Below are 72,089 nucleotides of genomic sequence, written 5' to 3' on the forward strand. Positions count from 1 at the left end.
CAAAAATTCCTCCCAGTGTAATCCTACCTCAACATCAACACTCGGTGATATGCAAGAGCATAACACCTCCTCCACCCAAACCACTCTTTCACAAGCGATAACCCAAATAGAAATAGAAATAGCTTAATCTCACACTTCAGTAGCTTGTACTCACAGATCCCTCCTTCCTCCTCCCGCCCCGCCAAGCATAACACTGTCATAACACCTACACACTGAAAGTAGACCGACATGTACTGAACAACCAACCTCCCAACTCACGTCTTACACTCCAACCCACCAAATATACATCCACTAGAAACCACACTCTCCAGACAAACACGTGTCACACTCTCCCACTCACGCTCCGGACATGGCCCATCATTACGACACTAAACACACGGCGTTATCATGTCCTAAGGCCCTTCATAACCACAGTGCATACAGAAGACACTGACTACTTGTTACTTAGTTGTCCTTCTGTCACTGTACGTAGACGCACACATCATAACACTTTATTATGTATAGTAGAGGACAAATAGGTAATTACACACACACACACACACACACACACACACACACACACGATATATATATATATATATATATATATATATATATATATATATATATATATATATATATATATATATATGTATGTATGTATGTATTCTAAGTATCAAACTGCTTACCCCTTTCTTTAACCATATACCTCTGGTTTTAACCGTATAGTGTTGGCTTATTTCCATGTCTCATAAGGCACTAAGCCATCACACTTGACCCTATTACCTTTTCACTTACATATACCACACGTCTATACTCTTTTTATTTCTTCACTCGTCCATACTTTTCTGACTTTTCCTTAAAGATTTCCCTTCGACGTTTTAGTTCTGTGGGTATTCTTTCTATCTGTTTCCCGTCCGTTGTGTTGCCGGAGGGAGTGGAGGGTAGGAGAGAGAGCCTTTGTTTTGCTATCCTTTTCTTCTACTGCTTTTAAGGGGGACAGCGTCCTCCTAGGCCGGACCAACTCGCTTGGTCCTTGAGGTCTGTATCGTCTGTATGGTCTATGTGGCTCTATATACCTCCCAAGTCTCTATTTTCACCCTTTCATTATTTTTCATTCTTCTTTTTTTCTTCATTTGAATCTCGCTATTTCCCCGCCAGTTATAAACAGACCCTTCAACATCACTATTGAATCAGAGCCACTTGCCGGAGTGAAACACATTGTTTAAGTTACCTCCCAAAATGAAGATGGGATTTAGGTTTATCTCTGGCCACACACCAAATGGAGTGCGGCCAGAACCCCCACACTAGTTCCTTCCCATTCCTCCCCAAACGTCTTAATTAGTAAATCATGGACACTGTTTATCTCCCTGGGCCTGGGGTCTTAGTGAGTTCTCGGGCTATGTGGTCTTAGAAACCTACCTGGCTGTATGATGTCTTAAGAAGACCAGGTGTTTGCTTTGAAACAATGGTGTGAGAAACGCTTGAAGAAAGTGAGAGATTTTGATGTAGCATTTATGGGTTTGGAGAAAACGTATGATAGGGTTGACAGAGATGCCTTTTGGAAAGTGTTACGAATTCATATGGTGTGGGTGGAAAGAGACAAGATGCAGTGAGGAATTTTTGTCGAGTGACACGTTTGCGAGTTGGATGGGAGGAGGATGAGTGGTTCCAGTGGGTCTGCGTCATGGGTGTGTGATGTCGCCATGGCTGTTTAATTTGTTTGTAGTTTTGGTGGTGATGGATGAGAATACAAGGTTCTTGGAGAAAAGGGATGGGTTGTTATGATGATGGCGAGGCGAATACGTTGCTGTTTGTAGATGACACAGCTCCGGTGGCAAACGCGAGAGACAAACTGCAGAAGCGAGTGTTTAGCACTGGGAAAGTGTGTCGAAGGATGATGTTGAAAGCACATGTGAATAAAAGTAAGGTTCTGAGGTTTAACAGGGGGGTTAAGACAGGATGATGTCGGGTCTGAGTTTGAACGGGGAAAACCTGAAGGATGTGCAGTATTTTAGATATTGGAAGTAGACGTAAGCGTCGGATGGAACTATGGGAGTTGAGGCGATCCATAGGGTGCGTAAGGGGGCAAAGATCCTGGGTGCACGAGGAACATTAGGAAGAAATCGCTGCCTTTGAAGGCAAAAATGAATATATTGTGGTGCCGTAGTCTTAACGGTGCACTATGGGTGTTAAGTCTTGGACCCTAGATGAGAAAGAACTGAAGAGGCTGGACGTGTTGGAAATGAAGTGCCTGAGGACTTTATATGACGTGAGGCGAGTTGATCGTGTGAGGAATGACAGTGTATGGGAGGGGTGTGGTAGTAAGATGGGTGTGAGCGAGAGGGTGTGATGGGTAGGCGTGAGTGAGGAGAGGCTGACAGGTCAGAGGCGGAGGAAGCAAGGAAGAGAGGGAGATCGAAAAGGAGATAGAATGGTGAAGAATGGAAGAGTCTTCGAGTTTTTTGGGGGGCCAGAGCATTCAGGTGGGTGTGAGCCGTGCGTGGGATAGAAAGTATTGGATCTACATGGTACACAGGGGTCGATGTGCTGTCAGAGGGCTGAGCCAGGGCATATGAAGCGTTCGGGGGAAAACCACAGGAAGGTCTATGAAGCCTGGTTGTGGATAGAAGACTTTAGTTTCGGTCTATTTTACATGACAGCTAGGAAATGGATGGTATGCGAACAAATGAGACCGTATTCTGTCTTTTCTTCGCGCTACCTCACTAACGAGGGAAACACTACATATATATATATATATATATATATATATATATATATATATATATATATATATATATATATTTGAAGGTTAGCTCGGTCTTTGATAAATAATTCTCTGTTCGACAGATGGTGCTATTTATGATCACTCTATAAATTGTTGAAATTAGCTCCAGTTCATTTGGTATGGCTGCCAACCCATTATGGATGGATAATTTATTAAACTAGATGGACCTCCGTGGTGTAGCGGTTAGCGTTCCTGACCGTGACGCATTCACGGGCAGCCCAGGGTCGAACGCTTAGGTTCGAATCCTGATTGCGACAGTCAGTCCGCAGTCGTCCCAGCTGTTCATCCACCCCCAGAGGTTGGTCGATAAAATAGGAGAAGGAATATATATATATATATATATATATATATATATATATATATATATATATATATATATATATATACGTCCACACACGCAAATATACATACCTACACAGCTTTCCATGGTTTACCCCAGACGCTTCACATGCCCTGATTCAATCCACTGACAGCACGTCAACCCCGGTATACTCAGTCACCAGCTTCTGCAATTTCTCACCCGAATCAGCCACCAGCGCTGTATCATCAGCGAACAACAACTGACTCACTTCCCAAGCCTGTATACTTGCCCCTCTCTCCAAAACTCTTGCATCCACCTCCCTAGCAACCCCATCCATAAGCAAACTGAGCAACCATGGAGGCATCATGCGCCCCTGCCGCAAACCGACATTCACTGAGAACCAATCATTTCCCTCTCTTCCTACTCGTACACACGCCTTACATCCTCGATAAAAACTTTTCACTGCTTCTAGCAACTTCCACACCATATACTCTTTATACCTTCCACAGAGCATCTCCATCAACTCTATCATATGCCTTCTCCAGATCCATAAATGCTACATACAAATCCATTTGCTTTTCTAAATATTTCTCACACACATTCTTCAAAGCAAACACCTGACCCACACATCCTCTACCACTTCTGAAACCACACTGCTCTTGCCCAATCTGATGCTCTGTACATGTCTTGACCCTCTCAATCAATACCCTCCCATATAATTTCCCAGGAATACTCAAAAAACTGATACCTCTGTAATTTGTTATACTTAATCGCTGTTCGATCCTGGCTGTTGGAGGATGTTATATGGTAGTGCGCGTTCATATGCACTATTTGCGCATATGTATACCTACACGTTGTATAGTTAGGTTCTGTAAAATGCTATCTGCTGTTTGCGTGAGCCTGATGGGAAATGACCTGTGTAGACCCCGTTGCTCACCAACGTGGGATGAAGGGTATTCGAGTACATAGTAATCGAATAGCTATTTTCCTATTAGGGGCGATCATAGCCTAGCGGTAGTGCTCCCGCCTGCTACGCAGGGGTCATGGGTTCGATCCTGGCTGTTGAAGGCTTGTATGTTTTACACACACACACACACACACACACACACACACACACATACATATATGTATATATATATATATATATATATTTCTTTTAAACTATTCACCATTTCCCGCATTAGCGAGGTAGCGTTAAGAACAGAGGACTGGGCCTTTTTTGGAATATCCTCACCTGGCCCCCTCTGTACCTTCTTTTGGAAAATTAAAAAAAAGACCTAATTGCCCTGTAAATGAAGATAACGCGACCTAATTGCCCTGTAAATGAAGATAACGCGACCTAATTGCCCTGTAAATGAAGATAACGCGACCTAATTGCCCTGTAAATGAAGATAACGCGACCTAATTGCCCTGTAAATGAAGATAACGCGACCTAATTGCCCTGTAAATGAAGATAACGCGACCTAATTGCCCTGTAAATGAAGATAACGCGACCTAATTGCCCTGTAAATGAAGATAACGCGACCTAATTGCCCTGTAAATGAAGATAACGCGACCTAATTGCCCTGTAAATGAAGATAACGCGACCTAATTGCCCTGTAAATGAAGATAACGCGACCTAATTGCCCTGTAAATGAAGATAACGCGACCTAATTGCCCTGTAAATGAAGATAACGCGACCTAATTGCCCTGTAAATGAAGATAACGCGACCTAATTGCCCTGTAAATGAAGATAACGCGACCTAATTGCCCTGTAAATGAAGATAACGCGACCTAATTGCCCTGTAAATGAAGATAACGCGACCTAATTGCCCTGTAAATGAAGATAACGCGACCTAATTGCCCCTGTAAATGAAGATAACGCGACCTAATTGCCCTGTAAATGAAGATAACGGCAGAATTTCCCTGTAAATAAGAATAACTAGATCTGATTTTCCCTGTAAATAAGAATAACTAGATCTGATTATCCCTGTAAATAAGAATAACTAGATCTGATTATCCCTGTAAATAAGAATAACTAGATCTGATTATCCCTGTAAATAAGAATAACTAGATCTGATTATCCCTGTAAATAAGAATAACTAGATCTGATTTTCCCTGTAAATAAGAATAACTAGATCTGATTTTCCCTGTAAATAAGGACAACGACCTAACTGCCCCTGTAAATGAAGATAACGCGACCTAATTGCCCTGTAAATGAAGATAACGCGACCTAATTGCCCTGTAAATGAAGATAACGCGACCTAATTGCCCTGTAAATGAAGATAACGCGACCTAATTGCCCTGTAAATGAAGATAACGCGACCTAATTGCCCTGTAAATGAAGATAACGCGACCTAATTGCCCTGTAAATGAAGATAACGCGACCTAATTGCCCTGTAAATGAAGATAACGCGACCTAATTGCCCTGTAAATGAAGATAACGCGACCTAATTGCCCTGTAAATGAAGATAACGCGACCTAATTGCCCTGTAAATGAAGATAACGCGACCTAATTGCCCTGTAAATGAAGATAACGCGACCTAATTGCCCTGTAAATGAAGATAACGCGACCTAATTGCCCTGTAAATGAAGATAACGCGACCTAATTGCCCTGTAAATGAAGATAACGCGACCTAATTGCCCTGTAAATGAAGATAACGCGACCTAATTGCCCTGTAAATGAAGATAACGCGACCTAATTGCCCTGTAAATGAAGATAACGGCAGAATTTCCCTGTAAATAAGAATAACTAGATCTGATTTTCCCTGTAAATAAGAATAACTAGATCTGATTTTCCCTGTAAATAAGAATAACTAGATCTGATTTTCCCTGTAAATAAGAATAACTAGATCTGATTATCCCTGTAAATAAGAATAACTAGATCTGATTTTCCCTGTAAATAAGAATAACTAGATCTGATTTTCCCTGTAAATAAGAATAACTAGATCTGATTATCCCTGTAAATAAGAATAACTAGATCTGATTATCCCTGTAAATAAGAATAACTAGATCTGATTTTCCCTGTAAATAAGAATAACTAGATCTGATTTTCCCTGTAAATAAGAATAACTAGATCTGATTATCCCTGTAAATAAGAATAACTAGATCTGATTATCCCTGTAAATAAGAATAACTAGATCTGATTTTCCCTGTAAATAAGAATAACTAGATCTGATTATCCCTGTAAATAAGAATAACTAGATCTGATTTTCCCTGTAAATAAGAATAACTAGATCTGATTATCCCTGTAAATAAGAATAACTAGATCTGATTTTCCCTGTAAATAAGAATAACTAGATCTGATTATCCCTGTAAATAAGAATAACTAGATCTGATTATCCCTGTAAATAAGAATAACTAGATCTAATTATCCCTGTAAATAAGAATAACTAGATCTGATTATCCCTGTAAATAAGAATAACTAGATCTGATTATCCCTGTAAATAAGAATAACTAGATCTGATTATCCCTGTAAATAAGAATAACTAGATCTGATTTTCCCTGTAAATAAGAATAACTAGATCTGATTTTCCCTGTAAATAAGAATAACTAGATCTGATTTTCCCTGTAAATAAGAATAACTAGATCTGATTTTCCCTGTAAATAAGAATAACTAGATCTGATTATCCCTGTAAATAAGAATAACTAGATCTGATTTTCCCTGTAAATAAGAATAACTAGATCCGATTATCCCTGTAAATAAGAATAACTCGACCTAGTCATCCCTGTAAATGACGACAGGTGAACCTGTGTTTCTCCGTAATTGAAGCTAACTCGACCTAATTGCCCTGTAAATAAGGAGAACTTGGCATAAATTACCTTGCAAATCAAGATAACACGACCTCACTGCCCCTGTAAATTAAGATAACACGACCTCATTCCCCCTGTAAATGAGGATAACTTGACGAAATTGCCCCTGTAAATGAAGATAACGGCAGAATTTCCCTGTAAATAAGGACAACGACCTAACTGCCCCTGTAAATGAAAATAGCGCGACCTAATTGCCCCTGTAAATGAAGATAACGCGACCTAATTGCCCCTGTAAATGAAGATAACGCGACCTAATTGCCCCTGTAAATGAAGATAACGCGACCTAATTGCCCCTGTTAATGAAGATAACGCTATCTAATTGCCCCTGTAAATGAAGATAACTCACCCTAACTTCCCCTCTACCCTCTCATGTCGTGCCAGTAACTACATGTATGACCACCTGGTACATCACAAAAGAACCCATTTTTGTTTTCACTTTCTCCAAAATTCGTCATTACCTTCCCTTGTCGTAATTACCTTCCCATGTCTTGTCTTTTTCCGTTTCATAATTCTCTTTATATTTCCATTAAAATCCCGGCCTTCATGTGGAGCCTGGGTTCGTAACTGGAGCCTTCAACACTTCAACGTAAATGATAATGACGACCTAATTACCCCTGTCGATAAAGATAACTAATTACCTCTCGGAAGGAAGATAATTCCAACTGATCATCTTCTATCTTAATTGGGGAAAATAGTCCTTGTTGTTGTCCACATATATATGAAGCTAACCATGGTTAACTGTCTTTGTAAATGGAGGCAATTCGACTGAACCACCTAACAACCACCGTAAATGATATTAGCACGTCTTTGATTAGTCTTATAAATGAAAATAACTCGACCTAATTATCCCTCTAAATTGGCCACAATATGCATATGATGATAACCGCTCCTAATTATACCTGTAAATGAAGATAATTTGACATAACCACATAATCTGTAAATGAGATTAGCTTGACCCAATCGCCCCAATAAATGGCGATAACCAGGTCTAATTGCCCTTCGAAAATGTGAATGACTCTATCTTAACTGCCCCTCTGCAGGTGAAAGTAACTACATCTCATTTTGCCTTCATTAACCCCCTCATTACCCTCGTTAAACAGGACAACGAAACCATGCGATAGACACTGGATCATACACAGGGGAAAAAGACGATAGATTATGGATGAGAAACTCCAGATTATGAAAAATGAACGGTCCTCATCTTTGCGCTAATGACCTTGCAATTAATCTTAATGACTTTTATACGATTAATTAAGGTATATAGAGCCCCCTTGGTTTTCTACAATTTAGGTAGGATAGACTTGAAAACTGAGCGAAAAGTTTAGGGGAAAAAAACCTTTTTTTAAAACAACGAACCCCAATGAAAAAACAGTAATAGAAAAGGAAAAAAGTGATTATAATATTAACCCTTAGATTGATGAATATTGATCAATTTTTGTTTTTTTTTTACCCTTTTCCCTTTCTCGTTTACTGATTACCTAAAAGATCTTTTGTATTTTAATTAGTTTCCTGATTATTTTCCCCCTATGTTAATTAAAACGTAGGGAAGAGCATATAGGGGGTTTTTTAATTACCAGCGCAAAAATAATGTTGATTCTACTTTTTTTTTTGTTATATATTTTAAATATATTATATATATTATATTTTAAAATATATATATTTTTATATATATTAAACCCTGGGGATTGGGGAGAAAAAAATACTTCCCAAAGTATTCCCTTTCGTGTCGTTTGAAAGGCGAAAATAAAAAGGGGGGAAGGGGGGGGGGGGCTGGAAAAAACCCTCCCCCCTCATTTTTTTTTTTTAATTTTTTTCCAAAGTAAGGAAAAGAGAAGGGGGCCCCGGTGAGGAAAGTTTCCTCAGGGCCCCGTCCTCTGTTTTTTTAAAAGCTTTCCTCGGTTTAGGCGGGGGGAAAAGGCGAATAGTATGAAAGGGAAAATTTTTTATATTATTTTAAAATTTTTTATATATTTAATTTATTTATTTTATTTATTTTTATTAGCGAAATGTTAAAAGGGGAAAAACCATTGATGAAAATCCAAAATGATCCTTTGTTTTTACCCAAAAATCATCCGGAAAAGACAGATGTAGCGTCCCATAGAGATCCTTTTTTCCCCTTCTGTTGGGGAAAATTCTTTGTCCAATTGAAAGAAAGGGTTTAAACCCATTTCAAAGACCCCATGATCCGTTTAAAGATGGAAGAAATTTATTTTCGATAATTTAAAGGAAAACCCTCATCCGGGGTAACAAGGAACAGAGATCCCATAACAAAAGCTAAACTTTGATAAAATTAAAAATCCCCCGTTTAAAAGGGAAATAATAATAAAAAAGAACTGGTTTACCCGATAACCAAAAAGCTAATCGTTCCCATAAAACCAAAAAAATTGATCATCCGTTTTTAAAAAGCGGATCACCCGATACAAAAGGTTAATCCTCCGATTTAAAAATTAGCAATTTACCGTTAGGAAAAGGAAAGAATCATTCCCATAACAAAGAAATGATCATCCTAAAGGGGCAAATAAAAAATGATTAAACCGATGACAAAGGAGTTAGATCATCCGATAACGAAAGGAATTTTAAACATCCGATAACGGTTTAAAAATGTCGGAAAATAATTGGGGGGATTCTCTCCTATTTTTTAAAAAAACCCCTTTTCCCTTTCAGGTTGGGGGGGTTTTTTTGGATCCCGGGGGTTTTGGGGGAGGGAGGGAGAGAGGGTTTTGGGGAGGAGAGGGGGGGAGTGGGGGGGGGGGTGGGTGGGGTTTGGGGTCCTTTGGTTTTGTGGAGGGGAAAAGGGGGTTTAAAGAAGGGGAAGGGGGTTAAAGGGGGTATTTAAGGGGGGGGGGAAGGGGGGGGATTGGCCCTTTTAAAAGGGGAAGGGGGGGAAGGGGGGGGGAGGGGGGGAGGGGGGGGGAAAAAGGGGGGGAGGGGGGAGGGAGAGAGGGGGGGAAAAGGGGTGGGGGGGAGGGGGGGCGGAAGGGGGAAAGGGGAGGGGGAAAAGGGTGGGGGGAAGGGGGGGGAGGGAAGAGGGAAGAGGTTTAGGAGGGGGGCGGGGGGGGAGGGGGGGAGGGAAAGGGGGGGGGTAAGGGGGGGGAGGGGGGGAGGGGGGAGGGGGGGGAAAAGGTGGGGGGGGAGGGGCGGAGGGAGAAAAAAGGGGAAGAGGTGGGGGGGGCGGGGGGGGGGAAAAGGGAAAAAGAGGGGGAAAAGGAGGGGGAGGGGGGGAGGGGAGGGGGGGGAGGGAAACGATTTTTTCCACTGTTTTCTCACCAATTGGTACAAAAAAGGAAATTCCCAAGTTTATTTCCTACAGGATGGGGTAGGGCCCACGACTTGCATGGGGACTTGTTTTTTAACCCGGGTAAAAAAAAAAAAAAAAGAAAAAGTTTAATTTTTTTTTTTTTGAAAATTGACTTGTTTTACCAGGGGCCTGTGGGGAGCCAAAAAAGCCCCCAAATGGTTTTTATTGATAGAAAGATAGGCAAATAGATAGATTGTTTGATAGATAGATTGGGTGATCAGATGTTTTTAAGGGGAGGGGAGGGGAGGGGGGAGGAGAGGAGAGGAGAGAGAGAGAGAGAGAGATGCTGGATGCTTTATATAGTTGCTAATCCATTATCTTAACCCTTTAAAAAATCAAAAAGTTTTATAACTATAAAAATTATTGATACAAACTTACCGGATACAGAAGAAAACATTTATAGCTACCATTACGTACTTTATTAGAAAACTGTATAGGGAAAGAAGTTACCATTTTTTAAAATTAATTTACGGTTGGTATAGGGTGATTTTATGTATATTATTTTTTTATATATATATATATATATATATTTTAAATTTATATTTATTTATATATATATATGAGTCCACGGGGAAAATGAAACATAAACCCTCTTTCATTTTCCCCGGGGGGACTCATAGGAATATCTTGATCACGCGCCCCAAAATTTTTTATCCTTTCCAAAATATATATATTGTGGCCATTTATGTGGCCATTTGGGAAAAAAATATTTAAACCCAAAGGGCCCCCCCAGCTTTGTTTTCTTCGATGTATATCAAAGGGTGTTTTTTTCCGCTCCCTTTTGTCTCCCCTGGGGTTTATGTGATTTTTTTCACGAAAGTGCATTGGGAACCTTTCATGTTTAAATTTTTCCCCGGGGGCTCATAGGAATATATATATATATATATATATATATATATATATATATAATAATTATATATATATATTATCCCTGGGGATAGGGGAGAAAGAATAACTTCCCACGTATTCCCTGCGTGTCGTAGAAGGCGACTAAAAGGGAAGGGAGCGGGGGGGCTGGAAATCCTCCCCTCTCATTTTTTTTTTTAATTTTCCAAAGTAAGGAACAGAGAAGGGGGCCAGGTGAGGATGTTTCCTCAGAGGCCCAGTCCTCTGTTCTTAACGCTACCTCGCTGAGGCGGGAAATGGCGAATAGTATGAAAGAATATATATATATATATATATATATATATATATATATATATATATATATATATATATTTCATTAGCGAAATGATTAGAGGAATAACCATTCGATGAAGATCCAGTGATCCTTTGATAGCACCGATAAAATCATCCGATGACAGATGTATGCGTCCGATAATGAGATCTTCATCCGATATCGTGAAAGTTCTCGTCCAATAAGAAAGAAGGGATCAACCGATACAAAGACCCCATGATCCGATAATGATGGAAGAATGATGCGATAATAAGGAACCGATCATCCGATAACAAGGAACAGATGATCCGATAACAAATAGCTAAACTTTCGATAATATTAAAGTCACCCGATACAAGGAACTAATAATAACAAAGAACTGGTCACCCGATAACAAGAAGCTAATCGTCCGATAACAAGAAATTGATCATCCGATACAAAGAGCGGATCACCCGATACAAAGGGTTAATCATCCGATAACAATTAGCAATTTATCCGATAGCAATGAATGAATCATCCGATAACAAAGAAATGATCATCCGATGGCAAATAAATTGATCATCCGATGACAAAGGAGTTAGATCATCCGATAACGAAGGAATTTAATCATCCGATAACGGTAACAATGTCGGCAGATAATTGGGTGATTCTCTCCTATTTTTAAAAACCCTTTCCCATTTCAGGTGTTGGGTGATTTGGCTCCGGTGGTGAGAGGAGGGAGGGAGAGAGGCTGTGAGAGGAGAGGGAGAGTGAGGTGGGTGGAGGTGGAGTCCTGGTGTGTGGAGGAAGAGGGTGGAGGAGGAGGAAGGGGTAAGGTGGTATGAAGGGGCGAGGGAGAAGGGGGGGATTGGCTAAAGGGAAGGGGAAGGGGAGAGGGGAGAGGGGAATGGCGAGAAAGGGGGGAGAGAGGAGGTGGTAAAGGAGACGGAAGTGGAAAGGGTTGGGGGAAAGGGGAAGGGGAAGAGGTGAGGAGGGGTGGAGGGAGAGAGGGAAGAGGTAAGGAGGGGGAGGGGGAGAGGAAGAGGTGAGGAGGGGCGGAGGGAGAGAGGGAAGAGGTGAGGAGGAGGGGAGAGGGAGAGAGGGAAGAGGAGGTGAGGAGGAGGGGAGAGGGGAGGAGGGAAACGATTGTTCCACTGTTTTCTCACCAATTGGTACAAACTGACTTCAAGTGATTTCCTACAGGATGGACTAGACCCACAGACTAGCATGAGACTTGTGTTATACTGGAAAGAAAAAAAAAAATGAAAAAGTTTAATTTTTTTTTTCGATATTCGACTTGTGTACCAGACACTGTGGGAGCAACAAGCCCCCAGTGGTTATATAGATAGAAAGATAGGCAAATAGATAGATAGATAGATAGATAGATAGATGATCAGATGTATAGAGAGAGAGAGAGAGAGAGAGAGAGAGAGAGAGAGAGAGAGAGAGATGACTGGATGCTGTATATAGTTGCTAATCCATTATCTATACATTTCATAAATCAAAAAGTTATATAACTATAAACTATATTGATACAAACTTACCGGAATACAGCAAGAGACATATATAGCTACCATTACGTAGCTTTATAGAGAACTGTATATGAATGAAGTTACCATTATATAAAATTATCTACGGTTGGTATAGATGATTATATGTATATATATATATATATATATATATATATATATATATATATATATATATATATATATGAGTCCACGGGGAAAATGAAACATACCGTCTTTCATTTTCCCCGTGGACTCATAGGAATATCTTGATCACGCGCAAAATTGTTATCCTTTCCAATATATATATATGTGGCCATATATGTGGCCATTTGGTAAACATATTTACCAAATGGCCCCCTAGCTTCGTCTCTTCGATGTATATCAACTGACTGTTATTTTCCGCTCTTGTGTCTCCCCTGATGATGTGATTATTACACGAAAGTGCACTTGGGAACCTTTCATGTTTCATTTTCCCCGTGGACTCATAGGAATATATATATGTATATATATATATATATATATATATATATATATATATATATATATATATATATATATATATATATGCGTGTGTGTGTGTGTGTACACAATTATAGGTGCAGTTAAAGCACACCTTCACTACACACACAATACCTTTCTGACAGCAGGGTTCGAACCGCCACCATTTGTGTGAGAGCTGGGGACGCTAAGAACAAGTCGATGGACTTTGTAGCCCAGTAGTTAGTAGTGTCCTCCAACTCCCTCACAAATAGTACCGGTTCGAATCCTATTGTCAGGAGGGAATTAAAAGATACATCTTGTATTTTCTTTCTTCCAGGCAATTGGCGTTTAGCGTCCATTTAACCACGTGGTAATTTGAACGCTCCGTCGCCTTCAATTTCAATCGTCATTTTAAAGTTATTTCTCATTTCTCGTTTATCATCGTTGTGTTCTACCCGTGTGCTGAACACGTTCATCATGAAGCTAAAGCTATGATTCTATGTATATAGTTATCTATAAACAGCAGGTGATGTACTGCCACTGCTGTAGTGGCGAAACTATGGTCATACAGGGATTTCTATGAACTATACACACATAAAGATATGTGTATATAATTCGTCTACGGGTGTGACTTTATGAAGATAACATATAACTATACTAGGGATGGTGGATGGGTGGCAATGAGTAGATATTATAGCTATTACATAGCTATATTAGCTGGGGTAGGGGACAGTAAGTGAATAAGAACCATTATATAGCTATAACAGTGGCTGGAAAGTATAGATATAGACGACTGTGTATATCTTTCCCATTGTGGTTAGAGCCTATTTTGTAGACAACATAGATTTAAGGCTGTTAATCTATCGATATATATATATATATATATATATATATATATATATATATATATATATATATATATATATATATATATATTATCCCTGGGGATAGGGGATTAAGAATACTTCCCACGTATTCCCTGCGTGTCGTAGAAGGCGACTAAAAGGGGAGGGAGCGGGGGGCTGGAAATCCTCCCCTCTCGGTTTTTTTTTTTCTTTTTTTTTTTCCAAAAGAAGGAACAGAGAATTGGGCCAGGTGAGGGTATTCCCTCAAAGGCCCAGTCCTCTGTTCTTAACGCTACCTCGCTAATGCGGGAAATGGCGAATAGTTTGAAAGAAAGAAAAGAAATATATATATATATATATATATATATATATATATATATATATATATATATATATATATATATATATATGAGTATCCCATTTTGTATAATAGCTCTGGTGTTATCCAGATCCTCTTTCTAAAAGCTCCTTCCGCTCAGGGCAACACTACGTCCAGTAGCAGGGAATTACAGACGCCTTTAAAGTGAGAAATACTTTAATAAGATTTTACTCCTAGTAATACATCCCGTTATAACCTCCAGCAGACTTTATATATATATATATATATATATATATATATATATATATATATATATATATATATATATATATATATATAAGTGCATCTCTTAGACTACCTCTTGGGAAAAAGAGGGAAGGCGGAGGAGGCTGGGGTTAAATTCCACCCCTTCATCCCTAACCTATCAGCATCGTGGTCTTCGTCAGTGTCGTGGTCTTCCTCAATGTCGTGGTCTAACCTTCGTCAGTGTCGTGGTCTTCGTCAGTGTCGTGGTCTAACCTTCGTCAGTGTCGTGGTCTTCGTCAGTGTCGTGGTCTTCGTCAGTGTCGTGGTCTAACCTTCGTCAGTGTCGTGGTCTTCGTCAGTGTCGTGGTCTTCGTCAGTGTCTTGACCTGCAGCTGGGATAAGAGGCTGATGGACAGACAGACACAAGGACGGACGGAGAGTGAAATAGATTGATATATAGACAGACGCATGGACAGGCAGATGGACGAATGGACAGATGAACAGACGTGCGGACAGGAGACATACAGGCGAAAGGACAGACATACAGGCAGGTGACAGACAGACAGACAGACAGACAGATGATTCTGGCCGTGACAGACTAGGCTGATTACGGACACCAGTTGTTTACTGATGGGGAAAGATGAGGGTGAAAAACTGTCATCCATTCTTGTAATCAAAGCTTGACTTACGTCTTATGAGAAATAATTATTTGATCATTAAAGTTAAGGAGAATGGAACATGTGAAGACGGTCAAGAAGGCTATGGGTGAGCTGTGGATGGAAAGAAATAGACATCACACCAGCCAGTTGGTTAAGTTACCCATCGCTTCCATAGTATATGTGGCACGCGAAGGTCCTTCCCACAAACGCTGGCCGGATGTGTCGCTGAAAATTGGGTAGAAATGATTGATCTTGGATAACTTCAAAGAGATGAGACTTGCGTAGTTAGAATATTCCACCGAGACTTGGCGTGGTTACCATTATCCAAAAAGTCATCGTCTCTAGACTATACTTATCTGTGTTATCTTGCTGGATGACTTTAGAGAACGACGATATATTACGATACAGAAGAAAAGTCATCGTCTCTAGACTATACTTATCTGTGTTATCTTGCTGGATGACTTTAGAGAAAGACGATATATTACGATACAGAAGAATTATGTATCTTGGAAATGAGAGGCCAACTTTCCCTCTCATACTCGACAAATCCCGTCTGCCATTAGTAATATCTTTTCTTTTTTGTGTGCGTAAACACACCCACGTGCCGCCAAAATGACTGACTGGCTTATGGTAAACAATTTACAAATTTTACGAAAGTGGAAGGTGGGAGGAGGGTGTGTGGGGGGGGGGGGGGTCGGTCCCTCGTCCCTTTGCACGACCCTGCCTTCATCCGTCTACCGCTTCATTACTGCGGGTTAATTAGTTAAATAGGAGGTAATTAGTGGGTTTTAGGAGTGTATTTTACTGCGTTGGTAAATTGATATAAACATGGAAATTTGGCGAGGAAAATGCATTCAAACTCGGCCAAAAGTTTATGTAAATCAAGGTTTATTCTTTTTTTCTTTTCAGGATCTAAAATGGATGTAATGTGTCGTTTTCTCATATATATATATATATATATATATATATATATATATATATATATATATATATATATGTTGTCGTTTTCTCTCATTTCTATTTTCGTTCCCTACTATATATATATATATATATATATATATATATATATATATATATATATATATATATGTATATAATCTTTCAGTAACAAATGCCATCAACATGGTTTAACACGAAAGTTTATAGTGAGGGGTTAATCATAATTTCTCTTATCATTACTCGTGTCTCTGCAACCTTGGCCACAGTTCTCTCGTTTTCTATAAGGTACGTCGTTGCAGACCCCTTCTCGCTCGCCCCCCCCACACACACACACACCCCTCATCCCCCCCTCCCCCCCTCCCCCCTCCCACACCTGTGAATATTGTATCATCTTCACTGTGCAATAGAGGGTAGGGGGGTGGTTGAGGGGGGGTTGAGGGAGGAAGGGTGGAAAAAAAATAATAATAATGCTAATTCCTTCACTGTGATTAGGGGGGGGGGGGTCTGTCTGTGGGGGGGGTGTCTGTGAATGACTGGCTAATCAATCGTGTGGTCAAGTTATTCTTTGGGATGAGGTGGTTAAGGGACGGTGGTAGCGACGGCCAGGCAGTTACCATCTCGCGTTTTCTTTCATGTTTTGTTGCTGTTATGGACATTTAAAGTCCAACGAGAGACATTTTTTTTTTTCCCCTCTCTCCCTCTTAGCAGTTTGATCTATATGGTCTATACACCACAGATGGATCATCACGATCGCGTCTTCAGCGGTCAATGATCAATTTACGAGTAAATAGAAAAAAAAAAGAAAAAAAAAGGGTGTGATTATTCATTACACTGGAATTATGATGCGCACGTTACAAGCGCTTGACCAAGAATGGCATGGGTGATGTGTTGACCCCCGGGGGGGAGGAGGAGGGGGAGGGGGGAGCAAAGCATAACCCCCCCCATCCCCTCCCCCCTTTCCAAGGGCCGCCCAGATCAAGCAAGCTTTGAACACCCTTGACGTGGGCAATAGCCGCGCCAATTTACAGACCGTGGCAAAAGCTGACAGGAAAAGAGTGTGTTATACTATTCATTTACCCAACACTTTAATGGTATAAACATTATCCAGGCGCTTTCTTCAGTTAGCTCTGTCTCATGCCTAACGCGTTAAGTTACGGCCGGCGGGATTGGCCGCCCTCGGCCGCTAGGCCCCGCCCCTGGCGGGGAGGCTGCGCGTGAGTGGCCGGAGGGTAAGCGAGGGGCGGGGTTTAGAATGACTCTCGGATGCTGTCGGTGATAAGTGCCAGTCTCTGTGGTGGACTTTGTATAGTCGCCCACATGAATTTGCGCTCGCCGGTGTTTACATTATGTGCTGGCAGTGATGATCGCTTCGCCCGCCCGTCCCACCGCGTCGTAGACTGAGGTCTTCGCGTAAGACCCCAGCAGAGCTTACCCCCTTGTGTCGAACTGCGGAGGGGAGGGGGGGAGAGAGAGAGAGAGAGAGAGAGAAAAAAAAAAGAGGGGGGTTTGATAGTCGTGGTTAACTGGTCAGTGGGCTGCGGTAATTAGATCATTGACGACGATTTCATGTGCCAGACGACAGTGAGATAACGCATTAGTCGCCATCTTGACTCCCACGGAGAACTATAGGCACGCCGCCAGGACACCACACCCCCGTGAACGCCGAAGGACGAGCCTCAAGATATGTCGGGGGCGACGGTGAACTCCGGCGTGGGCGAGAAACCTCAGTCCGCCTTCAGCGCCGTCGTCAGGAAGAGCTTCTCCTCCTTCTCTGTCGACTCCATCCTGAGCGGCGGGGAGTCCCGGCCCGCCAGACACGCCGACGAAGGCGACCACAGAGGGCCCCTCAGCTGCCCGGCCTCCACGCACACGGCCGAGTTCCTATTGCGGGATGAGCGCTCCCCAGACGCCTGCAAGAAAGACCTGGACGCGGCAGAGCGCACGTCGCCGTCCTCGCCGGCGTGCGACGACGAGGACATCCATGTCGACACCGACACCGAGGAGGAGAAGGAACGAGACCGGGAGCGCCTGCAGACCCAGCCTGTGATAAGACCCACGGCCCTGGGTCCTCTACAGGACCCACGGCTCTCGGGGCTGGGTCACACGGGCCCTCCGCCCCCGCACACGCTACTGCCTCCTCACCTTCAGGCGGGTCTTTGGCCATCACTGCCCCTCCTGCACCATCAGCTCTCCCTCCGCGCCCTCGCCAGTAAGTGTTTCCATTGACTCCTCAACACCAGCGCAAAACCTTGCGCGTTGTCTAGATCACGTAAGACACAAAGATATTGCGACTCTTAAAATCTGGAATAAATAATAAGAGGATAGCGTAAGATTCATGTTCTCTCCAGCTTTCCATGATTCCAGTTCATGCTGCTACAGATTTCTAACATTCCAGTTTCCATTTTTCACAAACTTCGTCACCGAAGAAATTCCAGTTCTTCCAGTTTATAGATCGCTAAGGATAATCCAGTTATTTACAGACGACGGAGATTGCCTTCGTCGGTGTTGGTTCCAGCATTTACAGATCGTGTTTACAGTTTTCCTCTTCTCGTGTCACAGAGTCGCCGGAGCCGCCGCGGTTCCAGGGGCCCATGAAGGTGACGCTGAGGAAGCACAAGCCCAACAGGAAGCCCCGCACGCCCTTCACCACCCAGCAGCTCCTCTCGCTGGAGAAGAAGTTCCGCGAGAAGCAGTACCTGAGCATCGCCGAGCGGGCTGAGTTCTCCGCCTCACTTAACCTGACGGAGACGCAGGTCAAGATCTGGTTCCAGAACCGGCGGGCGAAGGACAAGCGCCTGAAGGAGTCGGAGATGGAGAGGCTCCGTCTAGCGTCGGAGCCTCTGGTGCCGCCCAATCCGTTCCTGCCGCCCGCCTCCCTCTTGCCGCCCTTCCTGCTCAACAGCCCCTTCGTCCAGGGAGGCCTCCGGCACCCCCTGGGGCCACCTACAGCGCCGCCGCCCACAACATCCCCGCCCACGTCGCATTAGCACCCGCAGGTCTGTCTCTCCGGATACCCCGCCCACCATGAGCTCCCATTCCTCCCTCTATCCTTCAGGTACCTCCTCGGGGTACCATCCTCTTCTCCGGTACCTCCTCGGGGCACCGCACCTTTCTCCGGTACCTCCTTCTGCTGCTAGTCACACCGCAGGAGTCGTGGTTAATGTTACCGGCGCCTCGCGCTTGGCTGAGTCTTCGACACGGTGCGAAACTCGACCCCCTCCTCCTCCTCCTCCTCCTCTATCGAGTCCACACGATGTGGATACACTATGCGAGAACGACCCCCCACCCACACCCCCGTGCGTCACCCAGCGCAGAGGCGTGATGTGAAGCGATTCGTGATGACTTTAAAAGCGGCTGGACGCCGTGGACACTTCGATGTTGCTCCACGACGAACTGTGTTCTTTTGCCCGTGTGGCGTATTAGATACATGAATTAGATGAATTCCAGAGACGCAATTGCAAGTTCGCCCAAAAAAAGAAGTGTTGATGTACATTACGGGAAGTTGCGATCTACGAGTTCGAAGTTGAGATAGAGTTCACATTCGGTCGTACAGGCCAGATCTGAACCACGTTGTTGATAATATTAGGAACTATACAAGTATACAGCCCAGTCTACCGTTGCCTTAAGTTACTAAATATACACAGTTACGTTACCTTCCCCCTTCATCCTCCGGAAAATAATGATGACTATATAATTCAATGGAAAAATTAACAAGAGGATTTCTTCTTCTTTTTTTTATCTCATGTCGATAAGCATTGTTTCAAACCCATAGTCCAACCCGCCCACCACCTACAACCCACTCCACCCACCCACCCACCCACCCATCAACACCACCCTCGCCCAAATTTTAACCACCCCCGGCCCCCCACTCCTCCCACCCCCCAGGCGGTGTAAGATATTTAACCAATTTTGTTCATTGTTAATTGGATTATTTCTGACAATGTTTCTCTCTGTACATATTGTATAATGTACTGTATTTGCTTGCCAAAGAGCCTAATATGCATTATAATGTTTATCTTGTTTAATCTAATTTATATTAATAAAGGTATTTTTATAAACGTGCGTGTTTCAATCGAACCCTTTTTAATATATATATATATATATATATATATATATATATATATATATATATATATATATATAATATATATAAAATTGATAAAGATAATGAATCGCTGTCCCTATCATCAATAATGTCTTTATTATATGATAATGAGAGAAGAATATATGATCGAAATCTATGATGATAAGTTATCAGACAAAATGAATTATGATTACATCACTATGATTACATTATTATATTGCAATGAATTATCTAATTACACTGTGGGTAATATACACTGAAATGATACGTCAACTACAGTGTGGGTCGAATTAGCTCAAAAGTTTACAAGCTACAAACATTGAAACTTTTTGATAAGAATATATATATATATATATATATATATATATATATATATATATATATATATATATATATATATATATATATATTGCTTAAATTCATCTACACAAGATTTGTACACGTGTATGTAGCGAATATATGGACATACTATATGTATTCATATGAACTTAAGACACATGCGTTGTATATCGCAAATATTTAGATATATGCTAATATACCCTTTCTTTTATAAACTTGTCGGAACATATATATCCCGGTCCCTCTCTGTAGTATACTGAAAACGATATACCCTTCTCAGACTCCTGTGGTTATACTACCCCTCGAGTATGTTCGCTATTCACTTCTCGTATGTCGGGGAAGATATACGTATCCCATCTTCTAAACACATACATGGTTATATGAGTATGTCTTTTGATATGTGGACAGATATGACCAATTTACATGATATTATTTTTGCGTTTCGTGTGTCTTATGGACGTAAATGAACATTTATATGTGCTTCATGTTCGCATATATATATATATATATATATATATATATATATATATATATATATATATATATATATATATGCGAGATTATACTGGCGCATGGAACTATAATGGATATATAATAGGCATATGCACCAATGGTATATTTACTTCTGTAAATATATCTTTGATATATTTACATTTAAATCCTGGTAAATTCTATTTGCATAGATCGAGACGCAAATATTTTGTAAATCAGATGTGTAAATTCCTTTATACCGGGTTTTGTTTGGCTGAAAAGTGAGTTTAAGTTATGAGTACATTTTCAGTGATGACACTTAATGGAATTAACATGATTTACAGAAAGGGCAACTTTACGTCAGAGGAACATACGGGCAACTGGTAGACAAAGAAAAAAAATTCTTTCTTTTTTTTTTACTTTTTTACTTGACGTTAGAGACGAACAGAAATCCACATTAGGGCTGGATCTTGATTGGAATATAGAGAGGTGAATGCAAGGGTAAAAACAGAGACAAGGGAGAATATCAACGAATTTTGGAGGAGAAGAAACAGTACAGTCTTTTAAAACGTGGGGAGTCATGTTATTAGGAAAAGATATGAGAGAGTTCCAAAGCTTGGACGTGTAGGGAAAGAAACAGTTATCAAATCGGCCCACCCTTGAGTTGCCGACGTCCACACAGTAATCCTGTGACGCAGCGGCTTGCCGAGTATTGCATGGTCTAGACGACGAATATTTCTTACGAATGTAAGAATTGCCCTCGTGTCATAAGTGATACATTCACGCATGCAATACATTCACGCATGCAATACATTCACGCATGCAATACATTCACGCATGCATTTATTCTACTCACATGCGTGAGGAAATTCACGTCTCACTCGCTTTGAAGAAATTATATCGCTTTTGAATCATTTCTTGACCTTCAGCCACACATTACGAATGTAGAGAACACTACTAACGAATCCGTGTTTCGTGTAAGTGAGGGTTAGATTTTTTATTTATTCATGGTTACGTTCGTGAAATTTTTTCGTGTCCCCGAGGGTGCGTTTCGTGACTACATGATTCATGTGTACGTTTTACTAATTATGGTGTTCGTGGAGAGAATTAACAACCTTGTGGTTCATAATGCTTTCCCAAGCCTGTGGTTCATCATGCTTTCCCAAGCCTGTGGTTCATAATGCTTTCCCAAGCCTGTGGTTCATCATGCTTTCCCAAGCCTGTGGTTCATCATGCTTTCCCAAGCCTGTGGTTCATAATGCTTTCCCAAGCCTGTGGTTCATCATGCTTTCCCAAGCCTGTGGTTCATCATGCTTTCCCAAGCCTGTGGTTCATAATGCTTTCCCAAGCCTGTGGTTCATAATGCTTTCCCAAGCCTGTGGTTCATTATGCTTTCCCAAGCCTGTGGTTCATCATGCTTTCCCAAGCCTGTGGTTCATAATGCTTTCCCAAGCCTGTGGTTCATCATGCTTTCCCAAGCCTGTGGTTCATAATGCTTTCCCAAGCCTGTGGTTCATTATGCTTTCCCAAGCCTGTGGTTCATCATGCTTTCCCAAGCCTGTTGTTCATCATGCTTTCCCAAGCCTGTGGTTCATTATGCTTTCCCAAGCCTGTGGTTCATCATGCTTTCCCAAGCCTGTTGTTCATCATGCTTTCCCAAGCCTGTGGTTCATAATGCTTTCCCAAGCCTGTGGTTCATTGTGCTTTCCCAAGCCTGTGGTTCATTATGCTTTCCCAAGCCTGTGGTTCATCATGCTTTCCCAAGCCTGTGGTTCATTATGCTTTCCCAAGCCTGTGGTTCATTATGCTTTCCCAAGCCTGTGGTTCATCATGCTTTCCCAAGCCTGTGGTTCATCATGCTTTCCCAAGCCTGTGGTTTATTGTGCTTTCCCAAGCCTGTTGTTCATCATGCTTTCCCAAGCCTGTGGTTCATAATGCTTTCCCAAGCCTGTGGTTCATCATGCTTTCCCAAGCCTGTGGTTCATCATGCTTTCCCGAGCCTGTTTCATCATGCTTTCCCAAGCCTGTGGTTCATCATGCTTTCCCAAGCCTGTGGTTCATTATGCTTTCCCAAGCCTGTGGTTCATCATGCTTTCCCGAGCCTGTGGTTCATAATGCTTTCCCAAGCCTGTGGTTCATTATGCTTTCCCAAGCCTGTGGTTCATCATGCTTTCCCGAGCCTGTGGTTCATAATGCTTTCCCAAGCCTGTGGTTCATAATGCTTTCCCAAGCCTGTTGTTCATCATGCTTTCCCAAGCCTGTGGTTCATAATGTTTTCCCAAGCCTGTGGTTCATCATGCTTTCCCAAGCCTGTGGTTCATCATGCTTTCCCGAGCCTGTGGTTCATAATGCTTTCCCAAGCCTGTGGTTCATGATGCTTTCCCAAGCCTGTTGTTCATCATGCTTTCCCAAGCCTGTGGTTCATAATGCTTTCCCAAGCCTGTGGTTCATAATGCTTTCCCAAGCCTGTGGTTCATAATGCTTTCCCAAGCCTGTTGTTCATCATGCTTTCCCAAGCCTGTTGTTCATCATGCTTTCCCAAGCCTGTGGTTCATAATGCTTTCCCAAGCCTGTGGTTCATCATGCTTTCCCAAGCCTGTGGTTCATCATGCTTTCCCAAGCCTGTGGTTCATCATGCTTTCCCAAGCCTGTGGTTCATAATGCTTTCCCAAGCCTGTGGTTCATCATGCTTTCCCAAGCCTGTGGTTCATCATGCTTTCCCAAGCCTGTTGTTCATCATGCTTTCCCAAGCCTGTGGTTCATCATGCTTTCCCAAGCCTGTGGTTCATAATGCTTTCCCAAGCCTGTGGTTCATAATGCTTTCCCAAGCCTGTTGTTCATCATGCTTTCCCAAGCCTGTGGTTCATTGTGCTTTCCCAAGCCTGCGGTTCATCATGCTTTCCCAAGCCTGTGGTGCATCATGCTTTCCCAAGCCTGCATCATGCTTTCCCAAGCCTGCATCATGCTTTCCCAAGCCTGTGGTTCATAATGCTTCTCCAGCCTATGGTTCATAAAACTTCTCAAGCATTATGGTATATATAATACTGCACCATCCCTGCATCCTTACTGCTGCCGTTTCCAGGAAGTTCTCCGTGCGGGAGTCGGGTAAGGTGGACTCCCTTGGGATGGAAGAGTCTCGAGGAGATGGTACTCTTTTCCGTCCCTTAGTGATGATAATCCAGCCTTACGGAAGGTGAATGTAAGATCATTATTCTAATTGTTTGATGGTAGAACACACACACACACGCACATACCCACACACACACACACACAGACACACACACACACACACACACACACACATACCCACACACACACACATACCCACACACACACACATACCCACACACACATACCCACACACACATACCCACACACACACACACATACCCACACACACACACACATACCCACACACATACCCACACACACAAACACACACATACCCACACACATACCCACACACACAAACACACACATACCCACACACACACACATACCCACACACACACACACACCCACACACACACACATACCCACACACATACCCACACACACAAACACACACATACCCACACACACACACATACCCACACACACACACACACCCACACACACACACACACCCACACACACACACACACCCACACACACACACATACCCACACACATACCCACACACAACACACACATACCCACACACACACAAACACACACACACACACACACACACACACATACCCACACACACACAAACACACACGTACCCACACACACACAAACACACACATACCCACACACACACACACACACACATGATGCCTTGCGAGAGCTGGAATCGAACGGTAATGACTCGTGTGGCAGTTTGTGAGGCTGGCGACCAAACTATGGGTTAGCGTGTTCAGTTCCCCACACCAATGGTACCGGGTCGAATCCCGCCCGTCGTCCGAGAGGAGGATGTGCGCTGCGTGAAAGTATACGCGCGCTCGTCGCGCTGGAGTCGTCTGTCTATCTATCTATCTATCTCTCTATCTATCTATCTATCTATCTATTTATCTATCATCTATCTATGTATCTATCTATCTTTCTATCTATCTATCTATCTATCTATATATGTATATACTTAAAGGTTTGATTCTTTTTCTTGTTCCACTACAGTTTCGGACCATCACGAACCCTTTCTTAATTGATTCTTAGAATGACCCAGTCGAGAAGAACACGCGATGGCCCGAAACAATAGGACCCCAGGGTTTTACCCAGTGTGGTTATACCTTCATACACATTCCCTATATATATATATATATATATATATATATATATATATATATATATATATATATATATATGGGTGGAAGCCCTGGAGAGGTCTCTGGGGCGTGGTTGTGGGCCATGGTCTCTGGTGTCGATGCATTATACATGACAGTGAGTGTCGGTGTCAGCGGTTGAAGGTATTTCTTGTACTGTTCTTAATACTTCCACGCTAACACGCAGAGAACAAAACTAAAATATATATATATATATATATATATATATATATATATATATATATATATATTTCTTTCATACTATTCGCCATCTCCCGCATTAGCAAGGTTGCGTTAAGAACAGAGGACTGGGCCTTTGAGGGAATATCCTCACCTGGCCCCCTTCTCTGTTCCTTCTTTTGGAAAATTAAAAAAAAAAAACGAGAGGGGAGGATTTCCAGCCCCACGCTCCCTTCCCTTTTAGTCGCCTTCTACGACACGCAGGGAATACGTGGGAAGTATTCTTAATCCCCTATCCCCAGGGATAATATATATATATATATATATATATATATATATATATATATATATATATATATATATATATATATATACATATACATATATATATATTCGAAAAAACTCTATATCATGTCCTTCATAAGTTCATGTAATGTAGATGTTATCTAGCGTATGGATGAAGGGAATTCCGTATTGTTAACATACACAGACCAACAGGAGCCGATGCCACGTAATATTGGATCAGATTCATCACGCTCTGACACCGAAAACTCTTTAGCGTCAGAACTCCGTTGAAAACTTACATTTGTAGCGTCGATACTCCAGACATATAGCTTAGGGGGCCGGGGGTCACAGCGACAATACTGGACTATATTATAAGAGTCTATATCATTGTTTAATATATCTCTATATAGATTTCTTTTACAAAAATATTTCATAACATATATATATATATATATATATATATATATATATATATATATATATATATATATATATATCTTTCTTTTTTTTTTCGTACTATTCGCCATTTCCCGCATTAGCGAGGTAGCGTTATCAACAGAGGACTGGGCCTTAGAGGGAATATCCTCACCTGGCCCTCTTCTCTGTTCCTTCTTTTGGAAAATCAAAAAAAAAAAAAACGAGAGGGGAGGATTTCCAGCCACCCGCTCCCTTCCCTTTTAGTCGCCTTCTACGACACGCAGGGAATACGTGGGAAGTATTCTTTCTCCCCTATCCCCAGGGATATATATATATATATATATATATATATATATATATATATATATATATATATATATATATATATATATATATATATATTATCTTAGTAATACGGGGTATATTTCCTAAATAGATAGATTTAACCTTTGTTTTGATATATGCAGACACATAATAGTAATATCCCCCTCCATCCCATCCTCCCCCCCCCAATTTTTAGGGGTCCTCGTAGTTTCCGGGTTGCGTTGCGTTACAATCAGTAGGAGGGAAAGTTTTTTTTTATTTCCCTCCCGACGATGTTACAGCCTAGCCCAGAGTTGATTTTTATCTTTTTCAGACCTCACTATTTTACCCACAAGCAGGTGGAGTCCGGTAGCACCTTTGAAATATAGCACTTATAAAAACATATATACTTCAGTTTGTATGTATGTATATATGTTGTACTTTCACGGGTATTAACTAACCAGTTATATATATATATATATATATATATATATATATATATATATATATATATGTATATGTATATATATATATATATATATATATATATATATATATATATATATATATATATATATATATGTAAGTGTGTGTGTGTGTGTGTGTGTTCAGATTCACAAATATATGTACCATGATACATAGCCTCTCTCTCTCTCTCTCTCTCTCTCTCTCTCTCTCTCTCTCTCTCTCTCTCTCTCTCTCTCTCTCTCAGCATACCCCCGGGTATACCTCCTCGTCATACTCGCACAGGAGTATAGCTTTCCCTCGCCACGTGCCGCCCCTGTACCTCACCACGTGTTGAATTACCTCGTTGCACGTGCAGCCTAGAGCCTGCGCCAAGCTCCTCCCTCCTGCAGAATATTCAACTTTATGATCTTAGTCTCTAAAGGTCATTTTCCTTATTCCTTTCCAGCTTCCGGGTTGATCTTAACCCTAGGATAGCCAGCCACATTACTCTTTCTTCTGCATGTTATTCCTAGGATGGTCTGCCATATTGCATCCTTTGTCAGTTAATTGTTTTTGGTCTATTGAAGTTTTGTTTGTGGTTATCATCTTTATATCGCTTTTGTCTCTTTATTCATCCTCGTTCTTTCTACCCCTGTGTGTGTGTGTGTGTGTGTGTGTGTCTGTGTGTGTATGTGTGTGTGGGTCTGTGTATGTGTGTATGTGTGTGTGTTTGTGTGTATGTGTGTGTGTGTGTGTGTGTGTGTGTGTGTGTGTGTGTGTATGCGTGTGTGTGTGTGTGGGTCTGTATGTGTGTGTTTGTGTGTGTGTGTGTATATGTGTGGGTCTGTGTGTGTGTGTGTTTGTGTGTATGTGTGTGTGTGTGTGTGTGTGTGTGTTTGTGTGTGTGTTTGTGTGTATGTGTGTGTGTGTGTGTGTGTGTGTGTGTGTTATACTCGGGGAGAAATGTGAAATATACCTATTAACGTGTCAGAATATGGCTAGTATGTTAGCGGAAGAGGTCAGAATGCGTCTGAACTAAGGGAGTATGTCATTGATATATCGTATATACAGGTATATATATATATATATATATATATATATATATATATATATATATATATATATATATATATATATATTTCGTACATATTCGCCATTTCCCGCGTTAGCGAGGTAGCGTTAAGAACACAGGAATGAACCTTAAAGGGAATATCCTCACTTGGCCCCTTTACTCTGTTCCTTCTTTTGGAAAATAAAGAAACGAGAGGGGAGGATTTCCAGCTCCCCGCTTCCTCCCCTTTTAGTCGCCTTTTACGACACGCAGGGAATACGTCGGAAGCATTTTTCTCCCCTATCCCCAGGAATTATATATATATATATATATATATATATATATATATATATATATATATATATATATATATATATGTATATATATATGTATATATATATATATATATATATATATATATATATATATATATATACATATATATATATATATATATATACACCCTAGCCTGAGCAAGGTGCCCATTTTATCGACCAACCCTGGGGGATGGATGAACAGCTGGATTGACTGTGGACCGACTGCCGCAACCAGGATTCGAACCTAAGTGCTCAACCCTGGGCGGCCCGTGAGCGCTAACGCTACACCACAGGAGTCCATAATAAGTCTAGTATAATGGTATATGTCATAGATGCGTCTAATATAAAGGAATATATCACAGATGCGTCTAGTATAATGGGGTATGTCATAGATGCGTCTAATTCAAAGGAATATATCACAGATGCGCCTGGTATGAAAGTGTATATCATAGATATGTTTGATATAAAAGAATATACCATATATTCGTCTCGTACGGAGAGATGCATCACGCATGCGTCTGTTACAAAGACATATGGTCAAAAATCCCTTTTATATAAAGGGATATGTTATAAACACTTGATTAGTATAGTGCGACATATCAGAAATGCGTCTGGTATAACACGACATATCGTCAAGTATACCAGGCGTCTGTAATGTCATAAAGCTAAAGATATGACCACAAAGGCTTAAGAAGTATATTGGATAGTTTTGGCGAGGCGTATACTTCAGTGATATACCAGAGCTAATGATATCCTGCTATCATTATTTTGATTACCATCATTATCATTATTATTATCATTATTACTATTATCATCATCATCAATATCATTATCATTATTATTATCATTACTATTATTATTATCATTATTATTATTATTGATTATTATCATTTTTATTATCATTATCATTATTATTATCATTATCATTATTATTATTACTATTATTATTATTATTATTATTATTATTATTATTATTATTATCATTATTATTATCATTATTATCAATATTGTTATAATCATAATTCTTATAATTTATCTTTATATTTCTTTTCATCTGTACTTTTGCGAGCATCATCACTAATTACAGCCCTATCATTTATTACCGTAATTATCAGTAGTAGTAGTAGTAGTAGTAGTAGTGGTAGTGTAGTAGTAGTAGTGGTAGTAGTAGTAGTAGTAGTAGTAGTAGTAGTAATAGAAGTAACTCTTCTATGATTAATCTTTATTTTTGATAATCGTGATTACGATTATCATTAACAACCTATTCATTATCAGACCATCTGACGCTCTAACACTTCTCTCACAACCCTGACGCTCTCACTCTATGCTCTCACAACCCTGACGCTCTCACTCTATGCTCTCACATTCCTGACGTTCTCTCTCTCTCTCTCTCTCTCTCTCTCTCTCTCTCTCTCTCTCTCTGCTCTCACAATCTTGTCGCTCTCACTCTGCTCTCACAATCCTGGCGCTTTCTCTCTATGTTCTTACAACCCCCCTGACGCTATCTCTCTCTCTCTCTCTCTCTCTCTCTCTCTCTCTCTCTCTCTCTCTCTCTCTCTCTCTCTCTCTCATTCTCTGTACTCTCACAACCCCTGGCGCTCTCACATCCTTGAGGCTCTCACTATGTCCTTTCATATCTCTTAGGCTCTCACTCTGCTCTCACAAACCCAACCTGCATCTCTCACCCTGGATGGGTGGGTGTACGTCATCAATTATATGCAATGACCCATTTGTGCTGTACGGAGGGGAAGGGAAGGGGAGGGGGAAGTTCTACACTCATGGGAGCTCCCATCTGTGTGGAACTTTCTCCAATCACATACAACTTGTTGAACTTGTGAACTATTCGATAGACTTTCTTCGACACATCGTTTTCTATCAAGTTTCTTACACAGTTTCATGCTATGGTTCAATCCCGACATCTTTGGATCAGCTGTGCTCTATTGACTTCATCAAAAATACTTTTTTTTTACTTAAATTGTTTTGCAATCAGGTCACTCCTTTCTCCTCTCTCTTCCATGGTGAGCATACCGAAGGTCTTTTTAACCTTTCCCTCGTAACTCACCTCTCATAACTCTGGTACCTTTTTCATCCTTGCATTCTTCTTGACCTTCTCTATTATCTCTTCAAGCTTCTTTATACCCTTCCCCTTTTTTTTTTCCCTTCCACTTCGAAGTAACATCTTCTTGACCGAACTCGGCCAATCACGGAGGTTTATGCCAGCGTTGCCTATCTGATTTAACCATCCACTAAGTGAAGTGAAATTTTACGATCCAGAAAATTACGGTAAATAACTTTCATTTTAGACATTGAGGTATCTCTTTGTTTTCTATCGTCAGAACCGGCAATTCGCTAGTTAACGTATCGGTTCCCCAATTTAGAGTGTCTGGTGCTAAAATTTCACAAGCTGCTCATTGCCGAACTAAAAGTATCTCTTGATATTTGTTAGGGGGTCAGATCCATTTCACATGGGAGGTGTCTTAAATGAGATGCGAACATTGAAAAAGAAAAAAATATTCATCGAATTCCAAAGCAGATTGAGAAAATGTTATGGTAATTTGAGAGTGAAAGGAATGGTTTGAGTAAGGTGACCAAATATAAGAACCATACATAGTCTAGTGTTGGCCTCAGTTAGGATGTGAATGGCATGCTGGCTTTATCTTTGTGTCCATATAGTGAAATGTTCTCCTAATATTTACCAGCAGACAAGTGGTCTTCCTTGCTAGTCTCCTAAGGAGGGACTCTGGCGACAGGTTATAGGGACGATGTGGACTCCCAAGCCTCTCTCTCTCTCTCTCTCTCTCTCTCTCTCTCTCTCTCTCTGACAGACTCCTTCAGCTTATCTTTATTGTTAGATACTATTCATATCGAGGCCTCCTCTCGCTGTGTCTCATCCTCATTCCTCTACATTTACTAGGAGTTGGATCTCCCATCATCCACGTATCAGGCCAACTTTGGAATGTGTTTAGGTTCCCCCCATGCAGGTTCATACCGTCTTCCCCCGTTTATTCGACATCATCCACCTGGAGTTCAGTCCTTTTCGATGGTCACTTGACATACTAGATTAAGAACACTGTTCCTGAACACATCCCCTGCGGTGCTTGTGTTCCCTTCCCTTGTGATATTCTTCTACTCCTCGAAGTAGGTTCTCACTCGTCCCTGAAGGTTCACTAATGTAGAGATGGTATAGGTATTTGAATGCCCTAATTAAGGCCACCCTAAGCCAGGTATGCAATGTATCGACGAACTCCTAAGGTAGGACGAACAGCTGGGATAATTGTTAGCCGACTGCCGCAACCAGGATTCGAACTTTAGTGTTCGACTCTGAGCGGCCCGTGAACGCGTCGCGGTCATCAAAGATAACACCTACACCACAGAGGTCGTGTTGAAATGGGTTGTTCACATGGAGAGAATGAGTAAGGAAAGGTTAACATAGAGGATATATGTGTCAGAGGTAGAGGGAACGAGGAGAAGTGGGAGACCAAATTGGAGGTGGAAGGATGGAGTGAAGAAGATTTTAAGCGATCGGGGCCTGAACATACAGGAGGGTGTGAGGCGTGCAAGGAATAGAGTGAATTGGAACGATGTGGTATACCGGGGTCGAGGTGCTGTTATGGACTGAACCAGGGCATGTAAAACGTCTGGGGTAAACCATGGAAAGTTCTGTGGGGCCTGGATGTGGAAAGGGAGCTGTGGTTTCGGTGCATTATTACATGACAGCTAGAAAATGGATGTGAGCGGATGTGACCTTTCTCCGTATGTTTCCTGGGGCTACCTCGCTGTCACAGGGGGTGTCGATAATGTTTTCCCAATACGAATATATATATATATATATATATATATATATATATATATATATATATATATATATATATATATATATATATGGGAGGGGAGGAAAAGATCCTGTAGTAGAGGTGCTGTATGGGTGGGGTGGGGTTGTTGGTCTATTCTCCCCGCACCCCCAGAAACACCCTCCCCACACCTCACGTCTCTCTCTCTCTCTCTCTCTCTCTCTCTCTCTCTCTCTCTCTCTCTCTCTCTCTCTCTCTCTCTCTCTCTCTCGTTGAGGCACACATACGCCTTGCCGTGGCTGCGATGCGTACGCCGTGGTGGCGTCTGTTGTAGTCGGGGCTCATACGCAATGTGGGATTATACGCATTGTCCGACGGTGGCTGGGATTCATACGCAATGCTGCGCTGCGGTCGGATTCTGCGAGAACGCTACGTTGTGGCTGGAGTCGTACATGCTACGTTGTGGCTGGGGTCGTACATGCTACGTTGTGGCTGGGGTCGTACATGTTACGTTGTGGCTGGGGTCGTACATGCTACGTTGTGGCTGGGGTCGTACATGCTGCGTTGTGGCTGGGGTCGTACATGCTGCGTTGTGGCTGGGGTCGTACATGCTACGTTGTGGCTGGGGTCGTACATGCTACGTTGTGGTTGGGGTCGTACATGCTACGTTGTGGCTGGGGTCGTACATGCTACGTTGTGGCTGGGGTCGCACATGCTACGTTGTGGCTGGGGTCGTAAATGCTACGTTGTGGCTGGGGTCGTACATGCTATGTTGTGGCTGGGGTCGTACATGCTGCGTTGTGGCTGGGGTCGTACATGCTACGTTGTGGCTGGGGTCGTACATGCTACGTTGTGGCTGGGGTCGTACATGCTGCGTTGTGGCTGGGGTCGTACATGCTACGTTGTGGCTGGGGTCGTACATGCTACGTTGTGGCTGGGGTCGTACATGCTGCGTTGTGGCTGGGGTCGTACATGCTGCGTTGTGGCTGGGGTCGTACATGCTACGTTGTGGCTGGGGTCGTACATGCTGCGTTGTGGCTGGGGTCGTACATGCTGCGTTGTGGCTGGGGTCGTACATGCTACGTTGTGGCTGGGGTCGTACATGCTACGTTGTGGTTGGGGTCGTACATGCTACGTTGTGGTTGGGGTCGTACATGCTACGTTGTGGCTGGGGTCGTACATGCTACGTTGTGGTTGGGGTCGTACATGCTACGTTGTGGCTGGGGTCGTACATGCTACGTTGTGGCTGGGGTCGTACATGCTACGTTGTGGTTGGGGTCGTACATGCTACGTTGTGGCTGGGGTCGTACATGCTACGTTGTGGCTGGGGTCGTACATGCTACGTTGTGGTTGGGGTCGTACATGCTACGTTGTGGCTGGGGTCGTACATGCTACGTTGTGGCTGGGGTCGTACATGCTACGTTGTGGCTGGGGTCGTACATGCTACGTTGTGGCTGGGGTCGTACATGCTACGTTGTGGCTGGGGTCGTACATGCTACGTTGTGGCTGGGGTCGTACATGCTACGTTGTGGCTGGGGTCGTACATGCTACGTTGTGGCTGGGGTCGTACATGCTACGTTGTGGCTGGGGTCGTACATGCTACGTTGTGGCTGGGGTCGTACATGCTACGTTGTGGCTGGGGTCGTACATGCTACGTTGTGGCTGGGGTCGTACATGCTACGTTGTGGCTGGGGTCGTACATGCTACGTTGTGGCTGGGGTCGTACATGCTACGTTGTGGCTGGGGTCGTACATGCTACGTTGTGGCTGGGGTCGTACATGCTACGTTGTGGCTGGGGTCGTACATGCTACGTTGTGGCTGGGGTCGTACATGCTACGTTGTGGCTGGGGTCGTATCATACGCAATGCTGTTCTAGAGTTAGGGGTCATACGCAGTGCCAGCTGATGTGCCGAGACCATACGCAGTGCTGTGGTATAGCCGCTGTGGTCCCCAGTGGACAGATCCAGACCAGAGAGCCAGAGTGGCTGAGGTCCCACTCCCTCCCCCCCAGCTGTGTCATCCTCCCCCCCTCCAGCAGCTTATACGCCGGCCCCCCCCCCCCGCGCCACCCCAAGCTCTTATACGCCGGCCAACCCATTTATCGACCCCCTTTCCCCCCCTGGAAAGGGGGGAGAAGGGGGAGAGGGGTCACCATTTGAAAACCAGCTCTGGTGGAGCCAGCTGGCTGCCGCTACCTCACTGGGGAAGGAAAGGGAGAGGATTCCGTAGGATCGGTACCCTGACCACTGCACCACGGAGTTGGCAACACTGAGCTGAACATGATGAGAGAGAGAGAGAGAGAGAGAGAGAGAGAGAGCATCAATTGTTCGCTCTTTCGTGTGTAATCGTTGCTATATCTTTCTCGTGGTTAGGTGACCATCTCAACCACTCCCTCTGATGATTCCCTCCTCCTCTCCAATCTCCCTCCTCCTCTTCCATCTCCCTCCTCCTCTCCCATCTCCCTCCTCCTCTCCCATCTCCCTCCTCCTCTCCCATCTCGCTCCTCCTCTCCCATCTCCCTCCTCCTCTCCCATCTCCCTCCTCCTCTCCCATCCCCCTCCTCCCTCCCATCCCTCCTCCTCTCCCATCTCCCTCCTCCCCTCCCATCTCCCTCCTCCTCTCCCATATCCCTCCTCCTCTCCCATCCTCTTTTCACCCTTCCTCCACCTCAAGCCAATTCTCCCTCACCCCTTCCCAGACACGTTCATACACTCCCCATTTCCCTCCCCTTTTTTTTTCCCCCCAAAGGAAGGAACAGAGAAGGGGGCCAGGTGAGGATGTATCCTCAGAGGCCCAGTCCTCTGTTCTTAACGCTACCTCGCTAAGGCGGGAAATGGCGAATAGTATGAAAGAAAGAAAGAAATATATATATATATATATATATATATATATATATATATATATATATATATATATATATATATATATGTATGTATATATATATATATATATATATATATATATATATATATATATATATATATATATACATAAACCCACTTGTAACAAATTATATGTTCAGTAATTACGGGACATCATTATTTCCTAAGCTATTTTCTCAAATTCATTTACATGAAATCATGTATATTTTTCTCATTTCTAAAACTAGTTGGAGAGAAAAATGATATATGAATAATCTGCAGATATGTTTATAAAGCTATTACATTCGAGAAGGAAGTAGATATGGATGATCGAGGTGAATAATGATAATGAAGACATTTTGATATAACTGAACTTAATTATTATTTATTGTACTCTCATATTTATACGCTGGGGTGGTGAGGGGAGAGAGGGGGAGTTTGTCTGGGGTTGGGGGAGTAGGGAGGGGAAGCAGGTGACCCCAAGGGGAGAATTGCTGGGGAGTAATTGTCATGGGGAGTGGGGGGGGAAAAAAGTGAGTTGTTAGAGGGAAAATAATTTTCCTAAATAGATCATTCTTTATGTCTGTTTATTTTATTTATTTTCGTTATGTCTACCTGGGCTGTGATTCAACTGATGAATAATCACAATAGACTTTATCTCCCGAATAGCGTGTCTGACTGACATATAATTTGCTATAATTTTATCAAAGTTATTCACTTGTTTGCTGAATAATTAGCGTTAGATTGATCTCAAACACTTAAATGTTTGCCAAAGTGTTCGATTTATCCCATTTTTGCCGAAAATATCAAAATGTTTAGCACATAACTTAAGCACTAATTTTGTCAAAGACGATTTTAAGTGTTTGCTGAATGATTAACATTAATTTTCTATTTAGTAGTTATTTGCCAAATACTCACAAACTTGTCATCATGTCTCACATATTGTCACACTGTCTCTCTTTCTATGGGAGGTCATAAGTTCCTCACTCAGTCGTTAAATTACGTATTTCCTTGTAATCTTCGTAATCATTTGTTCATAATTAACTTTTTCTACGTTCACTGTATACACACACACACACAAACACACACACACACACACACACACACACACACACACACACACACACAAACACACACACACACACACAAAAACATACACACACACACACACACACACACACACACACACACACACACACACACCGCGGGGGGGGGGGGGGAGCGCTGGAAATCCTTCCCCTCCAGTTTTTACTTTTCCAAAAGAAGGAATAGAGAAGGTGGCCAAATGAGGATTCTCCCTCATAGACTCAGTCAGTCCGCTGTTCTTAACGCTAACTCGCTAGCGCGGGAAATGGCGAATATGTGTGAATATATATATATATATATATATATATATATATATATATATATATATATATATATATATATATATATATATTTCTACGATGTGTCTGATACGTTTACGTCATCAATGGTTCCATCCATATTTGCATATCATATTTACTTTCTCTCATCATTATGCTTTATTGGTTATGTCTTCTCTCATCTTTATCCCTTATTGCCCACGTCTCCTTCCGCCTCTCTCTTCTCCCTCTATGCCAATCCTATCTACATCTTCATCTATCTTTTCAACTCGTTATCTCAGATACCCACTCGTTATCTCAGATACTTCTGATATCTATATTCACTTGGTAATAATCTCCACCTGTGTCCCATCCACGAATATTTATCTCCACTTCCTTCCTATTCCAGCATCACCTCAGCATCTCCTGTTGCTTATTCGTTCATTCAATTTCTATCTATTCTTTCGCATGTTTCATTCACGTAACCATCTCGTGTAGGGTAATAAGTGGTAATAATGTCCATTTTAGGATTGTTCTTTGTTTATATTTATATTTACCATTTTCATTTTACGTTCCATTATATATCAAGTGTTTTCTTTATCATTTAGTTCATTTGTATCATTCGTATTTATCGTTGTTTTTCATAATCTTTTTCATCATTTCCATTTTCGTGATTGGGATATATATATATATATATATATATATATATATATATATATATATATATATATATATATATATATATATATATATATATTATCCCTGGGGATAGGGGAGAAAGAATACTTCCCACGTATTCCCTGCATATCGTAGAAGGCGACTAAAAAGGGGAGGGAGCGGGGGGCTGGAAATCCTCTCCTCTTGTTTCTAATTTTCCAAAAGAAGGAACAGAGAAGGGGGCCAAGTGAGGATATTCCCTCAAAGACTGTCATTACTACTCGTCATTTTCGTCATCTTCGTCATCTTCTCTGTCATCACTGCTCGTCATTTTCGTCATCTTCGTCATCTTCTCTATCATCACCCCTCGTCATCTTCGTCATCTTCTCTATCATCATCCCTTGTCATCTTCACTGTCATCCCCCCTCGTCATCTTCGTCATCTTCACTGTCATCCCCCCTCGTCATCTTCGTCATCTTCACTGTCATCACCCCTCGTCACCTTCCTCATCTTCACTGTCATCACCCCTCGTCATCTTCGTCATCTTCACTGTCATCACCCCTCGTCATTTTCGTCACCATCGTCACTTTCTTTAAGGTTATTATCGTTAAACTCGTCCCCTTTCCTTCATCATTGTCATTTTCGGGGCCCACCATCATCATTATCACCTTCGTCATCTTCACTATCCTAATCATTCTCACTATCTTCACCCACCTCGACAGCCAGCCTCCCGCAGTTCATTGACAACGCCGAACCCAGACGGCAGAATAGCGTCGCCGCTCGCCGGCAAAACTCGGTCAGAACTCCCCACTCCCCCTCCCCACTCCTCCTCCCCACTCCCCACTCCCACTCCTCCCCCCCCTCCCCCCCCCTACAAACCCAACGACAGAGACCATATTTCTTTTTCTTCTTTTTCTTTTTTTTTTTATACTCGAGAAACTAATTGTAATCTGGGCTTTAATTTCTCGCCATTGCCACTCAATTCCCGGCTAATGATCGTTACCGAATCCTTAATTGGCGTTTAGACGGTGGGGGGAGGGTGGGGTGGAGGGGGGTGGGGTGTTAATTCGGTAATAGAGACTTTCTTATCACATTAGATCTTATCTCCTCAATACCCCGATAAGAAATGGCGTCGTGGCTATTTTGCCGTCAGGGCAACTAGTTTTAAGACGGGGGAGGTTGTTGAATGCTATCGATGGCCGGTGATATTACCGTCAATGGGTATGTTGCCGGCGGCCAACGGGACCCACTGCCCTGTTAGCCAGGATGTGGTCAACGGTAAATTACTGTTCACTGTGGCGCGAGTTCGCATCCTATAGACACTATATCGTTGAGTATAGTGTGTGCATATATATATATATACATATATATATATATATATATATATATATATATATATATATATATATATATATATATATATATATCAAATATGTGTCGTACAGATGGTATCTGATGTAAACTGTTTACCAGTATACCTCGAGAATGGAACCCCAGTCCACTTGTAGCTGGACCGGGGTTCGATTCTCGGGATATACTGGTAAACAGTTTACATCAGATATATTTCATATATACATATATATAAATATATATATATATATATATATATATATATATATATATATATATATATATTAATTTTCCAAAAGAGGGAACAGAGAAGGGGTCCACGTGAGGATATTCCCTCAAAGGCCCAGTCCTCTGTTCTTAACGCTACCTCGCTAATGCGGGAAATGGCGAATAGTATGAAAGAAAGCTATATATATATATATATATATATGTGTGTGTGTGTGTGTGTGTGTCTGTGTGTGTGTGTATATTTCTAAACTCGTTAATTCAATTGTTTGTTATATGTTTCGTCTCAAGTCGTGTCTTTGTTTATATCTTTCAACACACAGTGTTGGGTTAGGAGGAGGGATGCGAACCCTGGACTCCTAGCCATTACCTGACCCCAGACCTTAGGTCACTTCAGCCAACACAATGAATGACGTATCATCTTCCGTCTTATCCGTCATTTGTTATCTCTAACTCATAGCGATTATCAATTATAGGTTCATTTTCATAGCGATTATCAATTATCGGTTCATTTTCATATCATGTACATACCCATCACTATTGTATTATCTTTCACTTGAAATTCATTTTCTGTTATCGACTATACACTTTTCATTTTTCAAGCTGATCATTTCTCATCGACTGTCTATCGCTCAGGGATTATCTATCATCTAATTATCGATTATAACTTGAATTACGTTGTACTCATGTTTCTGTACCACAACAAAGACCATCTCGTCCATTACTTTTGGGCGAGACGAAGAAGAAATTGTGATTATCATTCCGCCTCAATAATTCTCTTTATTAATTATGGAAATAATTAGTGAAGAGAATTAGTCTTCCCCTTAACTGAAGTTGATGATGGTTATGTTTCTTAAACTATTTCAAACTACTGAAATTAAGGGACGCAAATGGTTGAGCTACGGCTCGGCCTTTCTGTGATAATGATACTAATACTACTACTACTAATAATGATAATTATAATAGTAATAATAGTAATAATAATAATTATATAATAATAATTATTATCATCATTATCATTATTATCATTATTATCATTATTGTATTATTATTATCATTATTATTATCATTTCATTATTATCATTATCATTATTATTATTAGTAGTAGTAGTAGTAGTATAATGATAATAATGATAATAATAATAATAATGATAATAATAATATGATAATATCTGTACGATTATTTCTCCTCATACTATTCCTATATAAGATGCAGAAACTGTTGTGAGTTATATCACGAAAATTATCTGGCATTTTCACTCCTACTCTCCCATCTCCCCTGGAATCTGTAAAACTCTAAGTCTTTCGTATTAAACTTTCTATCTGAGGGACGGAATGGGTCATGTTGCTCTTCTTTGTATTCGTTTGTAATGGAGGTTGTTTCCTGTTCCCTGTGTGTACGGTTATTGGTTGTGTCTGATGTGGTTGTATGGCCGAACTGCAACCCAGGGGACGAGGGATCTCTCCGGTGGTGAGGGGTGACGGTGGAGGAATTTTTTTTTCTAATGTGTTTGATAAGGTCCAGGTGATGGTTTGAGAGAGTCAGGTGACCAAGGCGTTTTGATACATTGCAGTGTTGTGGGTTTGCAGACTTGTATATCTTAAAGGTTATATTATCATACAACATTACGCTGATTTAATGTGTCTTGAGCTCAAAACAGACTGGAATTTATTGTGTTGTAGGGTCACAACATAAGACCTATTGTTTTGTAAGGTCTTAGCATATAGGGATTTGATGTTGTAACATATGGGGGATGAGCGTTGTAAGGTCAAATGATATGGGGGTCAATTGTGTTGTAAGGTCACAACATATTGGGATTTATTGTGTTGTAAGGTCGCAAGGTATGGGGATATATTGAGTTGTAGGGTCACAAATTACTGGGATTTTTTTCTGTGTTGTAAGATCGTAACATATGGGGATTTATCGTGTTATAAAGTCACAATATATATATATATATATATACATATATATATATATATATATATATATATATATATATATATATATATATATATATATATATAAATATATATATATACATATATATATATATATATATATATATATATATATATATATATATATATATATATATATATATATATATATAATAAACTCCCAACTCACGAAGGTAACCATGTTAATAATAACTTGCAACACAACTTTGCCATGTTGTTAACCTGCAACACAACATGGCTCACTATGTTAGAAGAAAAAAATGAAGAAAAGAAGCCACATGCACACGTTAATTGACTTGTGTTACCACAACACATGAAAGTTTTGCCGGGAAGCTTGCTCACAAGGCAAGGGCGCGGAGGGAGGGAGGGAAAAGGAGGGAGGGAAGGAAGGAGGGAGGTGGAGGGAGGGAAGGAGAAGGAGGGAGGGAAGGAAGGAGGGAGGTGGAGAGGGAGGGAGGGAGGGAAGGTGGTTGTTATAGGTTGTTGGTTCAGATCTCATAAATCATGATAGAGATTTTTTTTTCCAACTCACACACTCACGATGTGTGAGGCCCTCCCCCATTTTCTTCTTACGTTTTTACGTTGTCGTAAACTTACGTTATGTAAGAGATATTGTCCTGTTTGTTACGTTACGCATATACTTCCCTCGTATCTCCACTGTGTCCAAACGTGAAGTGATATTTGTTATATGAAGTTATAAGGGGAGATGCACACACACACACACACACACACACACACACACACACACATATATACCCTTATATTAGGGAATGTATTTGAATCTGGATATATCATTATATATCGAACCATGTGTTATAGGTTTAACATAGAGCAATCATGCGCAATATAGCCGGTCATGAAAGACATTATGGCCACCATCAGTTACAGTATTATAACCCTTATCTTGCCTGTCATAAGAGTATATTTTTCCCTTGAGTGCTCACAAAAATATATGTTCTATATCTCTATCTATAACCCTATGGCCGTAATATACCAACTTGTTATACGGATAGAAACGCGTTTCTATATCCGGGAATAATAGTATATTCGTTATACGAGCATTATATGAAATTTTATAACGTATACTAGACGTTGTGACCAATCGTTTTAACACATTTCATAACGACCTCCTAGTTACATCATACGTTAAAGCTCGTTAATCATACCACTCATTGAACGCTATTGGTTTAACGAGAAGCTATGACATATTCGCTATTACTCAACAATGAAGTATATATATATATATATATATATATATATATATATATATATATATATATATATATATGTATATATATATACACGTGTGTGTGTATACAATTTTTCCATTGCGCGCCCGAGAATCGAACCCAGGCTCCCGAAAACAGCAGACACAGCGTACCACTGGACCACTGCTGTTCTCGGGGTCGACTCGGGCGTACAAAGGTCAAATTGTCTAAGTTGATATTTAACATTCATCAAATATACATATATCCATACATAGTCGCCATTTCCCGCGATAGCGAGGTAGCGTTAAGAACAGAGGACTGAGCCTCAGAGGGAATATCCTTGCTTGGCTCCATCTATCCATTACTCTCAAGTTTTCACAAAGTGATGCCAAAAAGTGCATAATCCTTTGATAGAAGCCGTTGGTGTGTCTGAACCACCGTCATATATTGAAACAGTTATGAAAATAATCGCTGGAGAGAAAGAAACAAAAGGAAAGAAAGATGAACAATATGGTTCCATCTGGTTCAGTCTAGTCTGGTGTCCTGGCGGAGGAGGTTTTAGCCACATAGATACAGGATAGAAACAGACGAATATGAAAATTCACGTTCCTGTTGTTTCTGATCGATATATTGGCCTTGTACATTTGCGTTACACCTATGAAGTGTCTTGGCCATTTGTCCACAGAGAATCACCGAACTCTGTGATACATAAAGTATTAATAGTTTCAGAGCGGGGAAAAAAGAAATTGGTTTTATACAGAATCGGTTTTGCAGAAATTTAGATATGCATTAATTTGTATCTCAGAAAATCAGTAGCCCCATTTACCGGCTAGAAAGGATAACCGGTAGTTAGCAATTAAGTGGATTGTGTCATTTGCTTTTCAATTAGTTGTTCAACTGCACTACGGTGTTCACGGATTGCATGAGTGTGCCACGAGCATCTCAATGTGTCTTTTGTGTTTAGAGGATACCATTGTGGTTACATTGCCCTAAAATTGTTAATAGATGATTGACAATTGACTGAATACTTTGAAGATTCTCTTAGTCCCATCCTTTCGTGAAATCAGCCCCAGTACGCATGTCCCTTACGACGCTGAACAGGTCTTTCATAAGGGATAAAACGACGCACTTAGCGGGAGCGAGGACACTCGAACAACACACAGAATCCGAAACATATCCAGGAGGGAGTTTTTGAATCCGGATTCATAAATCTAATTGTCAACATGAATATTATCGTACAGGCCCTTTTAATTTCTTTGTAAATTCGTTGTTTTTTTCATTGTCTCCCGTTGTATATGTTCATTTGTTTTATGAATTGGGCTTCAAATGTAAGTTCAAATGCTAAATCAAATGTAGGCTCAAATGCTGGTTCAAATAAAGGCTTCAAATATACATTTCAAACCGAGGCTTCAAATACATGCTTCAAATATAGGTTTAAAGTAAGAGTCTACAGATGCAATCTTTGAGTAAGAGGTACAAAAACAAAGGCTTTAGATACAAGTTCGAAGTATTGGATTCAGTTACAGGTTTGAAGCAAGCTTTTATATGGAGACTTCAAATACAGGATTCATAATAGACATCAGATACAGTCTTCATATAGAGGCTTAAGATATAGGCTTTCTATACAAGCTTTATATACAGTACTGGCTGTAAATATAGGCATCTAAATAGGCTTCAAATAAAAGGGTTTTCAAATAGGGTTCATATACAGGCTTCGAACATGGTAATTATGATGTTTTGTGAAAACTTCTCATTCACTGAAGACAAACGAGGAATAGAATTTCCTGTCGTTTTTAAGGTACACAAATGTTCTCTTCCACCCTTCCCTTGCATGATACGGCGAAGTCCCCACGATACGGTAAAGTCTCCCACAATACGGTAAAGTCTCCCACAATACGGTAAAGTTCCCCACGATACGGCAACGTCCCTTGCATGATACGGAAAAGTCCCCCACGATATGGCAAAGTTCCCATGATACGGCAAAGTTCCCTACGATTCGGTAAAGTTCCCACGATACGGCAAAGTCCCCTCCATGATACTGCAAAGTTCCCCACGATATGGCAAAGTTCCCCACGATACGGTAAAGTCCCTTGCATGATACGGCAAAGTCCCCCACGATGTGGTAAAGTTCCCCCCATGATATGGCAAAGTCCCCTCCATGATAATGCAAAGTCCCCCACAATATGGCAAATTTCCACGATACGGCAAAGTCCCCACCAGCATGGCAGAGTCCCTCACCAGATGCGAATATTCCTTTACTTACAACAGCAAGACGACACAGAACCTGTCATCTAGTGTTTCATTTTCTTTTTATCCCTTGAACACGTTGGTACAGCCCTTGATCGCGGTGGAACGGCCCTTGAGCGCGGCGGTACGGCCCTTAAGCGCGGTGGTACGGCCCTTGAGCGCGGTGGTACAGCCCTTGATCGCGGTGGTACAGCCCTTGAGCGCGGTGGTACGGCCCTTGATCGCGGTGGTACGGCCCTTGAGTGCGGTGGCACGGCCCTTGAGCGCGGTGGTACAGCCCTTGATCGCGGTGGTACAGCCCTTGAGCGCGGTGGTACAGCCCTTGATCGCGGTGGTACAGCCCTTGAGCGCGGTGGTACGGCCGTTGAGCGCGGTGGTACGGCCCTTGAGCGCGGTGGTACGGCCCTTGAGCGCGGCGGTACGGCCGTTGAGCGCGGTGGTACGGCCGTTGAGCGCGGCGTTGCGCCCCTTGAGCGCGGTGGTACAGCCCTTGAGCGCGGCGGTACAGCCCTTGAGCGCGGTGATACGGCCCTTGAGCGCGGCGTTACGGCCCTTGAGCGCGGTGGTACGGCCCTTGAGCGCGGCGGTACGGCCCTTGAGCGCGGTGGTACGGCCCTTGAGCGCGGCGGTATGACCATTTAGCACAACAGTACAAATCTTCAGTAAAATAACCTAATTTTTGACGTGATTCTTAATGATTGTTATTATTATCATTATTGTTGTTGTTCTTGTTGTTGTGGTTGTTGTTGTTGTTCTTGTATGCCGAAAAAAGGATCTGTGATTGGGAATGATGTAAAGAAGAAAGAGGTGTACATGTGCTTAAGTACATATGGTTAAGTAGTAGAGATGGGAGGGTCAACGGGCATTACTGGATTATGTACAAATTGACAGTCGTGCACAGGAGAGCTTGCTGAATGTAAACGTGTGCTGAGATAGGGCAGCAGGTGGGCTAACCGACCATATCCTGGTGGGGTAAAGTGGTTTTAGAAAAAAGTTGAAATCATACGTGAGTCATATAAGTGTTTAAAGTGAGAGATCTTGGGGAAAAAGATCATGTAAAGTAGCATAAGGTGAGGGAAAAAATGAACCAGGAGGAAAGGGAAAGATCTGGAAGGTATTTAAGAAAGCATTACTTACATGTGTGGGTGGAGTGTGTGGCACACGGAATGTGGGAGCATGAGAAAGGGTAGCGTATTATGGGATGAAGAAGTTATGATTATCAAGGAAAGGGAAAATAGAGGAGTATGGATGGTACCTACAGCGAAGTAGTGCAAGTGACTGGGAGATGTACAAGAGAAAGCGGCAGGAGGCCAAGAGAAAGGTACAGCTAGAAAACAAAACAAAGCAAAAAAAATCTAAAAGCAGAGAGCAAAAAAAAAAAAAATTAAAAAAAATTAACCATCCCGAAAAAATCTAAAAGTAATCGGCCCCCAAAAATCTAAAAGTAATGAGCCAAAAATCTAAAAGTAATAGCCAAAGAAAATCTAATAGTAATCAGCTCCCTAAAATCTAAAAGTAATCAGCCCCTCAAAATCTAAAAGTTATCAGCCCCCCAAAGTCAAAAGTACTGAGACCCCAAAATTCAAAAGTGATTAACCCCAAAAATAATCTATAAGTAATCAACCCGAAATTATAAAAAGTAATCAGCCCTAAGAAATCTAATAATGATCGGCCCCCAACATAATCCAAAAGTAATCAGCTCCCCAAAACAGCTGTGATCAGCCTCCCAAATAACCTAACATTCATCAACCCACAAGATATTGGCGAATGAGATGAACAAGACAGCATGAAGAAGGACAGGACCTTATTGATAGAGATGTAGGCTAAGTATGTATGTAGAAGATGAATTGTGTAAATGTAAGTTAAGAGCGACACTGAGGCCTTCGCCCGAATGCCAGGTGACTTTCTCCCTTTGAACCACTCATGTAAAAAGAGACCCACACCAACACATGCGGGTTAAGTGCACACCTTACTTAAGTAGATGGAGCCACAGAGGCGCCTGTCAAGTACTTATCTGACTTAAGTAGACGGAACCACTGTGGCAGCTATCAAGTGCACCCCTGACTGAATCAGGTTGATTCACAGAGGCAACTGTTAAGTACACAGCTTACTTAAAAAAAAAGTAGCTCGAGCTACAGAGGTAGGTGTAAAGTGCACTTGTTGCTTAAATAAGTAGTGAGAGCCACAGCTACAGCTGTCAAGTGAACATTTTACTTAAGCAGATGGAATCACAGAGTCACCTCTTACTTACACTTGTGTAGATCTACTTCATGAAGCTTATACTTACACTTAAGACTTAACCTCTTAAGTCTTATTATTCTTACACGAAACTCAAAACTTTCATTTGAAAGTCTTATAGTTAAACAATCTTGAAGAATTAAGTCCTTAAGTCTGATACGAATCTTAAGTCATCCCTAAAGTCTTATAACAGCTTTAAGACTTAACCCCTCAAGCCTTATACTTAAACGAGCTTCAAGATCTAACCCATTCAGTCTTACATTTACATGAACTTCACAATAGACTTGTACCCATCTGAGCCCCAAGACCGAACCCCCTAAATCTTTTACTTACACAAACCTCCAAATTTATACTAACAAAATTCCTAAGACTTAACCTCGAACGTCTTTTGTAAATGGTCTCCGTAAATCAATTTACTTTTACCCTCCAGGTCAACTTCATCAGCTGGTACGTGACGACATTGCTAAATTTTCTAATTAAGTAATTTGTGTGAGAGAGGAATTCATGGAGGAACTAGAAAACATATGGCTTTAAAACTAAAGATTTGACAAGGCAGCGCGTCAGGAAGATGTGTGTGTTCTGTGTAGTAAATAGTGAAGACATAATATCACATGCTAGTATTCCTTTCTCTACCACAATATTTACGAATGCTGGATTTACGTTCTGAGTTTATTACTCTGGAAGGTTATATGGGAGTATGTGGGAAGGACAGATAACAGGAGACCTGATGGTCCGTGATGAAGTTATCTGCTGGAGGATAGTACATGGGAAGTATATATATATATATATATATATATATATATATATATATATATATATATATATATATATATATATATATTTTTTTTTTTTTTTTTTGGAAAATTAAAAATTCCAAAAGAAGCAACAGAGAAGAGGGCCAAGTGAGGATATTCCCTCTAAGACTCAGTCCTCTGTTCTTAACGCTACCTCGCTGACGCGGGAAATAGCGAATATGTGTGAAAAAAGAATATATATATATATATATATATATATATATATATATATATATATATATATATATATATATATATATATAGTATAAGAACGGGACAAGAATCAAATGCCTTGTTTAATCACGTTAAAAACTATGATCATTGTATTGACTGGAGTAATACCATCTCAGTTATTAACTCTAACTCCAGTACCACGAGAACTATCATTGAATCTTCTATCATTAGATACACAAAGTATTATAATCTTAATATTAGTGAAGGTCTATACAAATTGGATAACTTTGTTGTTGATAAAATTTGTAAAATAAGTTTATGAACGCTCGTTGTCTGTCTTGGACAATCGCATGTTTACCAAATGGCGTCCTACCTTCGTCTCTTCGTTGTATATCAACTGACCGTTATATTTCTCTCTTGTCTCCCCCCGGATGATGTGATTATTACACGAAAGTGCACTTGGGAACTTACTGTGTTTCATTTTCCCGTGGACTCTTAGGAATATATATTCTTTCTTTTTCTTTTAAACTATTCGCCATTTCCCGCGCCAGCGAGTGGCGTTAAGAACAGAGGACCGGGCCCCTGAGGGAACATCCTCAAATAGCCCCTTTTTTTGTTCCTTCTTTTGGAAAATTAAAAAAAAAACGAGAGGGGGAGATTTCCAGCCACCCGCTCCCTCTCCTTTTAGTCGCCTTCTACGACACGCAGAGAATACGTGGGAAGTATTCTTTCTCCTCTATCCCCAGGGATCCCCAGGAATATATATATATATATATATATATATATATATATATATATATATATATATATATATATATATATAGAATGAATTGGAGTGATGTACAGGGGGGACATGCTATCATTTAACTGAACCAGGGCATATTGAGTAACCAGGAAAAAACCACAGAAAGGTCTGTGGGGTGTAGTTGTGGATTGGGGGCTGTGATTTCAGAACATTACACAAGACAATTAGAGAATGGATGTGAGCAGATGAGGTCTTCTCTTCACGTGTTCCTGGCATTTCCTTTCTAATGTGGGAAAGAGTGAACAAGTATGAAAATAAAAATTTGAGTGTAGCTGGTAAGTTATATGGGAGCAAGGTTTCATGGTTCCATTCACTGCCAAGTCCACTCCCAGGTATCCAAAACTCTTCATATCCTCCAAATTCTCTCCATTCAAACTCACATTGCATCTAAACTGTTCTTCTAGCCTACTGAACCTAATAACCTTACATCTATTCACGTTTACTCTAACTTCGTTCACACACTTCCAAACTCAGATGCCAACTTCTTCAGTTTCTTGCTTGAATCTTCTACTAGTGCTGTGTCATCAGCAAACAGTAACTGACTCACTTCCCATACCCACCCTCATCCCTACAGATGACATAACTCACCTCTGTTTCCGAGACCCTTGCAGTTATCTATCTCACCACCCCATATAGATTGAATAGCCATGGTGACATGACACACCCCTGCCACACTTGGAACCATTCACTCTCTTCCCTAGCTGCTTTCAATACACCTTAAACTCTTGAGGAAAACCTCTCACTGCTTCCAGTAGCTTTCTTTCTATGCCATGTATTATTTATTTACATTTTATACATAATCGCCGTTTTCCGTGTCAGCAGGGTAGCATCAGGAAACAGACGAAGAATAGTTCATCCACTCATATACACACACACACACACACACACACCCACACACACACACACACACACACACACACACACACACATATATATATATATATATATATATATATATATATATATATATATATATATATATATATACGTACATTATCCCTGGGGATAGGGGAGAAAGAATACTTCCCACGTATTCCCTGCGTCTCGTAGAAGGCGACTAAAAGGGGAGGGAGCGGGTGGCTGGAAATCCTCCCCTCTCATTAATTTTTTTAATTTTCCAAAAGAAGGAACAGAGAAGGGGGCCAGGTGAGGATATTCCCTCAAAGGCCCAGTTCTCAGTTCTTAACGCTACCTCGCTAACGCGGGAAATGGCGAATAGTTTGAAAGAAATGTATATATATATATATATATATATATATATATATATATATATATATATGGTGAAGTGAGAAGGAGATGGAGTGAGTATTTTGAAGGTCTGTTAAATGTGTTTGATGATAGAGTGGCAGATATAGGGTGTTTTGGTCGAGGTGGTGTGCGAAGTGAGATGGTCAGGGACAATGGTTTGGTAAACAGAGAAAAGGTAGTGAAAGCTTTGGGGAAGATGAAAGCTGGCAAGGCGGCGGGTTTGGATGGTATTGCAGTGGAATTTATTAAAAAAGGGGTGACTGTGTTGTTGACTGGTTGGTAAGGATAATCAGTGTATGAATGGTTCATGGTGAAGTGCCTAGGGATTGGCGGAATGCATGCATAGTGCCATTGTATGAAAGCAAAGGGGATAAAGTTGAGTGTTCAGATTTACAGAGGTAAAAGTTTGTTGAGTATTCCTGGGAAATTATATGGGAAGTTATTGATTGAGAGGGTAAAGGCATGTACAGAGTATCAGATTAGGGAGAAGCAGTGTGGTTTCAGAAGTGGTAGAGGATGTGAGGATCATGTGTTTGCTTTGAAGAATGCATGTGAGACATACTTAAAATAACATGAATTTTTATGTAGCATTTATGGATCTGGAGAAGGCATATGATAGAGTTGATAGAGATGCTTTGTGTATGGTATCAAGAATACATGGTGTGGGAGGTAAGCTGCTAGAAGCAGTGAAAAGGTTTTATCGAGGATGTAAGGCATGTGTACGAGTAGGAAGAGAGGAAAGTGATTGGTTCCCAGTGAATGTCGGTTTGCGGCAGGGGTGCTTGTTGTCTCCATGGCTGTTTAATTTGTTTATGGATGGTGTTGTTAGGGGGGTGAATACAAGAGTTTTGAAGAGGGGGGGCAAGTATGCAGTCTGTTGTGGATGAGAGGGCTTGGGAAGTGAGTGAGTTGTTGTTCGCTTATGATACAGCCGTGGTGGCTGATTCGGGTGAGAAACTGCAGAAGTTGATGATTGAGTTTGGTAAAGTGTGTGAAAGAAGATAGTTGAGAGTAAATGTGAATAAGAGCAAGCTCATTAGGTTCAGTAGGGTTGAGGGACAAGTTAATTAGGAAGTAAGTTTGAATGGAGAAGAACTGGCGGAGGTGAAGTGTTTTAGATATCTAGCAGCATATTTTGCAGCGGATGGAACCATGGAAGCGGAAGTGAGTCACAGGGTGGGGATGGAGGAGACTGTTCTGGGAGCGTTGAAGAATGTGTGGAAGGCGAGAACGTTATGTCTGAGAGCAAAAATGGGTATGTTTGAAGGAATAGTGGTTCCAACAATGTTATATGGTTGCGAGGCGTGGGTTATAGATAGGGTTGTGCTAAGGAGGGTGGATTTGTTGGAAATGAAATGTTTGAGGAAAATATGTTGTGTGAGGTTCTGTGATCGAGTAAGTAATGAAAAGGTAAGAAAGAAGTGTGGTAATAGAAAAGAGTGTGGTTTAGAGAGCAGAAGAGGGTGTATTGAAATGGTTTGGTCACATGGAGAGAATGAGTGAGGAAAGATTGACAAAGAGGATGTATATCTCAGAGATAGAGGGAACGAAGAGAAGTAGGAGACCAAAATGGAGGTGGAAGGATGGAGCGAAAAAGATTTTGAGCGATCGGGGCCCGAACATGCAAGAGGTTGAAAGGCGTGCAAGAAATAGAGTGAATTGGAGCGATGTCGTATAATACCGGGGTCGACGTGCTGTCATTGGATTGAACCAGGGCATGTGAAGCGTCTGGGGTAAACCATGAAAAGTTTTGTAGTGCCTGGATGTGGAAAGGGAGCTGTGGTTTCCGTGCACTACACATGACAGCTAGAGACTGAGTATGAACGAATGTGACCTTTGTTGTCTTTACGTTGCGCTACCTTGCGCTAGCGCGGGGGGAGAGGAGTGCTGTATCATGTGTGGCGGGATGGCGACGGGAATGGATGAAGGCAGCAGGTGTGAATGTGTACATATGTTTATATGTATATGCCTGTGTATGTCTATGTATGTATACGTTGAAGTGTATAGGTATGTATAAGTGCGTGTGTGGGCGTTTATATATATATATATATATATATATATATATATATATATATATATATATATATATATATATATATATATATATATAGATATAGATATATGTATATATGTGTATATGTGTGTGTGTGTGTGTGTGTGTGTGTGTGTGTGTGTGTGTGAGTGTGTATTAAGCTGATAATGAGAAAGATTCAGGTGCATTAAGGTAGAAAATGTAAAATAGACACATGACAGGAACACCTCTTTGGTGACTGTATCTCTAGCTAACTGTGGCGAAGAAAGTGCTTACCCGTCTCACAGAGCAATTAAAGAGAAAAATTAGAAATAATTTTCTAAGAATAATGGTCTTGTTATCTGTTGTCTTCAGGCATAGTGTAAAGTCAAATGCCTCAAAGGACAATAGACATGTGTATATCCGTATGATATGTTATCCCATGTAAGAGATGGGGGTGTTGGTTGGATTTAGCAGTGGTGGCAGTGATGGGGAGGCTAGCAGTGACGGGTGATGGGAAGGTTGTCAGAGTGGTGGCAGTGATGGGTGTTGGGGAGGCTAGCAGTGACGGGTGATGGGAAGGTTGTCACAGTGGTGGCAGTGATGGGGAGGCTAGCAGTGACGGGTGATGGGAAGGTTGTCACAGTGATGGCAGTGATGGGGAGGCTAGCAGTGACGGGTGATGGGAAGGTTGTCAGTAATGTTCTGTTGGGGGAAGTTTACAGTGATTGATGTTGGAGAGTCTGACGCTGATAGGTGATGGGAAGGTTGTCAGTGATGGGGTTGGGGATGTTGTCAGCGTTAGATGTTTGCCAAGGTTGGCAATGTTGGATGTTAGGGGGGTTAGCAGTGATGGGTGATGGGGAGGGTGGCCAGGAATGGTTGATGGGGAGGGTGGTAGTGATGGGTGATGGGGAGGGTGGCAGGGATGGGTGATGGGGAGGGTGGCAGGGATGGGTGATGGGGAGGGTGGTAGTGATGGGTGATGGGGAGGTGTGGCAGGGATGGCTGATAGGGAAGGTGGCAGGGATGGATGATGAGGAGGGTGGCAGGGATGGGTGATGGGAAGGGTGGCAGCGATGGGTGATGGGAAGCTGACATTGGCGGGTGGGAGGAGCTGACATTGACCAGCCCATGTAGGGTAGGCTGACAGTGGCGGGGAAGAGGTTTTCTATGGCCACGCTACGAGAGAGAGAGAGAGAGAGAGAGAGAGAGAGAGAGAGAGAGAGAGAGAGAGAGAGAGAGAGAGAGAGAGAGAGACCGCCTCGTTAAAACGAAGCCAGCAAAGCGTTCGTATCCCTCGGCTCTCCACCCCCCCCCCCCCTTGTGTTGTGCTGTGAGCCAACAGCAGAGCAAAAGAGCTTGGTCGAGTTCAACCTGTCGTGTGAGTTCAGAACACGGGTGATGGGATTTTATGAGGCCATTAAACCCATAATGTTAAGAAAAAGGCTCACGTGTCGTGTGTCCTGACCCGAGAGCATCATTAAGAATATATATAATGACCCCCAAGTTGATATATACATTTTATTAACGAGTTAATTACATGACACGCTCGACGGCCGTGGCTTTTAAGGGTACATTGCCAATAATGTATATTCATAACACTGTGTCAGCTTGGATTACTCGACCTTAGTCGATATAGATTTCCTTTTTTTTCACGTTACTCAATCTATCTTGTTAGATATACGAACCTATGTATAGGTGTTATGACGCCCCAGTCTGTAATGGAGACATATGTATATATATATATATATATATATATATATATATATATATATATATATATATATATATATATATATTCCTATGAGTCCACGGGACTCATAGGAATATCTTGATCACGCGCAAAATTGTGATCCTTTCCAATATATATATATATATATATATATATATATATATATATATATATATATATATATACCCATGCTGATTTAAAGAGCCGAGGGCGCAAACCCCTTGAAACTCTTATCTTCACATTATCAAAATCCTTTTTTAAATTGCCTCTATGGCATTGAGTCCCCTTAAAACACGGTCTTTAGTATAAAAGTCTTATTAATTCTATATATAGTGTTGAACTCCATTAACGAGTGTTTCAGTGGTACTAATACCCTCCATCAAGACTGTCTTGGGTATCAAATCTCCTTTTTTTAATGTCTCTTTGGTCCTGGATCCCCGTTTCACAACTAGTTCCATGGTCCTAATCCCCTTTTTAATTTAAACCCTGTTTCGTCATGGACCATCAGGTCTCCTGTTATCCTGTCCTTCCCACGTACAAAACGCCTGGTTTTATCTTAACAGTTGCTGTCGTATTAGACCTCCTTTAAAATTGCTTACAAGGTAGTGGATCCCACGTAAAGATGAAGGAGTAAAGGAATTCCTTTCTCTTTCTTGAACCTCCAGTCACCACCAGTAGACTGCAAGATGGTGTCCTTAGACTTGTGGACTGAAACACAGTCGCCCAGCGGGAAGCATTGGGTGTATTATGGTCTATCAAGAGAGACTGGCTATTACCTTGGCTGACACTGGTATTCACCTTAGCTGACACTGGTTATTACCTTGGCTGACACTGGTTATTACCTTGGCTGACACTGGTTATTACCTTGGCTGACGCTGGTCATTACCTTGCCTGACACTGGTTTTCACCTTGGCTGACACTGGTTACCACTTAGGCTGACACTGGGTTACCACCTTGGCTGATTACCATGGCTGACACAGGGTCACCATTTTGGCTAACCGTAGCAGATGGTTTGGTCTGCGCCCCTCTCCGGTGCAGGGTCAGTCGGCCCTCAGCCTGATACAAGCCAGTGGACAGTTGAAGATGGCGCTGCGGTTATTCTTGCAGTAGATAGGAAGGTGTCATGTAGTAGAGAGAAACGAAATATTATGGCATACGTTGGTGAGGTTATTGACACATCACATGAGGAGGTCACATACTGCATCGTCACATGAGGGGTCACATACTGCATCGTGGCATGAGGGGATCATATACTGCATCGTCACATGAGGGGTCACATACTGCATCGCGGCATGAGGGGATCACATACTGCATCGTCACATGAGGGGATCACATACTGCATCGTGGCATGAGATGATCACATGCTGCATCGTCACATGAAGGATCACACACTACATCATCACATAGGAATCGCATACTGCATCGTCACATGAGAGGGATCTCATACTGCATCATCACATAGGGATCACATGCTGCATCGTCACATGAGGGGGATCACATACTGCATCATCACATAGGGATCACATGCTGCATCATCACATAGGGGATCTCATACTGCATCGTCACATAAGGCATCACATACTGCAACATCTTTCGCTTTTCCCTAATTTCGTTATTCTGTATCATATGTGAAGTTGAATGAGTGTTAGGTATGATCTGGCGTATGATAACATGATATAGCATAGAATAGAAAGGATAGAATCTCTCTCTCTCTCTCTCTCTCTCTCTCTCTCTCTCTCTCTCTCTCTCTCTCTCTCTCTCTCTATGCTATGCCATTCTGTCTTGCTTTCCTCTGCTATGCTATATCATGTTATATTACGTCATGAGTAAGACCATATGTGTCCTCTATATGTGTCCGCCTTGAAAGAAGGTCCGTTAATCACATAAGACCCACACGATGGGTCTATGCAAATTGCGTGTCTTCCCCTGTGTCCGGACCCCATTCCATGGCTCTGTGTATCTTTTCCTGACCCACCTCATATGTCCTTAACCCATCCCATGGCTCTATATGTATAAACATATTTACTATTGTGAAGACGCATACCAACCCCAGCAAGGCCTAGACTAACTAACTTCCCCTTCAAAAGCGCTTGACGGTGTTAACCTCATCATCTCCCACTGAAAGAAAGCCACCACAACTCTTTCCCCCCGTAAATAACCCCTTGGTGTAGATGTGTGTGTTTAAGTTTCTTATAGTAGAATATTCTTTTTTTTTTTGAGACGATGGAGTTATTGACGGGGCGCCAACAGTAGGGTTGTTGATGTGGTATGTAACAGCAGCAGCACCATTGATGATGTGTTGTCAATTGTATTAAAGCTGTTGACGTGGTTGCAACAATAGTAAGGTTCTTGACGTGGTGCACAGAGTAGAGTTGTTGACGTGGCAAAAACATAGTAGGGTTCTTGACGTGGTGCACAGAGTAGAGTTGTTGACGTGGCAAAAACATAGTAGGGTTCTTGACGTGGTGCACAGAGTAGAGTTGTTGACGTGGCAAAAACATAGTAGGGTTCTTGACTTGGTGCACACAGTAGAGTTGTTGATGTGGTAGCAACAGTAGCAGGTTCTTGATGTAGAGTTGTTGACGTGGTGACAACAGTATGGTTGTTGAGGTGGTGCCAACAATATGGCTGTTGACGTGGTGCCAAGTAGGGATGTTGACACTGTGCCAGCATTGGTAAGGTTCTTGACGTGGTACCAACAGCAGTAATAGGGTTGTTGACGTGGTACCAACAATAGTTTGGCTTTTGCCGTGGTACCAGCAGCTGTAGTCCTCTTGTCGTGGTGCCAACAGTAGTAGGATTCTTGCCGTGGTGCCAAGAGCAGTAGGGTAATTGACGTGGTGCCAAGAGCAGTAGGGTAATTGACGTGGTGCCAAAAGCAGTTGGGTAATTGACAGTGGTACTTGACGTGGTGCTGAAAGGCTGTTGAAGCGGCGCCTCAGGATACGAAGGATGTTTTGCCGTTCTTGACGTGCGATTTAAGGGGACAGTGCACCGTTGAAGGAGGTATTTTTCCCCTCCACTCTCTTGTAATGAGAGAGGCAATCATGACCTGCAGTGTAAAAAGAGATTGAAATGATTGGATGAAGGGAGAGAGAGAGAGAGAGAGAGAGAGAGAGAGAGAGAGAGAGAGAGAGAGAGAGAGTGAGAGAGAGAGAGAGAGAGAGAGAGAGAGTCTGATGTATCAAAGGGAAGGCAAATAAGGGTATGTTTGAAAAGATGAGCCTTGATGCTATCAACATTATGAGTATAGCAACAGTCTGGTTGCTCCATATGGAACATTATCAGGCCAGATGGAACAGCTTGGTTGGGTTACTTACTCCACGACCGAAAAGTAGCGTATGCGACTGAAGCCTCAACAGAAGCATCAGTTTCAGGAACTTTCAGTAGCGCCATCATGAAACACAACAGATAACACCTTCAGGCCCAGCAAGTCTTAACACAACTCAGGTCACAGCAACACAGCAGTAACACAGCAGTAACACAGCAGTAACACAGCAGCAACACAACAGTAACCCAGCAGTAACACAGCAGTAACACAGCAGTAACACCCAGCAGTAACCCAGCAGTAACACCCAGCAGTAACACAGCAGCAGTAGCAGCAGCAGCAACACAGCAGTAACACAGCAGCAGTAGCAGCAGCAGCAACCCAGCAGCAACACAGCAGTAACACAGCAGCAGTAACACAGCAGCAGTAACACAGCAGCAGCAACACAGCAGTAACACAGCAGCAGTAACACAGCAGTAACACAGCAGCAGCAACACAGCAGTAACACAGCAGCAGTAACACAGCAGTAACACAGCAGTAACACAGCAGCACACAACAGTAACAGCAGCAGTAACACAGCAGCAACACAGCAGTAACACAGCAGCAACACAGCAGCACACAACAGTAACACAGCAGTAACACAGCAGCAACACAGCAGTAACACAGCAGTAACACAGCAGCAACACAGCAGTAACACAGCCGTAACACTGCAGCAACACAACAGTAACCCAGCAGTAACACCCAGCAGCAACCCAGCAGCAACACAGCAGTAACACAGCAGCAGTAACACAGCAGTAACACAGCAGCAGCAACACAGCAGTAACACAGCAGCAGTAACACAGCAGTAACACAGCAGCAACACAGCAGCACACAACAGTAACAGCAGCAGTAACACAGCAGCAACACAGCAGTAACACAGCAGCAGTAACACAGCAGCAACACAGCAGTAACACAGCAGCAGTAACACAGCAGCAACACAGCAGTAACACAGAAGCAACACAGCAGTAACACAGCAGCAGCAACACAGCAGTAACACAGCAGCAGTAACACAGCAGCAACACAGCAGTAACACAGCGCCATCATCACCACCGCATCACAAAACATGACCCTTGACGAAACCCTTGATTCCGGGTCACAATCTACACAAGAGGCAGACATCCTGCGTGTCGTGACCCACGGAAGAAAACGGAGGGCAGGGTGGGTGGGGGGGCACTAAGCCATCATACTTTATCCCCCGTTTTAACCCTGTGTTTCAGGGCAAAAATAAGACAAGTTGAGGAAGCCTCTGTCTTCACCCACCTACGGAAAAAAGTTAACAATGGAGACAAATGGTTGGTGGGTGACCCCTCTGCAAATTGTACTTTGGCCGCGTCGCAACTGCGCATGACTTCTTCAACGCCTTCTTCTTTAGTGTGTGAAAATCATGGTGTGTGTGCGTGTGTGTGCGTGTGTGTGTGTGTGTGTGTGTGTGTGTAGAGGGGATGAGTCTGTGAGGAAGTGTGTTTTTTCTCGTGTATATGTGATTGCTAACTTGTGTGTGACAGGGAGAGAATTTCACACTAGTGTTGCCCCGTCTCTTAACCTTGGATATATGTAGCTTGTCTTTACTCGTGTGTGAACACACACACACACACACACACACACACACACACACACACATCAGCCTAAGTCAGGTACCCGAAGGCAGGATGAACACCTGGGTTGGGTGTGGGTCGACTGCCACGACCAGCATTCTAACCCATTCGTGTCCGACCCAAGGCTGGCCCACACTGACTCGTGGTCAATAACGCTAACCACTACACCACGGAGGCTCGTGGTGTGTGTGTGTATGTGTGTATGTGTGTGTGTGTGTGTGTGTGTGTGTATGTATGTGAGTGTGTGTGTGTGTGTGTGTGTGTGTGTGTGTGTATTATCTTACCCACCTATCTCAGGACGCCCTTCCCATGGGATTTACAGCAGCACTTGGAAGACCAGCCACGTCCATCGCAGTACACTACACCATATCGAACTACAGGTCAAGACATATGGTGATGATGTTTGTGGCATTTGTCTATTTGGAAACAAGTGGAGGATGGTTACGGTAGATACATCATGGGCACAAGATGTCTTCCTATGTGCTGGTACGATGTTTGTAAGGTTGGAAGAAGGGATGTTCCAAATCACTGAGGAGAAAGTATATCACGTACATGTCAAGGAAACGTGATTTCGGGTGAGTGTAATGTCTAGTGGAGTGGAGGTTTAGGACTGGGTTGGGTCGGGTGGGGATATTCATAGCAAGTTGAGTCATGACAATGAGGAAACCACCTTTTTTTTTTTTATTTATCAATGAGGTGTTTGATGGATGCGTCAGGTTGTGTGAGGAGGACAGGTAGATGGAAGTACGAGGCCAGGGTTAGTAGTGTTTGATTCTTCGCTGGTGGTTGGTTGGTTGTGGAGCGGTGTGGGCGAGATGAGTCTAGTGCTAATGCAGGAAATGAGTTGCAAATATAAATTAAGGTGGACTTATATTGGACGACATTTCTTATATACTTATTTTTGTTCTACTTACTGCGATCCACCCTCTCACCCCCTAACTCTCCGCCCCATAGTTCTCTCCCCATACTTAGACTCTTAGTTTACTCCCCCCTCGCCTCCCCGCCCCTTTGTTCTCTGGCCTCCATCGCTCAGACCCTTGGCTTTGGACCTGGCCCATAGCAGATTCTGGCCTTCGTCCACGCAGGAAATGTCAGACCGTCATCCCCTATTTATGTTCCTGCGCCGATGGTCAGCAGATGTGTATGTACCACTGGTGAGGTGTACCGCTGGTGAGGTGTACCGCTGGTGAGGTGTACCGCTGGTGATGTGTACCGCTGGTGATGTGTACCGCTGGTGATGTGTACCACTGGTGATGTGTACCGCTGGTGATGTGTACCGCTGGTGATGTGTACCGCTGGTCCTGTGTACCGCTGGTGATGTGTACCGCTGGTGATGTGTACCACTGGTGAGGTGTACCGCTGGTGATGTGTACCGCTGGTGAGGTGTACCGCTGGTGAGGTGTACCGCTGGTGATGTGTACCGCTGGTGATGTGTACCGCTGGTGATGTGTACCACTGGTGAGGTGTACCGCTGGTGATGTGTACCACTGGTGAGGTGTACCGCTGGTGATGTGTACCGCTGGTGAGGTGTACCGCTGGTGAGGTGTACCGCTGGTGATGTGTACCGCTGGTGATGTGTACCGCTGGTGATGTGTACCACTGGTGATGTGTACCGCTGGTGATGTGTACCGCTGGTGATGTGTACCGCTGGTCCTGTGTACCGCTGGTGATGTGTACCGCTGGTGATGTGTACCACTGGTGATGTGTACCGCTGGTGATGTGTACCACTGGTGATGTGTACTGCTGGTGATGTGTACCACTGGTGATGTGTACCGCTGGTGATGTGTACCGCTGGTGATGTGTACCGCTGGTGATGTGTACCGCTGGTGATGTGTACCGCTGGTGATGTGTACCGCTGGTGATGTGTACCACTGGTGATGTGTACCGCTGGTGATGTGTACCGCTGGTGATGTGTACCGCTGGTGATGTGTACCGCTGGTGATGTGTACTGCTGGTGATCTGTACTGCTGGTGATGTGTACCGCTGGTGATGTGTACCGCTGGTGATGTGTACCGCTGGTGATGTGTACCGCTGGTGATGTGTACCGCTGGTGATGTGTACTGCTGGTGATGTGTACCGCTGGTGATGTGTACCGCTGGTGATGTGTACTGCTGGTGATGTGTACCGCTGGTGATGTGTACCGCTGGTGATGTGTACCGCTGGTGATGTGTACCGCTGGTGATGTGTACCGCTGGTGATGTGTACTGCTGGTGATGTGTACTGCTGGTGATGTGTACCGCTGGTGATGTGTACCGCTGGTGATGTGTACCGCTGGTGATGTGTACTGCTGGTGATGTGTACCGCTGGTGATGTGTACCGCTGGTGATGTGTACTGCTGGTGATGTGTACCGCTGGTGAGGTGTACCGCTGGTCCTGTGTACCGCTGGTGATGTGTACCGCTGGTGATGTGTACCGCTGGTGAGGTGTACGGCTGGTGATGTGTACCGCTGGTGATGTGTACCGCTGGTGAGGTGTACCGCTGGTCCTGTGTACCGCTGGTGATGTGTACCGCTGGTCCTGTGTACCGCTGGTGAGGTGTACCGCTGGTCCTGTGTACCGCTGGTGATGTGTACCGCTGGTGATGTGTACCGCTGGTGAGGTGTACGGCTGGTGATGTGTACCGCTGGTGATGTGTACCGCTGGTGAGGTGTACCGCTGGTCCTGTGTACCGCTGGTGATGTGTACCGCTGGTCCTGTGTACCGCTGGTGAGGTGTACCGCTGGTGAGGTGTACCGCTGGTCCTGTGTACCGCTGGTGATGTGTACCGCTGGTGATGTGTACCGCTGGTGATGTGTACCGCTGGTGAGGTGTGCGGCTGGTAGTGTGTACCGTTGGTGGCGTGTACCGCTGGTGGGGTGTGCGGCTGGTGCTGTGTACCGCTGGTACTGTGTACCGCTGGTGAGGTGTACCGCTGGTGCTGTGTACCGCTGGTGAGGTGTACCGCTGGTGCTGTGTACCGCTGGTGAGGTGTACGGCTGGTAGTGTGTACCACTGGTGGCGTGTACCACTGGTGGCGTGTACCGCTGGTGCTGTGTACCGCTGGTGCTGTGTACCGCTGGTGCTGTGTACCGCTGGTGCTGTGTACCACTGGTGGGGTGTACCGCTGGTGAGGTGTACAGCTAATGATGTGTACCGTTGGTGATGTGTATTGCTGATGGTATGTACCATTGGTGGGGTCTACAGCTGGTAGTGTACATGAAGAAATAGGTAACTTCAACTTTTTAATCATCCCCAGATGGAAGGATGGTGTCAAAGGCTTTCTGGCAGTCTAGGAATATGGAGTCTACCCTGAGCCCACACTAAAGTGTGTCAAAAAAAGTTTAAAAGGTTCGTAAAGCACTACCTTTTTTTTTTTTCCTCTGAAACCATGTTGTCTCCCTGTTAAGTAGTTCCCCCTTTGGCCGGAAGTCGTTCATATGTTTTCCAATTATCTTTCTCAGTGAATTACAGACCACACTAGTCCACTATTCCCCGATCGCCTTTCCTAAACAGAAGCACGATCATTTGCCCTTTTCCACATTCCATCACGTACCTATGAGCATTCCTCCAACACATATGGGGACATATGATCAGGCTCAGGAGCCTGAAATGGGTCAAAATATTTCAATTTCATTAAAATTCTTTATTTCGAAAGTCTTCTTAACACCCCCCCCCCCCCCCACTCCTCACTAGTGTAGTATTACCCTCCACTGTGAAGATACTTAAGTCTATCATCATTCAAGTGATCGTGTATGATTGGCTCTTCTTTAACTGGTAGTCTGCTCGTAACGAGCTGATGGGAAAGCTGTGGGTTGTCTTTTCCCTCAGTCACGATTGTCTTTTCAAAAAAAAAGAATTCTCCTCTTCCGTTCTTACCTCGTAGTGCCCATGCCTTGCTCTCTCTCTCTCTCTCTCTCTCTCTCTCTCTCTCTCTCTCTCTCTCTCTCTCTCTCTCTCTCTCTCTCTCTCTCTAATGCCGTTCGGCTACAGTGACGTTTGTACATTTTTCACAGTACAACCCTGAACTCCCTCCTGCTTTTTAAAAAAATTTTCTCTCCTTCTTGTGGGGAGACTTTTATTGTGAAGCCATGTCTCTTTCCACTTGGGTGTCGCCCTTCCACTTGTAACGTCCCCAGGGTAACTGTGTCCAAACCTCTTCGTAACAGGCTTCACACAACCATTTCTAGCACTCTTGATGTAGAACTCGTACTATTCTCACGAAACTTTATCGCTCCTCTCTCTATATATAAGTATGGAGAAGCACCACTAGGGAGAGAAAATACGAGAACCCTGAGCGCTTTCTTGTATTGCCACACCTTCAGAAGACGTGTTGTAAAGCTCTGAAGATGTGGTAATACAAGAAAGCGCTGAGTGTTCTCATGTTTTCCATCTCCCTGTTGGTGTTTCTCCATTCATGAAATCAGGTGTTTCTTTGGGTTGTCTGCAATGTTATAGGCAGTTCCATACATACATATAATGGCTTCGACCATATTTCTATCTATGGCTCCTGTGTTTCTTATGACACCCCATCGCCTTTTCCTCCACGATATAGCCAAAAAATCAAACACGATAGGATCACTTTTTGTTTCCCTAAGGTGCCACATTTTCGATGCTCTGTGTTCCTATGTTGTCTGGGTGGAGTGTGAGGAGGAGGTCAAGCAGCGACGGCTGTGTCCCTCTCCCGTGCCCCATGAAGTCTTGAGGAGGCTGCAACTCATTCGAGGAGCTTGTATCTCCATGTCTTCCCTCCCTCCCTCCATGAGCATGTAAGTTCGCCCAGTCTATTTCGCTGTAATTAAAGTCCCCCATTATCAATAATTTACCATCTTCATTTAGAGAGTGTTTCCCCGCCTCCCTTACCATCTTGATTGTTCCTTCACTGTTATCAATGTACATCTTTCTCTGGGTCGCTGTATTTCCTTGGAAGGTTGCAGACTAGCGGCGCCACTGTACGCTTTGCTCGCCAACCGTAATTTATTAAATTCATCATGTTCTCTTCTGAAGGCGCTATATTAACCTGGAATTTCTTGATACTGTTATCCTTATCAAGGGAGCCATTTCTTCTCCTCCTTCTTTATCTTATCTTCTCTGTCCGTCCTTGCTATCGTGTAGATTAGACATTAACTTCTTTAAAATCAGTGGAGTCGCCACCGCGCCAATGATAACAAGGTTTGGTCGTCTCTGAAACCGTTTTGTTTCCCGTTCTTTACCGTCAGTTCGTCTGCGTCAGTATACAGAACCTGCAGTGCACGGGGGTCATATTGCTATTTCGTTCCGTGCCCTCATGTGATGTTCCTGCTCCTGACGTCTCTCTCTCTCTCTCTCTCTCTCTCTCTCTCTCTCTCTCTCTCTCTCTCTCTCTCTCTCTTCCTTTAGCCATCTTTCTATAGCTCCCTCCCTCTCCTCTCTTTCCCACGTCGACGGCCACACCACCTGCTGACCACACACTCCCACACGGAGCCTCACCCCCTCCCTCATCGACCTTCACTTATCATCATGTCAGGTATGATCCTCATCCACTTCTCCCATACTTCTGCACTTACGAATGACAATTCCATCCATCGAGCCTACCATCCGTCTTGGCCGCCCTCCCTATTCCTTGTTCCAGCCCACAAATCATCATGGACGTGCACCTAACACTATCCACACTACCCTGCACTTCATAATCCCTCCCTTGGATGGTGCTGGTCCGTCTTTCATATCATCTCTCGTATTCGTACGATGATCTCTTCAGTGTCCTTAAACCCATCTCTAATCTGCTTGTCCTCCCCTCGCCCTTCATCGGTTCCTGCACAGCAGATGGACGCCTATCCACTTCCTCGGCCTTTTCGAAGTGTCTCATCCACTGTAGAACCCACGTCACGTGCAGTTCTTTATATACAGCTACTTCGTCCTTCCTCTTCAGCCCTCCGCTCTAACTGTCTCGGAATCTCCAGTGGTCTCCACCCTCCACCTTGGTTCCTCCTCTTCGATTGTTTCGTCTCAGTTTCACCGGGTTTCTTCAGTGGACATTCCTGTGTACTCGACCTTTCATCATTCCTTTTAAGGCTCCAGTTACTACACAGTACTTTGGTTTTCCTTCAGCCACAGAAACAGCTCTTTAGCTCCTTGCATGTTCCTCTGCGGGCCTGGTCTATGGTGGCCTCCCAGTACCCTCAACTACGTCATCACAGTTCCCTAGTGGGTGTTACAAAGTTCTTCCACCTCCAGCGTTCTCTGGAACTTTCTATATTCCATCTCTGTGTACTCCAAAGCCTTGCAGGGGTCCTAGTGTGTGTGTTTATGAGGGATACCAGCTACACATTTTCTTTTTCTTTTTTTCATTTTCCCATTATACCGTTACATGTCTTAATTTGCATTAAGTTTGGCTGTTTAAGATTGAATGGATCTGTCAACTGTCCGCTGGGTCATTTGAGTGGCTAGTCGGGTTATCTCTGCTGTGGGTTTTGAAAACCTAATTTCCATCAATTCAAACATCTTTACTAGACACTATATTGCTCCCTTAAATGTCTAATTTCCTTAATAGGTTACAATTTCTAGAAAATGATCTCGCCAGCTTTGGCATCTCCCAGTGTTGCCAGATTGTACTACCTTCTTACATCTGATTCATTTTTCTATATCATTCTTCTGATTTTCTTATCAAAGCTGTGAATATCACGCTGGGTTAATGTCTTTGATATTTTCCCTAGGTGTCTAAGAACAGTGATTTATATAATTTTGGCCCCAAATTTTACCAAAATGATACTAAACCAAGATTATGAGTGATGATTTGCGTCAATCATTTCAATCATCTCATCTAATTTTCCTCACACTCGGCTTATTTGTATTCCTTAACACTGGCCTTCCTAGTTCCTGGAAGCCTTATTGTCTAATAATGCTCCCCAGATTCTAAGAATGATGGTTCATTTCATTAATTGGCTAAAAATTACTGAAATAAACTCCTTAGGTCTGAAACGGAGTTTTCCATCTATTGAGTTACCTGTTTGCTTAATCTCATGTGTTATTCTTTCCTTGTTAATGGATATCAATCAAGGATTTGAAATAAGTTACTCATTACGTTACTTAACTGCTTAACTGCAACTGTGTCGTCTTATTTTCGTTACCGAATAAGCTGTGGAAGTTGAGAGTAATTTAATCTTACATTCGATGAATGGCAATAGTCTCTCATGGCGGTATAAACAGAAGCCCGCGGGAACGCTCCTCAATCTTTCCCCCTCCCTACGCTGTGCCACAGCTGATAAATGCTTTAAGAAGTGCTGTATCTACGGAGCCACACTCTACACTGATGAATACTTACCTTCTCACTTGTAAAGAAGAGCTTGTGGGAGCTGTAGGTCATCTGTAGATCTGCTACTGTAGCTCACAGAGGAAAATTTGAAGTCCTTTCGCCTTTCCCCGTAACTCAGCCTTCGTAATTCAGGTAACGCGTTCGTCGCCCTCCTCTGGACCTTCTCTATTAGTTCCATTGTGCATCGTTAGGCACGGTGACCAAACCTGAGAAGCGTGTTCTAGTGTTGTCCTTATGTAGGATGTGAACAGTTTGCTGAATATATCCTGACTTGAATGTTATTATCATATTTGCCATCAGACAGTTGGTCTCCTTAACTAATCCCTTATGTGGAACTCTAGTGGCTTACTTCCTGTTACATATTCATCCTGAGGCCTTCTTAAAGTGTGACACATCCTGACTACTTGTCTACTTGTGTTTACGCGAGTTAAGTGTGTGTGTGTGTGTGTGTGTGTGTGTGTGTGTAATGCTGGAAGTGTTCATTGCTTTTGGTGTGTACCACTGGTGATGTGTGCACCACTGGTGGTGCGTGTGCCACTGGTACTGGTAGTGTGTGTACCACTGGTGGTGCGTGTACCACTGGTACTGGTAGTGTGTGTACCACTGGTGGTGTGTGTACCATTGGTACTGGTAGTGTGTGTACCACTGGTGGTGTGTGTACCATAAGTAGTGTATGTACCACTGGTGGTGTGTGTGTACCACTGGTGATGTGTGTACCACTGGTACTGGTGATGTATGTACCACAGGTGACATGGACAATACCTATGTGTCCCTTTGAAATGCGTTTGTATCGTTCCTGCGTTTTAAACCTTCAACGCGCCACCACCCCTTTACCCACCCTTACCTTCCCTTTACCCACCCTTACCTTCCCTTTCCCCACCTGAGTAAAGATATATTGCAGAAATACGATGTGGTCCCGATTAGATAGCTTCATGTCTTTCAAGTTATGAAATGAATTATTTTAAAAGTTATGGAAATAACATAGTTTCCAGGTTATGGAAATATCATATTTTGCAAGTTAGGGAAATACCAGTTTCCTGGTTAGTTTCCATGTTATGGAAATACCATCTTATTCAAGTGATGGAGATACCATAGTTTCCAGGTTATGGAAATACTATAGTTTCCAGGTTATGAAAATGCCATAGTTTCCAGGTTATAGAAATACTATAGTTTCCATGTTATGGAAATACCATAGTTTCCAGGTTATGGAAATACCATAGTTTCCAGGTTATGAAAATGCCATCGTTTCCAGGTTATGGTAATACATTTTCCAAGTTATAGAAGACGTCACATGTTTCGAATTACCGAAACCATATATTTTTTTGTCCAAGTCATAGATCCACTCTATTTTCCAGATAATATAAGCACCAATGTTTTCATCTGGTTTATGGAAGTACTTGATGAAAGATCACAATGTCTGGATTATAGATAAAAAAGGTTCTTTCTTTTTTTTCTTGATTATAAAAAGATCATAGAAAAAATCATGCAAATACCCTGTGTCCAGATTATGGAAAACCACCATAATTACCATATTTTGGAGACGCTCATGTTTGCCATAACTCGAAAGAACTATATATATATATATATATATATATATATATATATATATATATATATATATATATATATTTTTTTTTTTTTGTTCTTTTTTCTTTTTTTACTATTCGCCATTTCCCGCATTGGCGAGGTAGCGTTAAGAACAGAGGACTGAGCCTTTGAGGGAACATCCTCACTTGGCCCCCTTCTCTGTTCCTTCTTTTGGAAAATGAAAAACGAGAGGGGAGGATTTCCAGCCCCCCGCTCCCTTCCCTTTTAGTCGCCTTCTACGACACGCAGGGAATACGTGGGAAGAATTCTTTCTCCCCTATTCCCAGTGATATATATATATATATATATATATATATATATATATATATATATATATATATATATATTTGTGATTTATGGAACCGCCATATTTCTTTAAAAGTTCTGAAAACGCCTCGTTGTCTGGAATGTGAACGCAGGGAGCTTTGTGGAACAGCGAGAGCCCAGGACCAGCTGGCTAGTCTCATCCTCACCAGCTGGCTAGTCTCCCGACACCAGCTGGTTAGTCAGCCCGCCCTGGCTGTCAAGTCTCCCCCGAACTAGCTATTTAGTCTGAGACGTACCAGCTGGTTGATCTCACCCCTACGAAATGGCTTGTATTCCAAGACCAACTGGCTCATCACCTCTCCAAACCAGCTGGCTAGTCTCCCCAATACCAGCTGGCTAGTCTCATCCCCCCCCCCCACAACCACCACAGCTTTTATCCCCTTCTTCTCCTCCCTTCCTTTGTCCTAGACCCCCAACCCTCCCCCATCCATTACTAGCTCTTCCCAAAACCCCTCACCTTCCTCCCTCTTCATCTTCCACCCCCTTTTCTCCGCCTTCCCAAACTCTCTCTCTCTCTCCTCTCTCTCTCTCTCTCTCTCTCTCTCTCTCTCTCTCTCTCTCTCTCTCTCTCTCTCTCTCTCTCTCTCTCCTCTTGCTATTCCCCCCTTTAACACCCATCCCCACTACACCCCCTTCCCCCCTCCCCTTCTTCCCCTACCTCAATTCCCCGATCAAATATCGAGTCTGTGTTGTATGAATAATGCAGATGAATAAAAGGGTGGGGTGGGGTGGGGGATGGTGGATGTAAGGGGAGGGAGGGAGGAATGGGGGAGGGACGGAGGGATGGGGGAGGGAGATATAAGAAACAAGATTTTAGCTGCTGTATATCTTGTGGTTGTGGAGGGGTTATATATCATAGCTGTCAACACATGATCGACATCTTCCCCAGTATCGTAGATGGGTTAGTGATGGTGGCAGTGATAATGGTGTTGTCTGCAGGTGTATAGTGATGGTAGCAGTGATAATGGTGTTGTCTGCAGGTGTATAGTGATGGTGGCAGTGATAATGGTGTTGTCTGGAGGTGTATAGTGATGGTGGCAGTGATAATGGTATTGTCTGCAGGTGTATAGTGATGGTGGCAGTGATAATGGTCTTGTCTGCAGGTGTATAGTGATGGTGGCAGTGATAATGGTGTTGTCTGGAGGCGTATAGTGATGGTGGCAGTGATAATGGTGTTGTCTGCAGGTGTATAGTGATGGTGGTAGTGATAATGGTGTTGTCTGGAGGTGTATAGTGATGGTGGCAGTGATAATGGTGTTGTCTGCAGGTGTATAGTGATGGTGGCAGTGATAATGGTGTTGTCTGGAGGTGTATAGTGATGGTGGCAGTGATAATGGTGTTGTCTGGAGGTGTATAGTGATGGTGGCAGTGATAATGGTGTCTGCAGGTGTATAGTGATGGTGGCGGTGATAATGGTGTTGTCTGCAGGTGTATGGTGATGGTGGCAGTGATAATGGTGTTGTCTGCAGGTGTATGGTGATGGTGGCAGTGATAATGGTGTTGTCTGGAGGTGTATAGTGATGGTGGTGATGGTAGCAGTGATAATGGTGTTGTCTGCAGGTGTATAGTGATGGTGGCAGTGATAATGGTGTTGTCTGGAGGCGTATAGTGATGGTGGCAGTGATAATGGTGTTGTCTGCAGGTGTATAGTGATGGTGGCAGTGATAATGGTGTTGTCTGCAGGTGTATAGTGATGATGGAAGTAATAATGGTTGTTATGGAGGTGTATAGTGATGGTGGTGATGGTAGCAGTGAAAATGGTGTTATCTGCAGGTGTATAGTGATGGTGGCAGTGATAATGGTGTTGTCTGCAAGTGTATAATGATGCTGGCATTGATAATGGTGTTATCTGCAGGTGTATAGTGATGGTAGTGATGATGACAGTGATAATGGTGTTGTCTGGAGGTGTATAGTGATGGTAGCAGTGATAATGGTGTTGTCTGGAGGTGTATAGTGATGGTAGCAGTGATAATGATGTTGTCTGGAGGTGTATAATGATGGTAGCGGTGATAATGGTGTTATCTTCAGGTGTATAGTGATGGTAGTGATGATGGCAGTGATAATGGTGTTGTCTTGAGGTGTATAGTGATGGTAGCAGTGATAATGGTGTTGTCTGGAGGTGTATAGTGATGGTGGTGATGGTGGAAGTGATAATGGTGCTATCCTTAGGTGTATAGTGATGACTGTGATGGTGGCAATGATAATGGTGTTATCTGGAGATGCATAGTGATGATAGTGGTGGTTGCAGTGATGATGGTGTTGTCTGAAGGTGATATTATAAGAGCGGTCAATGGTGTCTGGAGTTGTAGGGGCAGTAGTAGTAGCAGTAGTAGAAGTAGTAGTAGTAGTAGTAGTAGTATCAGTCCTGCGGTAGGGCAAAATGGTAGTCCTGCTGTCAGAAATCGACGTAAAAGTCGCGATCATCACCAGCCGTAAGCCAAGGCAAGTCAGAGAGAGAGAGAGAGAGAGAGAGAGAGAGAGAGAGAGAGAGAGAGAGAGAGAGAGACGACTGTAGCCTGACGGGCTGGGCAGAGGCGGAGACCTCCTGGTCCTTGGTTGAGGTTCACCTCATCATCTTCTTCTTCTTCTTCTTCGCCTTCAAGAGCTCTTGGCGGGACCAGGTCTTCTGGCAGATGACACCTTCAGTTACCTAGACATGGCCACACGCTTAGGCTGAGGTGCTGATGCCCGTCGCTAACTAAACAGCTGACAGCTGCTGATACTGCTGATACTATCGGGGTACGCTGTTTACACACACACACACACACACACATTGCCGCTGACACACACGCATTGCTGACACTGTGACACCTGACGCTGACGCTAATGGCTCCACTTCTGCTGAAATTGACTTTACTTCTGACACTCTACGCTGACGTCCAGGGTTGACGTTGCTGCTGTTGATGGGTATTGCTGAGACGTGGTGGCTGACGCTGACATCACCTGACACTGACACCGTACACCTCCCTCACACAGCTGACCATTCCTCCTGAAGAGTAGGAACTGAAACCAGATGATGGATTCACACACCATTCCTTGGCAAGACATTTACAACGCTCATGTATCTGTAGATCACTGTAAACCGGTATTTACATCACTAAACTACTGTCAGCTAGTAATTACGCCTCTAAGATGTTTCAGTATTTAGAAGGATGATCAGTAAAGTCTGGAAGTGGTTCCATATGTACGTTGTTCAAGCATTGGACCTTCCCATAAAGTATAAGACAAAAGGAACTGGGTCTCTGAAGGGTTTCTAAGTGTGTTCTTGGAACCATCTTCTTGGAGTTCGATGCTTCGATTCCCGTATCATCGACGTATTTTTTTTTTACCAGATATTTTGCGAGACACAATATTCTAGTTTCAACTCTGATAGTTTCCTTTGCTTACCATCTTGACAACAGTCGTGCTTATTGACCGTACCGCCGTGCTCAAGGGTCGTACCCCCGTTCCCCATCATCATCCACTAGATCTTTTCACTACATCCATCATCATCCACTAGACCTTTCCACTACATCCATCATCATCCGCTAGATCTTTCCACTACATCCATCATCATCCACTAGACCTTTCCACTACATCCATCATCATCCACTAGACCTTTCCACTACATCCATCATCATCCACTAGACCTTTCCACTACATCCATCATCATCCATTAGACCTTTCCACTACATCCATCATCATCCACTAGATCTTTCCACTACATCCATCATCATCCGCTAGATCTTTCCACTACATCCATCATCATCCACTAGACCTTTCCACAACATCCATCATCATCCGCTAGATCTTTCCACTACATCCATCATCATCCACTAGACCTTTCCACAACATTCATCATCATCCGCTAGATCTTTCCAAGGAGGAAATCAGGAAATCATCATCCATCAGTCCTCTCCACTGCAGCCATCATCAAACACTGCACCTCTCCACCACACTCACATTACACGCATCTACAGGAGAGGCAGTAGCCACTAGCGTCTCTTCGCCAACTCGTCTGTCGCCGTGTGTGTGTGTGTGTGTGTGTGTGTGTGTGTGTGTGTGCGCGCGCAACACAGGACCAGGTGGAGTGACCACATCTCGCGCCCGTGCGAGACGCGAGACATCAGTGCCGCCGCCCCGGTACAACAAGCTCCCCAGCAGGATGTTCTAGGACGTAACCCGTCCCTAACCCCGAGGACTTCAGTCGGGTCTTGTGTCCCTAATACGATACTCACCCTTACGGACGGGATGGTTTGGGATAGTGTGGTTTGCCGCAGGGGCGACCACCCCACCACAACAGGTCCCAGGGCGGTGGGACCACCACCACAGGTCCCAGGGCGGTGGGACCACCACCACAGGTCCTAGAGCGGTACAAGTGATGGTCCTCATCCTCCTTATCATCTGTCCTTCAGGGAGGTCCGTCGCCACAGACCCGCTGACAACTGAGCCAATTATAGGAGCGTGGACCTGCCGCGCCTTCACGGACCTATTTGACCAATAAACTGTGGCTGCCGCAAGCGGCCGAGGATCGAAACCTACCGCTCCCCTCCTGAGACCACAGGGTTACTGTCGTGTGTGGTCAGCGCCACAAGACCTCCTAAAACCTCGTTGTCTCTGATGATGATGATCATACACTCTACCAGCGCTGACGGGTTGCTCCTTCCAGAACCAAAAGATTATACAAGAATGATGGCAAAGCGAAGGATAACGGCCCGAGTTCGATGGAGAGGAGGGAGACGTCCATCTCGGGCGGCCGCCATGCGACGAAACATTAAAAATCCGGCCACTGATGGCAGGAAAGGAGTCTTCTTTTTTTTTTTTTTTACCGTGGTCGGCCCCTCTGAGATACGGGTGTCGCCAACTTCGCACTAATGACGAGAAACGAGCC

The 72,089-nt window shown here is 43.0% G+C and overlaps 1 protein-coding gene across 1 annotated transcript; it reads left to right on the plus strand.

The window, feature by feature from the left end:
* Positions 1–17,570: 17,570 nt before the first annotated feature.
* On the plus strand, positions 17,571–20,311 carry LOC139746143 (uncharacterized). The gene is made up of 2 exons (XM_071657007.1): positions 17,571–18,501; positions 18,852–20,311. Exons 1-2 carry the CDS (start codon positions 17,976–17,978, stop codon positions 19,277–19,279), a joined length of 954 nt encoding a protein of 317 aa, XP_071513108.1. The 5' UTR covers positions 17,571–17,975; the 3' UTR covers positions 19,280–20,311.
* The last annotated feature ends 51,778 nt before the right edge of the window (positions 20,312–72,089 follow it).

Source organism: Panulirus ornatus, chromosome 64, assembly GCF_036320965.1.
Source record: "Panulirus ornatus isolate Po-2019 chromosome 64, ASM3632096v1, whole genome shotgun sequence".
Classification (NCBI taxonomy): domain Eukaryota; kingdom Metazoa; phylum Arthropoda; class Malacostraca; order Decapoda; family Palinuridae; genus Panulirus; species Panulirus ornatus.

Bases quoted from the DNA above. Each gene is read 5' to 3' on its own strand.
- LOC139746143 (XM_071657007.1), top strand. From the start codon at position 17,976: ATGTCGGGGGCGACGGTGAACTCCGGCGTGGGCGAGAAACCTCAGTCC. The intron at 18,502-18,851 runs GTAAGTGTTTCC...CTCGTGTCACAG, and splicing joins CTCCCTCCGCGCCCTCGCCA to AGTCGCCGGAGCCGCCGCGG.